At 39.4% G+C, this 64046-nt stretch overlaps 3 protein-coding genes across 4 annotated transcripts; all 3 read left to right on the top strand.

Annotated features, from left to right (window-relative positions):
- Positions 1 to 9634: 9634 nt before the first annotated feature.
- Positions 9635 to 37933, top strand: syt11a (synaptotagmin XIa). Its single transcript, XM_053490055.1, has 4 exons — positions 9635 to 9955; positions 19918 to 20735; positions 31692 to 31812; positions 31913 to 37933. Exons 1-4 carry the CDS (start codon positions 9922 to 9924, stop codon positions 32221 to 32223), a joined length of 1284 nt encoding a protein of 427 aa, XP_053346030.1. The 5' UTR covers positions 9635 to 9921; the 3' UTR covers positions 32224 to 37933.
- Positions 37934 to 42601: 4668 nt separating this feature from the next.
- On the top strand, positions 42602 to 51966 carry rit1 (Ras-like without CAAX 1). 2 transcript variants are annotated; one of them, XM_053489810.1, is made up of 6 exons: positions 42602 to 42736; positions 45379 to 45468; positions 46357 to 46413; positions 47514 to 47587; positions 48123 to 48314; positions 49483 to 51966. In XM_053489810.1, the coding sequence occupies exons 2-6, from the start codon at positions 45387 to 45389 to the stop codon at positions 49711 to 49713; spliced, it is 636 nt and encodes a 211-aa protein (XP_053345785.1). In that variant the 5' UTR covers positions 42602 to 42736; positions 45379 to 45386; the 3' UTR covers positions 49714 to 51966. The 2 variants fall into 2 exon arrangements, with proteins under 2 accessions (XP_053345785.1, XP_053345786.1); XM_053489811.1 differs by lacking the exon at positions 42602 to 42736 and adding an exon at positions 43704 to 44193.
- Positions 51967 to 52848: 882 nt separating this feature from the next.
- Positions 52849 to 57015, top strand: pex11b (peroxisomal biogenesis factor 11 beta). The gene is made up of 4 exons (XM_053489809.1): positions 52849 to 53157; positions 53624 to 53739; positions 54720 to 54921; positions 55002 to 57015. Exons 1-4 carry the CDS (start codon positions 53102 to 53104, stop codon positions 55378 to 55380), a joined length of 753 nt encoding a protein of 250 aa, XP_053345784.1. The 5' UTR covers positions 52849 to 53101; the 3' UTR covers positions 55381 to 57015.
- The last annotated feature ends 7031 nt before the right edge of the window (positions 57016 to 64046 follow it).

The following is a 64046-nucleotide window of genomic DNA, read 5'->3' as shown; positions in this document are numbered from 1 at the left end:
ACGGACCCGATGGATTCGTTTTTTGTTTTTTTTTGAAAAAAAAAAAAAAAAAGCCAAAAATGGGACACTATTTGCAGTCTTCACTTCACCTCATGCAATAGCATTTAATTAAAAGGAAAAACAGGATGATAATACGCCCGGTAACTGACTTCAGGCATTTATTTTGCTTGAAAGCCTGTGAGCCTGCATTGGTTTACAGAAATATCCACTGCAAGAACAATAAGGGGAAAATATTACTTCATGTTACATGATATAAATCACTACCACCAAAAAAAAAAAAAAAAAGTGAAGCCATAATCTGAAAATGTGTATGTTCAAAGATTTTTGCTTATAAAAACAAGTAAAATTAATGTCAAGTAAGCTTCTTATTATTGTTAATAGCAACAGAGCTATTTACGCACTGATCGTTATGCATCATTATGTTAACACATTACGCTATCGCCCAGCTATAATACCGGTAAAGTTTAACAATTAATACTAGAGCTATTTCACAGTATCCTGTAATACCTGTATATTTTCTTTTTTTGCCTAGAATGCCCGGTTACCTTTAGATTAAAGTTTTAGTTTGGATTTTTTCAGGTATCTCTTAAATCAAAATTCTGGTGCATATAAGTAATTTTCCATAGGTCTCAGTCATTATCAAGTTTTCATGCTTTGCACATTGAATGTGAAGTTTGTTGAGTACAATGTAAGTAATGGGGGCCAAAATCTACAACTCTCGTTCCGTGCACAAATGCATTCCAAAGTTCAGCTGAGACTCATATGAAGCTTGCATTGAGATTTACAGTATAGTGTTGGTATCTTTCAAAGTTAACCTGTATTTAGTATAAATTTAACTCCTTTTCCCCCCCTTTGGAACTAGTCATATGGCTAATCGGAGCTACCACATGACCAAGTGGATCTAGCCACACGGGTATTCCCAGGGAAAGAAAAGAGTTAAATGAAATGTTTTTATTTATATTTAAATGACTATTTACATTGTACTTGTGTTCCAGGTGACAAACTTCAAGATCGGTGTGCAGAGCAGGAAAATTTATAACGACTACGATCTACAGTATTGTAATGCACTTATATGCACCTCAATTTTTATTTAAGACAAAAAAAAAAAAACAAGCTATATGATGGCCTCCAGCATCACATACTAAGATTTATCTTTATTTTAATCTGAAAGTTTATCGTACATGATTCATCTAACCGAGATCTCCATCAGCTGGACCATTTGTGTAGGATTTGTGCAGGAAGAGAAACACTACAGATAGAATGTTCATCCTTTTAAATGTAAAAAAAACCCCACACATAGACTATTGTAAATACGTCACAGTGAGTATTATGTAAAACAGTATTGTATGTGCTCACATACACTATATGCATTCATAATAACAGAAGTGTTTCACATTTATGCACTTAAGACATGGATGGGTGAGATGTGATCGCATGTATACACAGGCCACTACTACTATATTTTATTTCCTTTTTTTAAAATTGATATTTATGCCTTTCTTCTTTATGTTAACCACATTTTGGATTTCAGGACTTGTTAGGCATGTGCCGATAATTGCATATTGCACAGTTTATATATTATAATAGTATAAATTATACTGTACTTGACACTATGTCCTTTTCAGAAGGCATTTAAAAGTGCAGTTAAAAGATTTTCAAAAATGGAAAGCTTTTAAGAATATTTAGCAAAGGTCACCTCATATTTCTTTATTAACTTCAATACAATGATCAAATCTTTGGTCTCCATGGAACCCTCAGACTCTGGAAAACCAGTCCAGCAACAATGAATCAATCAGACTTCTTTTCTTTTCCTTTCTTACTTTTAAATGTTTTTTTACATCACTACTACTACTACTACTACAATTACAACTATTGCTTCTAGTACTTCTAGTAGTAATTTTAAAAAAACTATATAGCTTTCGCTGAAAATCACTAAGTGTACCTTTACACCATTTCTGTTTGTAGCTCACCAAAGTTGTTTTCATAATACAGTGGAACCTTTGATTACAAGCATAATTCGTTCCGGAAGCAGGCTCGTATTCCAAAACACTTGTAAACCAAATTTAATTTCCCATTGGAAATAATAGAAACTCAAATTATTCGTTCCACAGCTAAAAAAAAACAAAACATAAAAATAATAAATACAAAATATAAAGTAAAAATAAAACAAATTAACCTGCACTTTAAAAGTAAAAAATAAATCCCGACAGATAAGTTTTTCCGTTTATGTGCGCAGGTGCTGTGTGTGTGTGTTTGTGTAGTGTGTAAAGTTAAAGAGGAGAGTCTTACTTTCAGCCCCTTCCATCTCCCCCTTCTCATCTTACACAGTAAACTTCACACAAATACACACATACACAGACATTAACGGAAAGACTGTTTTGTCGGAAACATTAGCAAGGGACATCGCTAATGACACTTGTGTGAGCGCATACTAATGAAATCATTGCTGTAACATACAACAAACAAATGAACCTGCACTTAACCTTTAAAAAGAATCGCGACAGAGCAGTGTTTCTGCGCAGAGTAGAGTGTCTCACACACACACACACACACACACACACAAAACGCACACACATGACAGGGTGAATCAGGAAGAAAATTGATTTTTAACCTCTCTAATGAGAATTTTACACGTTTACACGCACACGTGTGTTATAAGAAACCGTACATGCGCACGGATGTGCACGGATGTTGATTATACCAGTAAGAGACACGCACTAAGGGGAGACGATTACCCACAATTCCGCAGTGCAAGAGAGAGAAAAAACATTGGCTCAGTTGTGATCACGTGACACTCAGCCTCAAAATAAGAAGCGCATGCGTGATACATGATACTCGGTACTCGTAAACCAAGACTAGCTCGTTTTTCAAGACAAAATTGAATAAAAATCGTTGCTCGTCTTGCAGAACACTCGCAAACCGCGTTACTCATAATCCGAGGTTTCACTGTAGTAATAAACACATGCAACAACAGCTAAACTGGTTAGCTAGTGTTAGCCAGCTAACTTATAAAGCAGCTTTGTAAGCTACTTTATATTCATGTAGATCCAACATTGAAAAGTTTATTTTTATTAGAGGTTAGCAAGAGATTATTGAATATCACTCATAAGGAAGCACTTCTGATGCTTAAATTGCACTATCTAGCTTATAAAATACCCTTTGCTAATTTTAACATTCCAAGCGTAGGTTCAAATATCTTAGCTATTTGTGAAGTAGTTTTGCTAGTTAGGTTGCTCTGCATTAACCTGGTTAATGTTACTTAAAACTAAAATGTTAGTATTTATTAAAGCAAGTAAATTTCTTAGTTAACTTTTAACTTAGGTGTTTTTTTTTTTTTTTTTTTTTTACAGTTGCAAGGTTACCTAGGAAATAAGATACAGTAGGAAAGTGCATCATTTTAAATCACATACAGTAAGAAGAGGTGCTTCTCAGGTATGGTAACAGTTAAAAATACAGTACACTGCCTGAAAAAAAAATCTTTATTTAAGTTATTGGACTTATGGAGCCAAAAAATAAAGTCAGCTGACTACCTGTATGCTGAATGACCAGGTTATCACATCCGTGAGTTTTTCTTCCCTGATGGCATGGACAAAAACCAGGACTCAAATTGTGAAAGAGTGGGTCTGGTCACCACAGATTCCTGACCTTAACTCTTTTGACTTTCTGTGGGATCAAACGGCGAAGACTTTATGGAGCAGCACCCCATATGATTTTGCATAAGTCTAAGACTAACTTATTTTTTGCATGTACATTGAAAAGATTTTTTTCACAAATCCCAGTTGGGTAGCACAGGTTCAGAGCACAGGGTCAACCAGATAGAGTTGAAGGCCTAGCTCAAGGGCTCAGCAGTGGCAGCTTGGTTGTACTGGGGCATAACCCCCAAACTTCTGATTAGTAACCCAGAGCCTTAACAGTTTGAGCCATCGCTGACACAGGTTGTTGTAATGTTGCCATGGCTGTCCAAGAAAATATTGAAAAAAGTTGATTAATATTATAAACCATGATAAAATGTTACAGGGGACATTAATGTCATTTATCAGTCCACGTTATAATTAAATAATATTGGCACATGTCTAACATCAGTTTTTGTTTTAATTCATGTTTTCCGTGGTTGTGTATGCATGTTATTTACATCAACTATGGAACCCTCACTGTGTCTGGAATGTATGTACTTCGCTTCAGGAGTTAGAGAGAGCTTTCAGGTTTTATGATGGATGCAAGAGTACGGGTTGTGTACGATGCAGGCTCAGGTCACACAGAGAACTCCAAGCAAGCCTCTGTGAATTTAAATACAGCTACACTTTTATGTATATTTTGCCTTTTTTTCCAGCATTATTTCATACATGTCTTTAGACAGATGTCTGCTGGTAGGATTCAAACCTGATCTTTACCCTGAATCACAAAGAATTTAGCCACCCCCCCCCTCACCCCGATCCTGGTGCCGCAAGCCCATTCGGCTCTGCTTGAACTTGTACATAACATTAAATACACGAGCTGTTGGTGAATTAACATAGTGATTTTAAGCATCTGTTATGAAATTGAAATAGAGTTTAGTTTTGATGCTGCATAGCTTGCTAATATCTGTAGCGCAGACAAAAAAAAAAATGCTGGGTCCAAACCCGTTAAGCGGCAACCGTTTTAAAACAACATCTTTATTTCGCCTTGGAACAAGGTGAAATGAAGGTCAACGTCTCCTGCAGCTGTCGCCATCATGTGAAAGTAGGTTTATTTATAACACCCTGTGTCACCTCGCCCACTTATCCTATGATATATTTGGTGTTTCTGTTGTAGCTTATCTGAGAATAGGAAGTTTCCTTTAGTCATTGTTCTTCAGGACAAACTAAAAATGCTCTTGTCCCCATTCGCCTCTGATGCTTAATGAAGTTATATAAATACATGATGAAATCATGTGTCAGTAACATGACAATCAGTGAACTGGAAAAATTGAATCGAAAGCATTCCATGTGTTTCTTACGAAGTATTTATCAGTATGTTACCTGGTGTGAAAACTGGACTATTTTATTGATATTGTTATTTCAGTTATTGTTGTAATTAGAATTATTTTGTTGTTGAAGGACGTGCAGCTCCTGTATGTTGACTGTACACCAAAGTTAAGTAAAAAATTCATTTTGATACAGATATGGTGTGAGTGTTGTGTATTACGGGACAATTTCCTTAAAATCTTCCTTAGATACTGAAATTCTAAATAAATTCTACACCAAAGGTTAGAATCAACACCTCAGATGAAAACCTAAACCACAGATTTAAATTAAACCTCTGATTAAAATCTACACATCTGATTATAATCTACACCTGAAATGAAAACCTAAACCACAAGTTAAAATTAAACCTCAGAATATAATTTACACATGAGATAAAAAACTAAACCACAGATTAAAATTAAACCTCAGTATATAATCTACACCTGAGATAAAAACCTAAACCACAGATTAAAATTAAACCTCAGTATATAATCTACATCTGAGATAAAAACCTAAACCACAGATTAAAATTAAACCTTAGTATATAATCTACATCTGAGATAAAAACCTAAACCATAGATTAAAATTAAACCTTAGTATATAATCTACATCTGAGATAAAAACCTAAACCACAGATTAAAATTAAACCTTAGTATATAATCTACATCTGAGATAAAAACCTAAACCACAGATTAAAATTAAACCTTAGTATATAATCTACATCTGAGATAAAAACCTAAACCACAGATTGAAATTAAACCTCAGTATATAATCTGCACCTGAGATAAAAACCTAAACCCCAGATTAAAACTAAATCTCAGAATATAACACCTCTGATTATAATCTACACCTAAGATGAAACCCTAAACTACAGATTAAAATTAAACCTCATAAGTATTATCTATACCTGAATAATAAAAATAACCACAGATTAACCTGAAAAATAAACCACAGATTAACACCTAAACCTCTGTTTAAGATCCAAACTATTTATTAAAATCTACACCTCTAATGATTATTTTTTAACCCCTGTCTATAATCTACAGATGAAAACCTAAATTACGGATTAACACCAAAGCCTTACAGTTAATTCAATTCAATTCAATTTTATTTGTATAGCGCTTTTAACAATTGTCACTGTCACAAAGCAGCTTTACACAATCAAAAGAATTATTTAGGTTTGTATGGAATGTGAATGTATATGAATCAAAATGGTCAGATTGTCCCTGATGAACAGGCCGAGGGTGACAGTGGCAAGGAAAAACTCCCTGAGATGATGAGATGTACATCAACGTAATCTCACATTAAAATCTACACCTTAGTTTAAAAACTAAATCTTGGATTAAAATCTACATCACATATAAAAATCCTTAAAACTTAAATAAAAAAAAAAAACTACACCTCATATAAAGATTTAATCACTAATCTTCACCTTAGATTAAAATTCAAACCACAGATTAAAACCTACCCTCGGGTTAAAACCTTAACCTCAAATTTAAATGTAAATCTCAGAATAAAGTCTAGAGCTCAGATGAAAAAATTGGTTTAATATCTGTTGGGGTGTATTATTATCCTTGTATATGTAATTGTTTGGGTGTTATCGTTGTATATGTGATATACTATAGTAATATGCTACTACATTTTTTTATTGAATTCTAAACATACCAGGGATTCTAATCTTTAATAGATCTCACATGCTCTCTGTTTGTTGATTGAAAGAGTGATTTTATAATAAAATATGAATTTTTATTTCCAACTTAGCCTGAGACACCACAGATATTTAAATTTAGCAATGTTTCTCGAGTCAGACACTGAACGTGTTGATCCAGACTCAGTGTCTAGTCAAGTCTTTTTTGTGTATATGGGACAAAACCAGCATGCGCACCAACAAGATTTTAGGGATTTAAATGCTCTAATCAGTGCAATATAATAAATATTAATTTAAGTTCATTCATGAGAGAAAACTAAACTAAAACCAGTTTTTAAATTACATTTAAATTCAACCATGATTTTTAGTGGAATGACAATTTATTATTATAATTTTAATTATTAATAAATGTAAAAGTTATGTGGATTTTTTTTTTTTTAAACAGTAGCTACATATGACCCTTACAGCACCTTGTCCTTCTCACAGTGGCCGGCAGACGGCGCTAGTAAGCCTTAACATGCCCGTCTGGGCACTGAGCATCACTTCTTAAAGAGATCCTGCTTCCCCGTCTTTACTTCCTGGTGCGCCCCTATTGGCTGAAGAGGAACCGCCTAGCAACCGCATAGCAACCAGACTAGGAGCCTCTGCTAGTATCAAGACATGTGTGGCATTTATTTATTTATTTATTTATTTATTTATGTAAAGCTTCAATAAAATAACCAGGTGTTATTTAAGGCATGAATGAATGAATTAAACTTAGCATTTAAATTTTACTACAATTATAACACTGGATTAAATAAACTAATTGACAATAATATTCATACAAGCCTATTATTTGTTTTACTGATTACAGGTGTTAGCTTCTAGCTAGTCTGTGCTAGCTTTACCACAATAATAGACAAAAATGTATTTTAATAGACCCAACTAAATGAGAAATAATTACATAGACAAATCAAATTTGTCTATAAAAAAGTGAAGTTATTTAGTTTAATCGCTGTTGTGCCTTTTTTTTCTTTTTATATACTGTGAGAGCTAAAGTATGGGTAGAGCTTCTAAAATGTGGAGAACGGTTAATTTCTATCTTCAGTTTTATTTCTACATACCCAATATTCATGAACATTGCCACAAAACAGCTTCACAGAAATCCAAATGTAAGTACGGATTTCGATCTGTCCCTAATCGGAAAGGGAGAAGTGATGATGATGATGATGATGATGATGATGAAAAACTCCCTCAGACAACAAAGATTTAATAAATAGAGACCTTTCTGACAGACTCTGTGTTTCTCCTGGCGTCAGGAAGCTTATCGAAGCACAGTGGATAGACCGAACGACTAATTTATGCAACTACAAAACTTTAAAACTTTACAGGACGTCTGTGTGTTTCCAGCCAGAGCATCCTCCAAACTTCAGGCTGTCCATGCAGGACAAACCCCAGATTCAACGCTTCAGGCAGAAGAACGACAGTTTTGAAGAGCAGGAATCTCATCAGACATCTGCTGTATTTACTGTAACTTGATTTTATTTATTCAGTTACATCAAATGGAACCAATAATGTATGTGATATTGTATAATGTTTTTCCAAAATAAATTAATTAAAATACTAAAAAAATCAACATAAATTTTAAAAATAGTTTTTTTGCTGAAAACATGAATGTTATATAATAAATACTTGTGAAGAATGAATATTTAGATATACCCATAACTCTCAAAGTGGAACTCACTCTCGCTCACTCCTTCTCTATACCAAGATCATTGGGTCGTAGGAGGCCTGAAGCCTATGTCAGGGAACTCGAGGCACAAGGCGGGGTACACCCTGGATCACAGGGCACAAACAGGCACACACTCACACTACAGGCGATTTGGAAAGGGCAACTAACTTAATGTCTTCGGACTGTGGAAGGAAACCCACTTAGCATGGGGACAATGTGGAAACTCCACGCACACAGACCCGAGGCAGAAATCCAACCCTTGTTCCTGCAGGTGCAAAACCACAGTGGGGACCACTATGCCAACATGCTGCATGGAGTCAAGCTCTAATATATATCTGATCCGCACACAACTTGGCACAGGTTTTACATTGGATGCCCTTCCTGATGCAAACCTAGCAACTGATAATAAGTACTCATATTATTGGTGTGTTGCCTGTGGTATCAATAACCTGTGGAAACTCAAGGCCAACTTTGTGTACTTATTTCATAACCTAAACGGCTCACAGTGTAGTCATTTTTAGTGGATGTGTCTCATAACACATAGGTGGGTTTAAAATAATATATATATATTTTTGAAAAAGAGTCTATAAGATGACTAAGAACAAGTGTGCATGCATTCTGGACCAGAAGTCTTCATCGTCTTATCCTCTATACTGCTTTGTCCCATCTACAGGGTTGTGGGGGGTATGGAGTCTATTCCATGAGGCAAAGTAAACAGTGGACATGGTGCCAATCCATCACTGGGCACATACTGTACACGCTCATTCACACACCACAGAAATGCAATTTGGGAACATCAAATAGCCTAACTTGCATGCCTTTCTGGGAAGAAACCAAGAGTACCTGAAGGAAAACCACCAAGCACGCCGAGAGCATGCACACAAATCGAGGCGGGATTTGAACCCAGACTTTGGAGGTGGAAGGCATGTTATACATATCGTCCAGGTTATTTGTAAGGAAACGAGGAAAAACAAAACTGACTATTGCACGTTTAATTTCACATAGGCATAGACAGTATGCTGACTGGTGTTTCCAAACTGACTGTAGTGTGTGTTTGTACCCTGCAATGGGTTGGCATCCCATCCAAGGGGGTGTCTCCCCTCCCCCAGCCCGCAGTGTTTTCTGGGATACACTGTACTGCCCTACCAGGGTGAGAGGTGTGTAAAATTAATGGAATGCATGTTTAGAATTTTTGTTTGACATATTTTCCTATTTTTAAATCGTAGTCATTTTTAGTCAGGCGGTCAGGACAGCTAATCGCGCGCAGGAGGGAGCACGCTGCAGCAGCAGCATCACTGGACCAGATCGGAGACAAGCACAGCGCGTTCCCAATGCGCGTTCCCGTGCGCGTCCTCGAGCAGCGCGCGGCTGAGGAAGACGGAGCGCTCTCGGTGCGGGAGTGCGCTCGGCCAGGCTCATCCGGAGTAGAACATTATAAACACATTTATATTTATGTAGATAGATATATATATATATTACAGCTGTGTATTCATGGAGGTGAACTAGAGAGGGGGATTCGGGTTTTATTTTATTATTTTTTTATTTGTTTGTTTTGGATTTGCTGAACGCAGTCTGCTAAAATGGCTGAGATCGCGAGTCTGAGCCCAACCTACGGTAAGCCCTCTGGAACACCCTTTTAATAATAATAATAACAACAACAACAACAACAACAAAATAATATATTATTATTATTATTATTATTATACGCGAACACCTTTTATTATTATAGTAACAGCGTGAGCAGGTGAGCTTTATAATAATAATATTGATAGATGTATATATTTTATTTCAATAATAATAATAATAATAATAATTATTATTATTATTATTTTATGTAAATATTTTTATTATTATAACAACAGCTAAAGTGTTATAATAATTATTGCTAGATTTATATTTTTATTTTAGTAATTTTTATAATTATAACAACAGCTAAGTTGAGCAGGTAAGCTCCATAATAATAATAATAATTATTAATATTATTATTTTTATTATGTTAATATTTTATAATAATGATAATAATTATTATTATTCTAACAGCTAAGTTGAGCAGGTGAGCATTATAATAATAATTATTATTATTTGTAAATTTTAATTTTAATATCTATTATAATTACAGCTAAAGTGAACAGATGAGCCTACAATTATAAGAATTATTATTATATTTTTATTTTAGTAGTGATTATTATTATAATAACAGCTAAGGCAAGAAGGCTAGCTTTATAATAATTATTATTATTTTCATATTTATATTTTAGTAATAATTATTATACTAACAGCTAAGGTGAGCTTTATTTTTTATTTTACAAATGAAAAAAATACTTTCAGAGTTATGGTGCTTTTTATTTTTAGGCAAGCCTCGCGTAACAATGTACCCTTATACATTGTGCTGTAAAATGTGTGTGTGTAGATGTTCAGACCTATGTGTGTTTTAGCTGTTGTGCCGAATAATGAGAATATATCTGCAGATCTGAGACACTTAGTGCACTAAGAGAGAGAGAGAGAGAGAGAAGGGTGGCATGATGACGTAATGCTGCTCATCATCCAGTCTTCATCATCTTGATTTGTAGAGGAAAGTAGCCAACTTTAATACATTCTGTAATTAGAATTGTAGATAGATAGTTAGGTATGATTCGCTTTATAACTATAACTACAGTTTTAACTTTTACTTGCTTTATATGAAATACGTATATAGCTCCAATGAGAAGAAGAAAAGCACTTTACTTAATACTTTATACAGAATAATCACATGGTCTGATACTGTAAGAGGAAAATCATTTTTATTAAGGAATGAAACTTTTTATTTAATTCATAGTTACATTACATACTGTATAGTTACACCCACAAAAACAACTTATATTTTGTTATCAAACAGGTTGTTAACATAGATATTATGTCTACTATTATGTAAACTACAAATATAATCTGCCCTTCACCAGTCTCACTTTTTAATCTCTAAAATGTAGGTATCTTTACCCTATTACCAGTTTGACATTTAAAAATAAACAACACGTTTTGTAACACTTTATTATCAGGCTTGTACAGTTCTGTAGGTGAGGAGACTGTGGGTGATGTTTTTCCTGACTCATGTGTGTGTATTTTAGGAACTGTGTTTTTGAGCCGCCATAATGTCAGAGTCATCTAGATGAGATGTTGGGTTGAAGATTAATTTTTTTCCTTACTGAACGATGGGGGGGAACACTGGGATAAGTGCATTAAGGGGTTATATAGAGAAATAACTGTGTTCTTTTAGACTGCACAATCAAAAGTCCCGGTTTGATTTGAACACCTACAGTATTTGAACATCCAAGCCCAGAACATAGCACCACATCATGACAAAATTTCGCTAAACAATGTGGATGAGCTGAAGCACTTTTGCAGACAAAGACAGACCTTTACTTTGTCATATGACTTTATGCAGAGTTGCATGGGATTCATTTGTATTGACGTGCTCACAGGAACTATTTGTCTTCGGCTTGTCCCCTGAGTTGGTGCTCATAGTCTGATCGCTGTTTGTCCCGGATTGAACTTAACACTAAAATTGAGATGCTTGAGCTGTGAAATCCAATCCAATCCAACAAAACCATTTCAATATAAATCAAATGACGTGTCTACTCCGATTATATCATATAACGTCGGTATTGATTTAGGAAACTTTGACCTTGCCAGAGAAGCAATCTTCATTAGCAAAACTGGAACAACACACACTTCCTAAACATTCCTCACCTGTGAGTGGACTGAGGAGGAAACTTTGGCTTTTGGACAGATCCTCAACACACATTCCAGCTCTGTACTCAGACTGGATTTTCTTACGCCCTCTACTTCTTTGTTATTCTGGATAAAAGATGAGGTAATGTGATAAATGCCAAACATTTAAAAATGAAGCAATGATAGAAGCACTGACAGCATGTTGGTGGGGGAATAAAAGTGTAAGAAGATGCATAAGAAGAGGAGAGGCGAGGAGGTGAATGCATTTTTGATTGTTGGGTGAATGAATGGATTATAGTTGGATGAATGAATCCAACTATAATCCATGTTCCTCCCACAGTCCAAAGACCTGCAGATTAGGGTAATTGGCGTTCCCAAATTGGCCGTAGCGTGTGAATGAGTGTGTGAGTGTGTGTGTGTGCCCTGTGATGGATTGGCACCCTGTCCAGGGTGTATCCCGCCTCGTGTCTCAAGTCTCCTGGGATAGGCTGCAGGTCCCCGCGACCCTGAATACAGGATAAAATGGTATAGACTATGGGCGAGTGAGTGGGTTAATTAATGGGTGAACTAATGTGTTGGAATATGGGTAGATAATGAAAAGAAATGTGAATGGATATATAACCAAAGGAATATTAGATGTGTAAGTGGATGATGGATGGTTGAATGAATTAATGGGTAAATGAATGAATGGATGGGTGGCTGATAGATGGGCGAAGGGCTGTGGATTGGTAACTAAAAGGATTCATGGATGAATGTGTGGGTTGGTTTAAAAAATGGATAAAAAAAATTGATGGGTGACTGGGTAGAGATAGATTGGCTGTGGGAGGATGTAAGGATGAATGTGGATTGTGGCATGAATTGTGGAAGTATGGATTATATAATGATGGATGAATGGTGAAAAAACTGAGGGAAATATGGATGGATGGATGGATGGAAGGAGGAAGGATAGATGGATGAATGCATGGATGGTGGAAGGATTTAAGAAAACATGGATGGATGGATGGATGAATGGATAGAAAAATGGATGGATTAAGGGAAGATAGAAGGAAGGATGGAAAAATGGATTGATGGGAGGATGATGGCTGAATTGACATTGGAATGATGGAATAATTGCAGAAAGATGGTGTAAGGATGGCTGAATGGATGGCAGGATAAATGGAAAGATGGATAGATGGATGGTTGTATGGAAGGAAGGATGGATAAAAGGGTGGTTGGATGAAAGGAAGGCTGGATGGTGGAAGAATAGTTAGAAGGCTGGATGGATGATTAATGGTGAATGAATTATAAAAAGATAAAAGGATGGATGAATGAATAGCGGATGGATGGAAGGATAGATGGATGGAAAAGTTTATGCATAGAATGGACAAAAAGATGGACAAATTCATGGACAAATGCATGGATAGTTGAATAGGGTTGGAACAGGGAAATCAATGGATGGTAGGATAGAAGGAAGCGACAGACGGATGGCTGGATGGATGGATGCATGTAACATATGTGTAGCAGACGGATGGATGAATAGATGACTGCATATTTTATTGACCATAAAATATTTCCATCTCTGGAAGAATGTCTGAGCTAGAAAGGCCTGCTATTAATCAGGATATATTTATATAGGCTACGATGTAAACATATGCTCTGTGTGTGTGTGTGTGTGTGTGAGAGAGAGAGAGAGAGGGAGAGAGAGAGTGGCACATTGGGAAGGTGCAGTAGGGCAACAACGGGCTGAATTGTAATGTTATGACATGTGGTGTGACGGTGAGAAGCCTCTTTGTGCGTGATCCGAGGCCGAGTGTGTGCCAGCGCAGAGACGTTCGCATTAGCGAGAGAGATGCAGCGTGGCATTGTGGGTAATCACGGTTTATCCAAGATAAGTGTAGAATCAGATAGAATGTTGTGTGTGTGTATTTCTGAGAGAGAGAGAGGACACTGAAGGACATCATGAGTGGGCTGATGCCTCCTCAGTCTCCTCCGCTCTCATCACGTCCTCCCTCACCACTCCTTCTTTCCTGTCTATTTTATATATTCCTGTGATTCACACACTAGTGCCAGTGATGGGCAGATTGACGATGCTTTTTAATCCTCCTCGCATGCTTCGTGCACTCGCACACGCACCATTAGTCTTCATGTCTGATAGTATGAACAGGGTCTTCACTACACACGTCACGGTGTGAGAGCAGGGTGTGGTCCTGATCTTGCCAGCAGGGGACGAGTGAGGTTCAGTTTTACACCTCATCTACACAGATCTCAAACTCGGGGTCACAAAGCTACCTGTTTTTTTTTTTTTTTTTCAGTTGAGTGTTCTGTTTTTGGAAAAATGGTCCACTTCATGGTAGTAACTGAAGTCCACTTCATATCACAATCGTGATCATTTTTATCTTAAAATAAATAAACCAGTTTTCAAGTGGACTGTCTTTATTTAGTAGATTTTGAGTAGAAGTAAAGCTTCGAAAGGCATCCAAGGTGACCTGCACTATTGAGACGCTTCCATGAAAAAACGGTCGGAAGTGTTCGAATCCTGAAGATCCCACAGACGATAAGCACGATAGGACGAGACGACCTTCCGGCGCTTCCTTTTCCTAGTCTATAAGCACTCCGCCTCAAAAAGACATGACTCAGAGGAAGCCTTCATCCTAATAGGATGCAGTACTCTCTGGGAGAAAGTGCTCGGAGAATGACGTGAGGCTTGAAGTGTGTGCGTGTGTGTGAATTAAAATATTCCCACCGGTGCCTCATGTTTCGCCTCCGGGTCTGTTCTGTCCACAGCTCGATGGCGAGAAATAAAGGAAGTGGAAGAGGTTTCGTGAGTTAATCGATATTTGTTCGCGTGAAAACAACGTCATTCACATGCGGGACAGAAAGCAATGAATCGGTGTCAGAGTTCCTCCCCGTCCACACTTAGAGAGCCTAATGGGTCATTTAAAGGCAAAGTGAGTGTGAGACTGCAGAGGACTGATGAAATGGAGAGAAAGAGTAAGGAGTGAAGGAGTAGTTTCGATCCATCTCCCTCTCTCTCCCCCTCCCTAGTGGGGGTCGTATCTAGGCAGCGGGAGCAGCTGGGTTTTTACAACGCTGCCAAAACAGTGACATCATCTGCATCGACGTCTCTCAGGGGGTCGCAGTGAACAAGCGAGGAGGAGAGACAGTCGGTCTTTGTGTGGAGAGAAGTAGGGTGGGGTCAAGTGTCCGTGTGAGTGTGTAAGTGCATGTGTGAGAGTGTGTGATTATCAGTAGTGGTGTAATTGATCAGGTTCGGTTCATGTCAGAAAGAGAAGCATTGTATAATTAATGATGCTCGATTGATCTCATAAAAATCTAAATCGCAATACACACATGTGCAATCGTTTAATGGCGAAAGGCTGCAATTTATTACAGGTAATGTTTGCCTAGTCAGGAATTTATTTAGCATTTGCCAATAATTAAAGTTTACATTTAGTTTCTTTTTAAATACTTTTGATTTGATTTTAATGAGTGGACTGAAGAAGTCTGTTTCAATATAAAATGGACATTTATTAGTTAAATATTGCAGTCGCGATATATCTAAAAATAATCACAATCTGTTTTTTTTATCAAATCATGCAGCCTTTATATATATTATATGTAACAAGGAAAGGGTTTGTATTAAAGGTTCCATATTTCACTATTTCTCGAGTTAACACAGCGCTCAGCGCTTCCCCAAAGTGTGTGTGAAATACCTCTTACCCATTTTTCCAACCTCAAATTCCCTCTGTTTCACTCCTCTTCCAAATATGCCGTTTCAGTGTCCATGTAAATGAGCTACAGCTGAGCCACGCCCCCCAGAGAACTGCAGAGCTGAGCAACAAGTTAGAGGAGGGATCATAACACGGAGCAAATCTAATCAGCTCGTTTAAGTCCCGGCCAATGCAAAAAAAAAAAAAAGGACAAAAACCAAAAAAAAAAAACAAGGATTTTTGCATAATACCTTACCTTTAATATCACTGCACCTGACCCAGATTTTGTGTAAAAACTGTTCAATTATTCTCTGGCAAAAATGTAAATGTAAAATGTCAGTGTTAATCGTATCCAGGTGTAGTCGCTCACTCGTTACCCACTGCAACATCTCCTCTATCAACCACGCCCCTACTGGGACAATACCCAGGACAATGATTCTTAGATACTATAATTAAAATTTTTCTTCAGTTTATATTATGATAAATCATACTTCCTGTGCTGGGATTGGCTAATTCAAGATGTTAAGGCTGAGTTTTAAGCATCTGTGAACATGTATTACCTGAATGGTCGTTGCCTCCTTGATTTACAAGCACAGAAGCCACGCCCATCCTGATTCATTTGTGATTTCCTGGTCAGACCAGAGTCTCACTCTTCTCTTTATGATCTTCCTCCGCTGTATGTTCTCCTTTCCTGGCTTCTTTAAAAATCTACTTGCCGAGGTTTTTTATTTTTTTTACGACACGTCCTGTTCTCATCAGCGCACTGACCCGGAGCCCGGCGCAGAATTTCAATCAGCTCGCCCCACCATGACCGTAATGGCACGACTGTTACCACGGCGACCTGACGAAGGGAAGGACAGGAGGGAGGAAAAGAAGAGTGACAGAGAGATAAAGGAGAGAAAAGGGAGTTGTGACAAGTAAGAAATTAAAGAAAGGAAGGTGATGCAGAAAGACCGACCAAGTGTGGAACCAAAACAGTCTTATCGCGGAGCAGTGCTTTAAAACAAACCAGAAGTGAACAGTAACTACTGTAAATTAGATGGGGACTTTTACAAACACCTGTTGCGTTATTAGACATGTCTCTAAGAAAAGGAAAGTCATGCAGTTAAATGACCGTCATGCAGAAATGTACCGTAGTAGAAGTATGGAGTGAAGTAAAAGTAAAAATTGTCCTCTAATAAAACGATTCAAGTACAGATATATGATGTATGTAATTACTGTAAGTACAGTAACAAAGTAAATGTACTCAGTTATCTCTTGAGAAAAATAAAATGAAATGATGTAAAATGTACTGACAGCTACAAGGCACCAACACTGGAGACTTCTTTTATAAATATTAAATGCCAGTGTGTCAATGGCGCATGCAAATAACTACTGTAGAGCAAGGATGTCTTCTTAGAAGTCTTCACTTTAAAAAAAATATATATAAAAAGCAGTAAACAGTAATGAAACATGGTTGATGATTCGTGTGATAACCCATTGCTTAAAATAGAGTCTAAAGTACAATTTGTTCAGGCTTATAAGAGAATTTGCTGTTTTTAGTGAACATCTTGCAGACCCAGCCACAGTGCTTCTGAGGACGACACCTGCTTCTGTTTCTCATGCAGCAAAACCCAGCAGCTTTTTTTTTTTTTCATCTGAAAAGTGGTCTTTTACATAATATGCAGCTTTTTTCTGGCATACCGATATCTCCTGTATGATTAAAATGATAAAATAAGCATGCATAACAAAATTTCTACAAAAAAACAAAACAAAACAGGGCATCTAAGACTTCTGCAGAGTACTGTATGTTTTTTAATATTTTTTTTATGATGATCCATGAATTATGTAGAATGTTTGCTGTACAACTTGCTACTATAGAAATAATGATGAAATTTAAACATGATTATGAGTCTTTCTATTTTGATTTTACGACCAGAAAATGTGCATTTTTGTATTTTATATGTGCATTTTGTGTACTGCATTGCATTTAGCTTTACATATCTCTGAACACTGTCTTCATGAGAAAATTGAAAAGTTGAACCTAATCTCATACATGCTGGTTTTAATAAGACGGATGGTGCACATTGAGACAGACATTATTGCTGTAACTAACCCATAAATATAAACACATTGCCTAAATTCATCTGCTGGTGTTTTTATGCTAAGTGATTCACAGACAGATCGTTCTTCATCGGGCGTCTGCGATCATAAAGAGAACTGCTGCTCTCAGCATCCGTCCCATTAAACAGCATTACCATACGCCCTAAAAGACAGGAAACAGCTCGGGGTGTTAAGCATGCAGTCTCACCCCCCAGGGCACATAGTGTTTTTCAGCTGTGCTCTGAAGAAAGAAATACAGGAAAAATGTTTTAGTTCGTTACAGTTAAAGGAATTGTGTGGATTAAAAAAAAAAAAAAATCGAGGTAGAGTGTCTGAGGTAAACTACATGTTAAACACATGACACGAGCGAGGATGCTCAAGTATGACGTGCCGTTTTTTGTGATTTTTTATATAAGAGAATGATGAAAATCAACTGAAATGTCACACACTCACAGATGTAGGCGACTGTGTAACCTCTCTGTCGCAACATCTAACTGGGTCAGACTCTTAGAGTCTCATTCTAAGGTCAGATTGTACGAAAACTTTAAGTGGACATTAAAACAGTTAAATATTTGGAGCCTGGAGATTCGTAGGTTAGCTTGAAGTGTGATTTGCTAGCATGGAGTACTGAGGGTTAGCTTGGAGTGTGTTGTATTAGCCTGGAATACTGAGGGTTAGCTTGGAGTGTGTTGTGTTAGCCTAGAATACTGAGGGTTAGCTTGGAGTGTGTTGCGCTAGCCTGGAATATTGAAGGTTAGCTTGGAGTATGTTGTGCTAGCCTGGAATACTGAGGGTTTGCTTGGAGTTTGTTTGCTACCTGGAATACTGAGGGTTAGCTTGGGGTTTGTTGTGTTAGCCTGGAATACCAAAGGTTAGCTTGGAGTGTGTTGTGCTAGCATGGAATACTGGAGGTTAGCTTGGAGTGTGTTGTGCTAGTCTGGAACACTGAGGGTTAGCTTGGAGTGTGTTGTGCTAGTCTGGAACACTGAGGGTTAGCTTGGAGTGTGTTGTGCCAGCCTGGAATAATGACGGCTAGCTTGGAGTGTGTTGTGCCAGCCTGGAATACTAACAGCTAGCTTGGAGTGTGTTGTGCCAGCCTGGAATACTGAAGGTTAGCTTGGAGTGTGTTGTGCTAGCATGGAATACTGAAGGTTAGCTTGGAGTGTGTTGTGCTAGCATGGAATACTGAAGGTTAGCTTGGAGTGTGTTGTGCTAGCCTGGAATACTGAGGGTTAGCTTGAAGTGTGGTGTACTACCTGGAATACTGAAGGCTAGCTTGGAGTGTGTTTTGCTAGCCTGAAATTTTGTGGGGAAGCTGGGATTGTGGTGTATTAGACTAAAGCATTGTGTGTTAGTTTGGAGTGTGGTGTATTAGTTCAGCCTATTGTTAATAGTGAATAAAAGATACAAACACATACATTAATATAAATACAAATACATAAATTAAACATCAGATACACCGACTGACTGCTTGCTGTCCTCCAGAGCAAAATCCCAAGCATATACATTCCAAAAAATACACTTTTGAAATATGGTGTATTTTAACCCAGATGGCACAAGCAAAGAGATACCGACATACATATGTGTGCCGTTTCAGAGGACAGACGCGTCCACATTAGAATCAGATAAAAGTTACTTCTAATTAGAAATGCAACGTGTCATGACATGCAAATTCGATCTGACCAAAAAAATTTGGACAATGTGCTCTGTGATGTGAAAGTAGACTTAGAGTATCCCATTTTAGCAATGCATGTGTTCTCTTAACTTGGAAAGTTGCAGTTATTGTAATGTTTGATTGTTGTAAGCTAGCTTGGTCTGGTGTAGCTGCATTACTACAGTCCTCTAAGCAGTACACCAAGCATTACTAGTGTGTGTGTGCGCGTGTATGTGTATTTATTTTATTTTCGGAAAGCAACATTATTACTTTCTTGCACATGTTGTGTTATGCTGAATAAAATTATGTCTGTGATGATCTGCTTAGTTTCAGCTTGTGACTATGACTAATTCTGAGTTATGAAGTTTATTCCATCCTGATTCCTGCAGTAATATGGTACAATATATATGTTACCTCTAAATTTGTCTCTTTCTCTTATACAGAGGTGTCCCCAGTCCTGGCGGGATTTCTTGGTGCAGGAGTTCTCATTGTCACAGTGACGGTGGCCATTTTTCTGTGGACTTTCTGTCAGCGTCAGTATCGCAGAATGACATTTAAGCTAAACAACGGCCCGTTCGACTCACCTACTGACCCGCCGCTAAAGTTTATTCACATGCTCAAGGGCATCAGCATCTACCCCGAGACCCTCAGCAACGCCAACAAGATCATACGAGCAGGCCGGAGGTCATCATCATGGCAAAGGAGTCAAGATTCTGACATCGAGGGTCATGCACATTTGCAGATGAACCACCTTGTACCCCCGAAGCTGGAGCGAGCACTTCCGATTCGGGCCGATTACTGTTGCTCTGAGAGCAGCAGCTGTGAATCGGCCAGTAAGACCCCGACTCCGTTCAGCCTTGAGTCACCATCATTGGGCACCTTAGATCTTGCCATTGATTACAACTTTCCCAAAAAGGCGCTGGTGGTGACAATTGTGGGTGCACGAGATCTCCCAGCTGTTAATGAGCAGACAGGGAGCTCGGATCCATATGTGAAGATGAGCATTTTGCCCGAGAAGAAGCACCATGTAAAGACCCGAGTGATGAGGAAGACCCTGGAGCCGTCATTTGACGAGACGTTCACCTTCTATGGCCTTTCAATCAGCGACCTGGCTGACCTTACACTGCACTTCCTGGTGCTGAGCTTCGACCGGTTTGCCCGCGATGACGTAATCGGAGAGGCGCTAGTGTCGTTGTCAGGCGTTGAACTTAGCGCGGGCAAGGTGCACATCAGCCAGCAGATCACCAAGAGGAACGTACAGGTGAGGCAGAACATGGAGATAGTCATTAACACTAGTGCAGTTGGTTAGTGTTTTAGGTTCGCCTGGAGTGACACAGTGTGCCTATGAGTCATGTGCAGAAGCAGGGGCAGTGGTGGCTGAGTGAGGGGCAGTGTTGGCTTAATGTTTAAAGGCTCTAAGTTAATAGCAAGAAGCTGGAATATGCAAAGAATAACGGATGTGGGCAGTGGTAGCTCTGAGGGCTAAAGCACTGAGTTACTGATCGGAAGCTCGGTGGTTCGTGCCCCAGCTCCAGTAAAAAGATGCTGTATGTAGTTTGTTTAGGTGCGAGTAAAGTTTGGATACACTGAGATAGTTTTAGTTAAAATCAGTGCTGTTGTAGTTTGACATGCTCTTGTTGTAGTTTATGTTGGAGTAGTGTAGTTTAGTTTGGAATGTGATGGAGCATTGTGGTTATTTTTGAGTGTTGCTTTTTAAAAAGCTTGTTGGTTATATTGTAGTGTTACTGTTTATGTTGTAAAGTTGTATTTAATGTTGAGGTGCTGTAGTATAGCTTTGATAGTTTAACCTAACATTGTTACAGTTTCGCGTACCATTGCTTGTTGAAATTGCAATTTATATTAGAGTGTTAAGTAGAAATGTTATGAATAATTTAGCTAGGAATGTTGTGGTTTACTGTATATTGGAGTTTTATGATTTATATAAAAAATGTTGTAGGGTAATTAGCTATATGTATGTAGTTTGGTTTGTAATTGTTGTTTATATTTAATCAATGACGTTTACTTTAAAAAGTTTATATTAGAGCTTTATAGTCTGGATCAAAACTGCAGTTTCCTGTAGCTGTGGTTTAAATATAAACTATTGTTGTAGTTTATATTTATTTGTTGTGGTTCTGATCGAAATGTTGTAGTTTAGCTGGGTGTTTAACTTCGTTTAGATACTTATGTATACTTTACTTAGAATACTGTGGTTTCCCTGAGGGTGTTGTAGTTAATATTGGGATTCGATTAAGCTTGGGATGTTGAAGCTTAGACGTTAGTTATAATTTACATTGTAGTGATTCCTTATGGCCTGGGGACGTTGTAGTTTAGCTGGGGATGTTGTAGTTTATATTGGCATATTTTGATTTTAATGTATGTTGTAGTTAAAAGGGAGTATTGTAGTTTACATTGGCATGTTTTACCTTGGCTTAGAATGCTGTAATTTAGTAGAGGGTGTAACATTTTGATGTGGCTTTGAATGTTTCAGTTGAGCTGGTGATGTTGTAGTTCATATTGTGGTGTTTTGATTTGGCTTGGATGGTTGTAGTTTAGCTGGGGGGTTTATAAAGTTTATATTGGCACATTTTGATCTATATTTTGTTGTCATTTATCTGGGTGTGTTGTAGTTTGTATTATAGTGTTTAGATTTTTGTTTATCTTGGAATGTTGTAGTTTAGCTAGGGTCTTGTAGTTTATATTGATTTGGTTTTGAATGTTAAACTGGGGGTGTAGTAGTTAATATTGGCCAGCTTCAATGTAAATTAGAATGCTATAGTTTAGTTGGGTGCTGTAGTTTACTGTATATTGACATGTTTGGATTTCGCTTAAAATGTTATTCAGTAGTTTAGGAGTAGTTCTGATCAGTAGTCATTGGTTTTGATTTAGCTTGGAATGTTAAAATGGAGGTGCTGTAGTTTATATTGTGGTGTTTTAATTTGACGTAGAGTGTTGTAGTTTCGCTGGGAATGTTGTAGTTCCTACTGTATCTGGGTTATTTGATTGCCTTGTAATGTCGTAGTTTACCTGGGGCTGTAGTGGGTGATATTGGCATGCTTTGATTTAGCTTAGAATGTTCAAGGTAAGCTCTGTGTTGTTTGATTTGGCTTGGAGCGTTGTAGTTGAGCCAGGTATGTTGTACTTAATATTGTCATGTTTTGGTTTTGCTCAGGTTTATTTATGAGGAGCCTAATGTTCGAGCCAAAGCTTTGCTATATATTATTGAAGTGTGAATCACTGTAGGTTAATTAAAAAATATGTATTTTATTTTGCAGTGTTGTAATTTGGTCTGGTTGGGTGTTATTTTTCGGAGTATTGTCACCTAAAAAAAATCACATTGTATCTTGCTTAGAGTGTAGATTAGTTTGGACTAAATGGGATTTTATTTTGGACTTGTGATTGTGGTAGTTTAGCTGTAACGCTGCACATTTGACACATTATTAGCACTAGCAGTTCATGTTGTCCTGCGTACTGTACGTGATTGTCATAAGTATGGGTGGATGTGAACAAGATGATGACCCGAGAGAGTCAGACAGGCGGATGACAATGCAGAGAATGAGCTAATGGAGGAAAGACGTCTCTGTAGAGGAACGTTTTTTAAAATAGCGCCTGATGGACGCTGAGGGAAGGACACCGGCGTAGGACTGAGAGAGAGGTTGTTATTATTGATTTTGCAAAGCTGTTAGTGCCGCATTAAAAACCGGTATAATAAATGCTCACGTAATTAAATATGCATGAAGAGACTTTATCCATTATGTTTACAGCCTTTCAGTAGAGTTTAATTACGCCATATTATTATGATAAATCGTGCTATAAAAGATGTTTATGTAAACTCTTGCCATATATTGTATCAAAAATCACACGCAGTGGAGCGAATGCTCTCCAAATCAGTCATGCACTCTTACTGGTATCTGCTCACACACACAAGAGCCAGTGCTGCCTAACTGATGCCAGTGTGTGTATTGATCGAGGTTCATTTAAGCAATATTCCTGTAAGGAGAGGGAGTGTGTGTCCATGAAGATGTGTATTATCTCTGGATTCGGAGGACATCTGAGCCTCCATTCGGAAGGCAGTACTTAAATCAGTAGACATTACTTCTCCACACACACACACACACACACACACACACACACACACACACACACACATACAGACACGCTTCTACCATCGCTGTCAGAGAAAATAACGTATCGACTGCCAGATATTTGTTGCGTCCTGTGGCCTGATCGCTCTTACGTAACAAGCAATCAGTGCCAGAGGTTTTAACTGTCACCCAAGAGCATCATGGGAGATTAGCTGTCATCTTCAGATCTTCATCTGGCACTGTGGGTTTTTAGGACCTGGCTCTTATTTGCAGGCATATAAGGTCTCGACTCAGCTGTACAAACACTCAGAATGAGATTCAAACATGGGTTTCAGCAAAAGCTTTACATCATGCTATGTAAATAAAATGTATACGAGATCAAATTAAATCGCTTAAATCGCTCTTCTTTGTCCCATAATGATCAGTTTTAGTTCACTGAGAAGTGTTAACGAACAAACCTTTTATAAGATTTAAAGCCTGGCGTATTCTTCTTCTTCTTCTTCTTCTTTGTCTTTCGGCTAATCCCTGTCAGGGGTCGCTACAGCGAATTGTCTGCCCCCATCTAACCCTATCCTATCTAACCCTATCTAACCCTAACTTGCATCCTCTTCTCTCACACCAACTAACTTCATGTCCTCTTGCATTGCATCCATAAATCTCCTCTTTGGTCTTTCTTTAGACCTCCTGCCTGGCAGTTCCAACCTCAGCATCCTTCTACCGATATATTCACCATCTCTCCCCTGAACATGTCCAAACCATCTTAATCGCGCCTCTCTGACAACATCATTTATCTCCAAAACATCTAACATGGGTTGTCCCTCTGATGAACTCATTCTCGATCGTATCCATCCTTGTCACTCCCAAAGAGAACCTCAACCTCTCCAGCTCTGCTACCTCCAACTCTGCCTGTCTTTTCTTCAGTGCCATGCTATAGAACAAAAATAAATTAATAAATTAATAAATAAATAAATCACGACTTTCGAAAGGTTTTCTGTGATACACACTGTATACGGACGCAATCTGTTTTCCGATATAGAAACAGCAAAATCCCCAGCGTCGCCTTGACACCCAGAGTGTTGCGTCAACACCATACAGTGTTTATATAAGGGCCAGTTGGACACAAACGAGCTCGAAAAAGTGTTAAATCAACACTCTGGGTGTTTATGTAACACTGGGGCTTTTACAGTGTAGGTTTGTTCATAAACTGCCAGCTATACTATAAAGGTTTTTTTTTTTGTTTGTTTTTTTTTTTTTAAACTGTTTGATGATTTAATTTTTTTAAATAAATATCTTATTATTTTAAATAACATCTCCATGTTAATTATTTTAGTACTGACTGTGCAGCTTGCAGTTAGTAAAAAAATAATTAAAAAGTTATAAGTAAAGTTATCATTATTACAGTACATGATATTTCAGAAAAGCATATTATGACAAAATGTAATACATAATATATTGTCATATTGTGCACCAATATATAAAGGTTCTGTTTTGTGTCATGTTTTATGACTATACGCTGTTTACTTTTTGTTTTTTAATTAGTCGATTGATTAATATTTTTTCAGATTCTGTATCACGATTTTCAAATTCAATATAAATTTTATTTTCCGATTTTGTCTCGATTTTAAGACCTTGATCTTTACAATAATAATAAGAACTTGAAAATGAATTAAACATAATTAAAATAATTAAATGTAGCCCCTTCCTTACAACATCCTTAAGTTATCCCTTTTTAAAAACTAATGAAGCATTTAAACAATACAAACTAACTTCACATACACGAGTTTAACATTTAACTTTAAATTAAGTTAAACAAAAAGCTACATTTTTATTAATCAGAATGTACCACATCATTCACCATAATTATTAAGTATTTCTTCTTTTTTTTTTTTATTAAATTTTTCAACAAAACAACAACAGTGGTACAGGTATCTCGACAACAGGGAAAATTTCGTAGAAAGTTTAGAAAGGCAAAGTCAATGAGGACCTTCAAGAAAGTTCCAGAGAGAGGACCAAATTCGCCAGAACACCTCAGATTTTTTACGCAAGTCATAAGTTAATTTTTCCAGTGGTAAAAGTGTGGTCACCTGACTCAACCACATATTGACGGAAGGTATCTGAGCAGTTGACCATAGTAATAATATACATTTTTGGGCCAAATATATACAGAAATTCAATCCACATTCTCTATCACAGTCAAGACACAGTTCCACTGTACAGTTCAAGAGATATAGTTTTGGGGACAAAGCAAATGTCTTTCCAATTATTTTTTGAACAATTTTGTGAATCTCTTTCCAGTACGTTTGGATTTTGTCACAATCCCAAAACCCATGCATCACCGTGCCAATCTCCATGTTACATTTAAAGCATAGCTGAGAACAATTGGGAAATATTCTATGGAGGTGAACTGGGGTTAAATAAGTTCTATAAATACATTTAAAGTTTTGTTCATGAACTGAAATTGAAGCACTTTTGGGAAAGATATTTGAGCAAACAGATAGCCACTCCTCATCACTGAAAATAGACCCGAAGACCTACATCTGTAAGCATATGCACTAATGTGTGTTTCATAATTTATTAGAGCTCATGTTGTTTTGAGCCTGTGTATATAATTATATTAAGTGTATATAATGAGTGGGTTGGGACTGATTCACTTTAAGAGTTTTGATACGCTTCTATCTTGATGGGCGTGGTCACTTCCGTGATGACTCAGCACCATCTATAAGACACTGAACAGTTTGATGAGATAGAAAATGATGCAAATTATATACTTTAAACTTTTCACATGCTTAATTTTCGAGATCCCTATGTTGCCGTCATCGGTGAGGGGATATTTTTTGGGAAGAGCGGCGTTCATTATCGCTCCAGTACAATTTTAACAACTTGTAGAATTAGAATAGATGTTAAAGCTGTTCCTAGTTTGAAACGAATGTATGGTGCAGTATTAATCTGGCTTCTTCCACTGTAATCTGGATAGGAGAAAATAAAATCTTATCTTTAGATGAAAAAGAGAGCAGGGGGAGCAGAAACTGAAGACAGATGGAGCGGAGACGCTGACGTGATTCTGAACAGAAAGGCGGGACTGCAGCATTCTGCGAAGCTTCACATTAATCTCAGGGAAGGATTTCTGTGAAAGAAAGCGGCTGAGACTTGCCTTTTTAAATCACAGAAGCGAGTTGTTACGCTACACTGAATCGAGATGAACAATAAGAACGCTATTACTTTGGTGCATAAATTTTATCCCGCACAGCACCAATGGATTCTCGACTTTTCTGTTTAGATCAATTTCTATATGGTTTATATTAATGCACACATGTAGTAGTATTGACTTTTTCACAGGGACTTTCTCTGGCAAGGCTTATATCGTCTAAAAGTGTGTATATTTAAGAAAGAAAAAAGTGTAAGCATTGATGCAACCCCATCGATCCAACTGAATATTAGGCCACGCCCACGGTGATGTCATCATGAAGTCTAGGCAGGTTTTCTCTAAACTGTTGATCTGTGTCAAGGAAAAAAAACACATTACAGGAACATACATTACTGTGCAAAAGTCTTAGGCACCATATTACATTCTGTTCCAATTTTGTTATATATGTTTATCATGTCTGCATAATTATGTACAAAATCAATCAGTATTTTTGTTTCCATATATACCTTAAAAATTTATTAATTGTCATGATTCCTTAGTCGGCGTGAGTGTTTTGGTGGCATAACTGCAGAGGTGAGCTGGCGGTTCAATGAAGGCTTTTATTCAACTTAAACACAAGCACAAAAGTATAGCTCTTCCTTAAGAGCTCGTATGAAGCTTTTAATATAACAGCTTAACGAAAACACAACCGACATAAACTATAATAATAAGAACAAAAGCTAGACGCCTGACTGATGTTCAGTCAGGCTATTTATAATTAACGTAATTACTTTCCTCGGTTCAGGTGAATGCCTACGTCACCTGACCGAGGTGTAACCTGGAAACTGAACAAACTACAAAACATCAATCAACAAAAAACAGTCTTTGGGCGCTTTGGCGCCCTCTAGGGGTTTACCCTTACATTAATATCTAATTAATATATAACTTATTAATTAATAACTTAAAACCTGGGATTTGCATAAAAATATAAAGTAACGAGTGTGACAAAGTTACCAGAAGAACTCATATTCTCCAGCAAGCTCAGTAAAACCTACTCTTTATTGCCCCTTTTGGAAGTTTCTATTATGCAGAAATGTTTGCAAAAGCATCTTTTGCTTATGCCATATTTTTGTATGTGCCCAAGACTTTTACACAGTACTATAAGTAAAACAGCTGTTAGGTTTTACTGAGCTTGCTGGAGAATATGAGTTCTTCTGGTAACTTTGTCACACTCGCTCCTTTTTATATTGCTGCAAATCCCAGGAGCGTACTTTAGGTTTTTTGTTTCCATCTGAAATCGTGTACTATATATTTTCTTTCGTTACAGCCATGCATATATTCTCCTAGAATGTATTTATTTATCAATTTTTAAGTTGTATATGGAAATACTGAATGATTTTGTACATAATTATGTAGACGTGATAAACATATATAACAAAATTGGTACAGCATATAATATGGGGCCTAACATTTTACAAGTATTTTGTTATTTACATAAACATTTATGAGGAAAAACAAATAACAGGATATAAACCTACTGTATACCAAGAACATTCAAATCGATTACTCTTCAAACACAAAGAAATATGATCTTTTAAATATAACACTCATATAGACTTTCCTAATATACAATACTGTACAAAGGTCTTTTCCCCATTATTTCCTCATATTAAATGAAATGTAGATTTAATGCAAGAAATGGAAACAACTGTTTTACTGTGACAGACTGCAGTGCCCAAACGTATAGAACATTTAAAAATTTTTTCTTTTTTTATGTCTCAACCTCAGCAGTGACCTCATTTCCCCTCTCGTCTGTTCCAACCAATCAGAATTATTCAGCATCACCGGTACACTAATCACTGGTGTGTCATCATCTACACTGTTTCTCACTGGTTTATGTCTTAAGTTTTTTTTTAATGCTCGAATGATTCATAGGTCACTAAAAGTGGCTTAACAAACCAAACCAAAAAAAAAAAAAAAAAAAAAAATTCCTCTGAGACTCCTCAGCTACAGGAACTGGACTGAAAAATATACGAGAGACAAAAATAGTCCTTCAGGACGCCCGGAGAACTATTCCTCAAGAGTGCATTGAACATACAGGAATGTCTGGACCTTTGGATTCCAAACGTGAAGAAATAATAAGGGGGGGAAAGGGGTGTCAAGACTTTTGCACAGTACAGTATATTATATTGTATATCATATTCCATGGATATTGTCCAGTTGAGACAAACAACACTTAAAATGTGGCTATTAAACCCTTACTTAATTATTGTTTTTTTATGCTGTCATCATTAGTAATATTATGGATATTGCAAAATCTTTTCCAAGGATTTATTCATTGTTCATTGTAAATATTCAATTTTTGATGATAATCTTGTTTAACCTACAGCGTTATCATTCGTACAGTATCGAAATATTCCTTAATAATTCTGCACCCACACCAGACCCTGACCTCAACCTCAACAACCAAACTCTGTTAAATAAAAAATGTGCATTTTCTAGAAAAAGAAAGAATATATGAAAAGCTTCTCCACAGGGACACCAGCCAGATCCTCTGACAAGGTTTAAATTCCTCTCGCTTAACCAGTGCCATGAGGACGTTTAGTTCCCATGTAAAGATCAAAAGAGAAAGTCTGCGTCTGAAAGTTCAAGACCGGCTCCAGGCTGCCTCCCACGGTCCGTCGCCATGGTGATAACCAGAAGTAGCACTGGAGTCCTCGATGTGAGAGGAGCGGTAAAGGGAGAGAGATAAACAGAACGGAATGAACACAGACAGAGGGGAAAAAGAGAGCATGATCAAGAGGTGGAAGAGAGGGAGAGAAAGAGAGAGAGAGGATGAGCGAGAGAAGCAGGGAAAGGAGATGAAAATAGAGAAAGAAAAAACAGAAATGATGAAGAGGGTTGGATTAATAAGGAAAGGAGGTGGAAAAGAAAGAGAGAGACAGACTAGAGGAATAAAGATGGCGAGAAGATGAGGTGAGAGAAGGACGAGGAGCGATAAAGATGGAGAGTGAACAGACTAAACAAAATGAACAGGCATAAGCAGAGACGAAAAATCAAAAAGGAAAAGGATAGGAATGAGGAAAAGGGTAGAGGGTGATGAAGGGGGTGTTAATAAGGAAACGAGGTAGAAAAGAGAGAAAGAGAGAGAGAGAGGACGGAATGAAAACAGACAGAGGGAAGGATAAAAGTGAGAAAAAAGATTAGGATCAAGAAGGTCAAACATAAAAGGAAAGGAAGTGGAAGAGAGTGAGAGAGAGAGAAAGGAGGAATTAAGATAGAGAAAAGATGAGCGAGAGAAGGAGCGATAAAGATGGAGAGTGATAATGAGAACAGACATAAGGAGAGATGAAAAATCAAGATGGAAAAGTATAAGAATGATGAATTTCTATTTCTATTTCAATTCTATATCAATTTGCACACCAGTTTTCAAATTTTCCATATTTGTAAAGCCATATTGTCTATATATTTTTTTTAAAAGATTTTTGTTATATTTTATATTTTGTTCTTCTATTTTTTTTTTTACAGCTGGGTTTTTCTTTATTTTATTCCTATTCTATTCCATAATTTATTTCTTGATTTTTAAGTTCCCGAGCGGTCGTATAAGCATTTCACTGCATATCGCACTGTGAATGACCGTGTATGTGACAAATAAAAATTGATTATCAAGGAAAGGAGGTGAAAGAGAGAGAGTGAGTAGAAAAGAAGGGAGCGATAAAAGGAGGAAGGGAGATAAAGATTACAGACTGAACACACAGAGGGAAAGATAAAAGTGGAAAAAAGAGAGCATGGTCAAATATATACGGAAAAGAGAGGGAGAGAGGGAGAGAATAGAGGAATTAAGATAGAGAGAAGACAAGTGAAAGAAGGAGGGAAAGAAGCGATAAAGATGGGGAGCGATAAAGGGAACGGACATAAGGAGAGATGAAAAATTGAGAAAGAAAAAGATAGGAATGATGAGGAGGGTAGGATTAATTAGAAAAGGAGGTGGAAGAGAGAGAGAGAGAGAGACGGTTAGACAATGGAGGAGTAAAGGTAGAGAGAAGACCAGGATTGACTACATAAAAGGAGAAAAGATGAACAGAAGATAAAGAGGATGGACTGGACACAGACAGATGGAGTGATGAGAATTGAGAAAGAAAAGAGAGAGGATGATGAACAGGTTGAGTAAACGAGGTAATGAGATGGAAGAGAGAGTAAAATAAATGGAGAGAAGGTGATAGATGGTGTAAAGGACAGAGGGAAGAGGAATAAAGAGTAAGCAAAGAAGCGATTCAGACTCCGTCCACACTACGCCGGTGCGTTCCCTATCCGATCATTTTTTTTGCGTGAACACGGCGTCGTCTCAAGAAATACCTGCGTACACACGAAACCACTGAAAACGGTGCAGTATATATGCCAGACCAGTATGGGGCGCTATAATTCTGCCATAGAGATACACCATACACAGAGAAGAAGACTTTGAGCATGCGCATAACCTTCGCGCTGAATACGAACCAAGATGGTGTTGTCCATTATCGCTTGTTGCTCATAACACTTGCATAGAAGCAATAGATTTTGCTGTAATAAGGCTAGTAGGCTTTGTAGCAACACGAACACAATCATGTAGTCCGCCATTATTGTTGTTGCTGTTACGTGTGACGCAGCCGACACGTGATGTGATGACATCATCGTTTCACAAAATATACGGATTGGCTGTACACACGAAACCGCAAGGGTGTCGTTTACAGATTTATCCACTTTGGGACCCGGTTTCAAAAAATAGCGGTTTCAGTCTCCTAAAACGCCGGATCCGTGTGGACGGAACGCCAATATGATAAAAAATGTATACGTATACAGCAAAACGCGTCTCCGTGTGGACAGGCCCTAAGTGTGTGTGTGTGTGAGCAAAACTTTTCACTGCATCTTTTAAGAATGTGAACTACATGACGGTTGTCAAGCTTTCACATTCTAGAACAAAATAGGCACAATATGGTGCGTGACCCCTGACCTCTGACCTCTGTTTCTGCAGTGCGGGAGACGTGGTGAGCTGCTGGTGTCTCTGTCCTACCATCCTGCCACACACAGACTCAACGTGGTGGTGCTCAAAGCCAAACACCTTCCCACCATGGACATCACCAGCCTGCCAGGCAGTGAGTACACACACACACACACACACACACACACACACACACACACACACACACAGAATGACCTTACATAGTCTGACCGTTCTTCCCCTCCTTCTTGCAGATCCGTACGTGAAGGTAAACGTGTTCTACGGGCGCAGACGCATCGCTAAGAAGAAGACACACGTGAAGAAGTGCACCCTGGAGCCGGTCTTCAACGAGTCGTTTGTGTACGACGTTCCCGCCGAGCTCATGGCCGACATCTCCGTCGAGTTCCTTCTCATCGACTTCGACCGCACCGCCAAGAACGCCGTGGTGGGACGCCTGGTGCTCGGAGGTCAGAGCCCGACGCCGTCGGGCGTCACACACTGGAGGGAGGTGTGCGACAACCCGCGGCGGCAGATCGCCAAGTGGCACGACCTGTCCGAGTTCTAACAGTCCGCACCGCCCGGTCCCGCCACGATAAAGATAGCAACCCGTCTGTTACCCTTTTTCTCATGTAGGTGTATCCTAGCCTGAATATATTCGCGTGTGTGAGACAGTGTGTGTGTGTGTGTGTGTGTGTGTGTGTGTGTGTGTGTGAGTGTATGGCTGTCAGGAAGCGCCCTAAAGACCATTACACAAGGCACGACTTTACTTGAACAGCTCCTGCGTTTCTTCGGAAGGATCCTGCCTACGTACTGTAGACTCCATCGTCCTGCAGTGTTTGTAAGATAAGACTCGAGGACTCGAGGTCAACCAAGGTCCTTTATCTGGACAATTAAAGACTAATCCGGTCTGTCTCTCTGATATAATATCATTATCGCTTGATGACCCTGTGAGAAACCCTAAGGCAGTTATTATTATTATTATTATTATTAACGATTACAGTTTAACGTTAGCACACGCATTTCTACTTTGGCGAAGAAGATCCCGAAGACGTCAAAGCGTTCACAATGAAATATTCCTTGGGTCGGAAGCCAATGAAGAAGAAGCGACACCTTCCAGGAGCACGAAGGGACACGAAGGCATAATGTCTTCTGAACGACCGTTATTCTAATGAACGAATCCGAACGCGTTATTATCAGCTCATGAGTCGCTTAGCTTTTGTATGGATGTACAGTCCGCTAATCGCCACAGAGAGTTCGCTTCATTCACATTCAGTAAAAAGCCCTTCTTCTGATTACCTAGCGCTAACGCTATTGCTAACGAGGAACGCTTAACCTTTAAATCTTTAAGTTGACAGCGTTTACGATTATAGTTATTTATTTCTGATTTGTCTGCATTGAATCCTGAAAGGATTTTTTTTTTTTTTGATAATTTCAGTGTCACGACAAACTTTAGTGTTTTCCTAGTGATAAATAAACCACAGAGGCTGACTGAGATCTGTAAGAACCGGTCCTGATCCTGGACGTGTTCTGGGATATTTACTCGTAAATTATCCCACACACAGCAGGAAACGGTTTACTAATACGCGTGCTGTTTGTTCTTGATAGTTACACAGATCTCCGAGAGACTTTTCAGAAGACAGGTTGGACATCAGCATGATATTAGAGCAAAGTAAAAGAGTGACACATATTTATGATGTATGCCTCCGTTTTAATGCTCTTAAAACAAAAACAGGAACGAATGTGCTCTGAAAACGACAGTCATAGTTTTCGGAAAGGTTGGGATCGTTTAGAGATAGCGATCTTTGGGGGAAAAAGGGATCATAAATTTTATCTTAAAACAGACAGAATGTGCTCAGAATTCAATTTTTCGATAAACCCTTCCAGGTATCATCATCATCATCCCATGCAGTGATCTCCAGGTTTATTCAATTAAAGGTGCTAACTTCTGCATTGACTGCATTGACTCCTCCATGTCCAAGTCAAACCAGGACTTTTACAGAATAACAGAACACAGTTATGAGAGTTAAAACCCCCTCTTTATTTCTCTATATAATCCGCCCTGCTACACTAATGCACTTATTCCAGTATTTCACTAGAGCTTGGACACCATTAAGGTAGAAAATAGAGAAAAAACAGAGCCATGATACGACTGCGTCTGAAACTCTGGCCTCCCAAGAACTCGTCTTGGTGCGTCTCAAGTTACCCGTTGATTTTCAAGGATCAGGGCTCTGAGTCATTTCAGAGCAAGAAGTCTCATCACCGTACCATAATTTAATAATAATTAATAAAATCACGAGTCCTGGATTGATTTGAACGGCCTTCGTATATACTGAACATTTTTCAACAGAAATGCTTCAAACTGCATATTCATCAAGGCAAACGTGTAAGATGTGTTACTAGCTTTACTAATTTACCTTGGCTAGCTATTTAAGAGATACCAGGAGGACGTGGGAGTGTTTTTAATTGGCATGCCCATGAAAATTTCCAACTCCTGGCATTTTCAAGTGACAGTAAAGGTGTCGTTTTAGTGGAACCCTGGGCATTTATGGAGCTGCACAGCTTTTCATACATTGAATCTGAATAAAAAGGAAAGCTATTAAAGATTTGGATTTTCTAAACAGTCGTACAGATGCTCTGAAACTAGATCCGGCTAATTTGTGCTTCATTATTTATTAAAATTAAAAAGGAGTCAAAATCCAGAGAATCTAGGGCGCGTTCTTTCCGGGTTACGGACAGCCGTGTTGTACATAGCGGGGTTTCCCCTCAAACCTTTCCGAAATGTTGCTGTTAATTATGAACACGTGTGTATTTTCACCGAACTCTTAAACCTCTTTGCCTGCTTTTCCTATTATTGCAAAAAAAAAAAAAAAACTGTACAAAGTGTATCATAAGAGGCTCACGATTATCTTTGTTTTTTGCTCAAAAACTCTACATATCTCTAGGGACTTCCCTCTTTTAAACCCGAACAACGAATTTTTAACACACAAAACCCTTCCCAGATAAAAACATAAATAACGAGTGAGGAATACGCAGATACTCGCACTTTATGATTTTGTTTCATAATTGTAGAAAAGAAAAAAAATCTATCTATCTATCTATCTATCTATCTATCTATCTATCTATCTATCTATCTATCTATCTATCTATCTATTTTTCTTTCTTTCTTTCTATATGAAAAGAACCAAATAGCTGTGATGTCATTTTCGTCCCATGTCAAAGAATCAGACGGAATCTAATGTCCGTATAATCTTCACGTCCCTCATCCAGGGCTCTGATTGGCAGAAAAAACAATTCCTCCCAGGATTTCTAGCAGTGTGTGTGATCAATGCACGAGCATTGACGTGCGAAAAGGTCTAAATTGATACGGTGTGACTTTGGGACAGTGTAGATGAGAGGTGCTGCTCTTTCGCAGAACGGCACGAGACGATCTGATGCGCTAGAGTACGCGGCGCTGTTCTGAGCGCCGACTTTAAATGCCTCTGAGTAAGCATCGCCAGGGCTGATTTATATTTTATCATTTAAAGAAATACAGTGTATGAGTGTCGAGACTCAAATAATCAGTAATGAGTTGGTGCTGGTGGTGTGAATCTCCGTGCAGCTCCTGCAACGAATATGCCGACACTAACGATTTAAAATCTATTGAAGAAAATCGGTTTATTTGTAACTTTAAACAAGAACTAATATAGTTGCGAGCAACAATGAGCGGGCCCAAGCATCCTGAATTTTGTGGGAGGACCCGACCCGTACACAATGATGTAATATTTTTTATTTTTGTGCTGATGTCATAGTGCTCGGGCTCTTAAAATGCATTTCGCGATGTTATGGAGACACCACCAAGCGTAAAACTTTCCTGTTGAAGGAAAACAAAACGGTTAAAAATGTTACAAAATGTTAAACAGACATCATGTTTGATCGTATCGACGACCATTCGGATTATTATAAACTAGATAAAACGGTCGAACTCCTCTTTATACATCTGTTTAAACTTCCTCCGTATTTCTCTGTTCTGTAGTAAGGTGTTTTCCTTTTTTCTTCCTTCCTTCTTCTTTCCAAAGAAATACAAATCAGCCCTTTCAAGGTCTTGTGACAGGGGAACCCCAGCTTGCACAATTACATAAGCGGGTAAAGAAAGAAATATAAAAAAATATTCTAATTATAATCTGATTATATTATTTCCATGTCACACACACTCTTATCCGGATGACTGAAACCCTTTACAGATACGACTGACCGTCCCATTTTACACACACATTAGTTTTTCAAATAACCTTTTCTAAATCTGTCCATTGGCGTATTTGTTCTTTTTGTCCTGTTCCCTTAGGATTGTCTCAGACACGCTGAGTTTAACAGTGATGATGGTGATGAAACACACCGTCTCCCACACAGAGACTCAAACAGATGGGCTCAGTGATAGTCAGATCTATGTGTGTGTGTGTGTGCGTGTGTGTGTGTGTGTTGGCAGGGAGGACAGGCAAAGTAGACGAGCAGGAGGCAGCTCATATCTGCAGTCTTAATTAATGAGATGCGTGTTCATGTTAATCAAATCGCTAACAGTCGGCTCGCTCGTACCTCTACGGCCGCGGTTTCATTTCCCGCTCTGTTACTCCTCCATCCGCGCGCACAGCCGGAATTCAAACCGGGGGTTGACAGCTGACCTTTCGCAGAGAGACCATGACTAGCCGGAACAGCTCATGAGTAAAATCATCGAGTGTCTTAATCCAAAGATGGCTCCAGAAGTATTGGCACCCTTTTACAGAAGGGAAGGAGCAGAAATAAATGTAAAAACTACGAACATTTTTGTGGCTTACACAAAATGTAAAAATTATCAGCAACAATTTAATAGCGTATTGTTCGAACTAGCTATCGATATACAGTATTCTTACTTTATATCACGATTGACCGTTCAGTCAGTTTGTTCAATGCATCAAATGTGACATTTTTAATAGTAACTTTAGGCAGTGTAGATTTTATTCATGATATTATACAGTCCTACACATAACTAAGGCTACATTGACATTAAAGCTACATTGTTTGTTTTGGTCAGATCGGATTTGCATGTCATGACGGTTCACGGTTCATGATCACAAGTGACTTTGAATCTGGTTCTAATGTGGATGTGCATACTCACATCGATGTGTCACCAGGGTTACAACACCGACTCCCTTATTTCAAACAATGGATGTGACTATAGCAACAAATACGCTCGGGGTTTTCCTCTGTAGGACGGCAAGCAGTTAGTCGGCTGAGATGCAGAAGAAGGAAAAAAGCCGGCAGTCTCGTTTTAGCTGTTTTAGAAACTTTTGCTAGCGCTGCTCTGAAATTCCCGTCCTGTCGGTGCTGACTGATGACCTCAGAGAACGCCATACGCATGAGCAGAGAATAACAAGTTGCATGGATCCCGTGCTCATTCAAGTCATATGACCACATATTGGATATACATATATATCCAGTCTAGGAACAGAACACAATCTTGATTTGAGTCATTTCATGCTGGTAATGTGAACGTAGTCCAAAAAAACCCCCAAAGTGATACCATGTCATGATGATTTGAAGCAAGGAAATACAAGTAGGCAAAAAATTTAAGAAATAAAAATCTAACTGTGTAAAGAAGTACAAAAAGACTAGAGAAGCAAATACTAACTGAAAGCGTAAACCATAGTGCGTAGACCTTAAAAGCAGGAGGAAGTAGATGTTGGACTGCAGATGGTAACGTTTAAACCCCAGCACCACCAGGTTGCCACTGTTGGGCCCCTGAGCGAGGCCCTTAACCCTCAACTGCTCACATGTATAATGAGATAAAAATGTAAGTCACTCTGGATCAGGGTGTCTGCCAAATGCTGTAAATGTAAATGAAAGCGGTTCTGTGTGACGCATGTACTGTAAGCTTTATATGAGCAGTATAATTCATGATGTGGTTTATTTTAGCCAATAAAAACAGTATCTATGATGCTAATGGGGAGCAGCACAAAGAAACCAGTACTGTCTGAACGCTCAGAATTAGAAATGGATGCAGAATGAGTTCCAGTTAGTGAGTGGAGTTTATTTCAGGGCTGTAAAATGTAAAAGAAGAATCAAATAATTATCCCTCTCTGTAAAGGCTGTAAAGGGTTTCGGTCATCCGCTTCATTTTAAACGCCTCGTCATGATGAATCCGGGCAACCTGAGTTGCCTCAAGAGCTTCCAATACACCAGAAATTAAAACTTTTTTAAAATGAGATGACATACAGGATGCACTGCTGCAACATTTCTCTAAAAAAAAAAAAAAAAAAACTCTATACGATGTACTTTATTTTGTGCCGTGCATGCAGGAGAGAAACAACAGGGAAAGTAAAAATCTTCAACATCGTAAATAGTGCTATAGTATATTCTGTAATATTACTTGCTCCTCTATCACATTCCTGCTTTAGTGTAGGTTGGTGTACAGTAGCCTAAATTATATCGAGGTTTCAATAGAAAATTAAACACTGCTTTACTTTTCTCTTTTCCATTTAATGCACAAAGCAACCGGACGGCAAAGAAAATAACTCGAATTACGGTAAATGTTATACGATTATATATTTTTGACTTGTGCATTCTTGATTCTTTGGCATACAAAGCTTGTTTATACTGTATGTGCATAAATAAATATGAGCAGTTGTAAAGTATTGTTTGTCTTAATGCACTATCTGGCAGTAGCACTTTCTGCCTTTATTTATTATTAATATTATTATTATTATTATTATTATTATCATTATTTTTGTTATTCTATAATTGAGAAAGAGCCCCAAACACCAACCACGCAGGTCTTTGCTGTCGTGTGTCGCGATAAATTAAGACGCAAAGCGAAATTTTCATCCTGATTCAAAGAGTTTTACGTGGAGATAAAAATAAATGCTTCTGATGACACCTGATGTGCATAACGCTGTAATAAATCTATGCTAAACCTGTTACACTAATGCTGATGTGTACTGTATGGTGAACTGGTTAACAAAATGAACATGCAAATAAAATCGAAACTGATCCACTAAACCTGAGCTTTTTTTCCCCCATTCTGCAAGTCAGACAGATTTATTTAACATCTGCTCTCAATGAACATGATTCATTTATTCACAGACACCACATTTTAACCAGTATGTCTGTTGATAGTTTGATTTTATGTTACTGAATTTCCCAAAGATAAGTTAATGCTTGTTCTCCTGTGAAAACACATTTTTACAACCGTGGTAGGACCTCTGGTCAACATTCAAACATTAATTCACACATCCATTTAGACTTAGACTAAGTACCTCCTGCGCCGTTTGGCACATTGGGTGGCGAGGTTTCGCCAGCGTGATTGGTTTGCCAACAATCTTCGGCCAACAATACCAAGTGCACAGAGATGAAGGACCATGAAGGTCTGGCGCCATGTTGCGTGTGGTCACCCTTGTTTACTTCTTCCCTTTTGGGGCGTCCATAGAATTGCTGATTGTGTTTAGGGGTTGACATGTATATGGGCTACAAATTGCATATGTCGCTCAGTCATAATGCCATTTAGGGGGCGGGACACAGTTTGGCGCCAGATTTTTTTTCGTTGGTGATGTAGTCCCGGTATGAGACTGGGCGACATTAAGTCTTTATGTTATTCTGGCAGGCGTCTTCCATGTTTCACAGGCGTAGATTGCAGTTGGGATGACAATGTTACTGAGCAGACTTACAGAGCACACTATAGGCAATTTGGGAACGCCATTTAACCTAATCTGCATGTCTTTGGACTGTTGGAGGAAACCGGAGTATATAGAGGAAACCCACCAAGCACAGGGGGAAAATACACACCTTATGCACATAGACCTTGAGTTGGGAATCGAATCTAGACCCTGGAGGTGCGAGGCAACAGTGCTAACCACTACACCTTCATGCCACCACTATTTTAATAGTCAGTAAATAAACACATAAGCCATGAAGGCATAAAGTCAGCGGCCTTGACTATTTTTTATTAACACATCCTAAGAAAAAAAAAAATCCAAGAGCATTCAAATGAAAAAATAAAAAGACATAAAAAGCCTTTATTATCAAGGCTAAATCATTAAAAAGCCAAGCGCCTCCGCATTTCACAGTGAATGGCTAAAACACATGCAGTACCAGTTAAAAGTTTGGACACAAACTTTTGGATTTATTTTCTATTTAAATTTTTTTCTCTGAAAACACCATGATTAAACTGGCTCTCATGAAGACCATCCCAGGAAAGCAAGGACAAAACATACCTCAGAAATGACTAGTTAACAAACTGCACCTCAGGTTATGCTGGTCTTCCATCAGTTATGCTGGTTCACCAGCTGAACCAGCATCAGACCAGCACTAACCAGTATTAACCAGCATAGACCAGCATATAAATCATGCTGGTCTACGCTGGATTTTTCAGCAGGGTAGAGCCAGTATAAAGGCTTTACAAAGCATAAATAGCAGATACAGCTTTCAATGTCAACTCTTCATGGGACATTTTTGCATATTTTGGACGCCTTCAGCAGTGCAGGAAAAAAAAAACCCATGGACTTAGAAGCTGTGTCCAAGCCGTTGACTGATTGTGTTTAGTGGGTAGGTATTAAGACAACATATGCCATGTGATATAGCTCTCTCTGTGCAACAGCTGAAGCCAGTAATTAGTTCAGGCTGAAGAGTTGTGCTAATGAACTGAAAAACTAGTGAAAAACTGGCTATGTGACAATAGTGACAATAGTGTTCAGCTTCTGAAGCCATGGCCTGGGTCACCTCCGGACCGAACCCCAGTAGGAAACTGTTGGACGACGGGGAATAAAGCAGTAGCGGTAAGAAACCATTTTCTGTTCACGATCTACAGTATCTTTCATCAGGCATGAATTGAACAAGTGACCCTAGAGTACTAAAGACGTCTTTTTAACACTACGTTCCAGTCGGATTCAGCAGGTTTTGAAGAATATAGCACTTCATACTGAATATTAATTGTTGCATAGAAATGTCATTGCAAAAAATAACAAATTATTCTTAATAAAACATTGATTTTCTCATTCTCTGTCTCTCTCTATCTTCATTATACCTGTTTTTTCTTCACCAGTGTATTTATCTTTCATTGTGTTAAGACTAGTTTATCGCGTTAAACGCACAATTTAACACCCCAGATAATTAACACCCTGGCAGCAGCTTTTTGTTACGTTTTACAAGTGTGTTTATTATTAGTTTTAGATTATGTAGAGATTCTGCCCTACATAAAGCCCCTGTGTATAAGCAGGTTTCTATAGAAACAATAACATATTAGCGTCTAAAGCCGTTTTCAGATTGAACCATATTCATTTGTACCATGTTCACATTGCTCTTTAGACTCCGTTCTCAGATACGCTTAGGTATTTACACCCTCCGATACAGCAGATGGCAGGATGTACCTACTGCATCCTAAGAGCAGACGTTAAAAACACAAGAACGAGGAAGTTGACTTTTGCATGATGTCTGTTATTATTAAAAAAATTTAAAAGTGACACTCGTAAAGCATAGGTCAAAGTATGAGGACTGCACGTGTTATGTGTCTTTTTGACACTACGGATATTACGGAGGAGACCAACAGCAATGGTGACGACGTGTTGGTGATGTCTACTTCCGTTCTTAGGTACTCGATTGCCTCCAAATTAAATTCGATTCCCTCGAGTATACTGTATCATTCCCGAGAACACCTTTTCAAGTGGAATCGGCATAGTTCCCAAGTGCGGAACGATTGTGTTCTCACTAATGAAAAAAAATTAACCACCTTTTGGGTCAAGTGTTCTAGGAAATGCTCCCTAATCTGAAAGCGCCCTAAAAGGTTATGAACATGTTAATGCTGAGTTATTAATTATGTTACAACTAGAATTACTTTCCCAGTTGTACTGTTATACAGAAATTATGCACTTTTCGGGGTTGAGGTATGAAATGTCTTTTTACAAAAAAAGTTATCATATTTTTGTTATCAGATTATGGCTTAGGGGCTGGCACTGTCGCCTTTCATCTCCATGGTCCGGGTTCTATTCCAGTCGCAGGTCTGTGTGCATGGAGTTTGCATGTTTTCGCTGTGCTTGGTGGGTTTCCTCTGGGTACTCTGGTTTTCTTCCACAGTCCAAAGACATGCAGATTAGTCTGGGAATAAATACAACGGTAAACACCATTGGCCTCCACGGTCCCGATGGATGAATGGATGTTATCAGATTACTCGTATGCATGTAAACACATTGATTGAACTAGGAGGCGGTATGAAAAGGTTTTGTAACACGCCAACAGATGGCAGCACAAGCCTGCACGCACAGTCACGGGGGGCAACAAAAGATGGCAAAAAACATCTTCCTGTGTACATCGGGGGCTGTGCAACTGGTGCTATTCTGACCACAGACATTACTGTGTCTGCTATTTCATCATGGACAGCAGGTTAGAACAAAGAGCGAACCTTAAATTCTATGGGAAATTGGGAAAATCTGCCGCAGAGACGTTTAACGCGATTCGGCAGGTTTACGGTGATGCTGCAACAAGTCATTTGAGGTGTTTTGAGTGGCACGCGCACTTCAAGAACCTGAAGAACATCTTTGGAAGATAACGAGAGATCAGGAAGACTCTGATGAGAACATTGCGCAAGTCCGTCCCCAGGCTGTTGACCCAGGAGCAGGAGGAACAGTGCATCGAAGTCGGTGCCAAGAACACCATCAGGATCCGTGGATGACCCATCCTTCATCTCAAGGGTGAGAACCTTGGGTGTATGGGTACGACCCTGAGACAGAGCGACAGTCCTCACAGTGAAAGAGCCCGTCATCTCCGCGGCCGAAAGGGTCATACTACAGTGAAAAAAACAGAGCTTTGAACTAGAGCTGATCTCAAAACTTTTTGATAGCAACTCATCATACTTAAAGTATAACCCAGGACAAAACTCTTCGGGCTTTAGGACCCAGCGGTGGAGCTGCCCGCGTCAATGGTTCCTATGTATGTGTGTACAGTATATATGAAAGTGTATGAGTGTGTGTTTGTGTGTGTTTACACTTGGGCAGCATTTTGCCACTTATCAACTCTGATCAAAAATGATCACAAGCTTTGATATTACATTAACAATGACGTCAGAGATACTGTGACAAAAGGTGAGAGATTGGTTTATTATTATTATTATTATTATTATTTTTAAATATTAATACTCATGAAACTCAGTCGCTAATGAATGTAAAGAAGTTTTTTTTGTAGGTTTGTTCTTGTTGTTAAAGTTGTTTTAGTGTTAAAAACAGACGAGTTTATTAGTTTTGAGTCTGAAAGTGAAGCAGTTGGTTAAAAGTTGCTAAAAGTTTCTTCTGAAGTCAGACAACTTACTCAGTTTGTAAACAATTCATTTATTAAAAAAAAAAAAAAAAAGCCAAATCTGCCTTTTAATTTGTAGTTAAAGCGTGCAGTTAAATTGATAAGATTATCATCTCTTTGGTCGCCTCTTTGTTTATTAATACATTCATACACAAAGACATTAAAAGTCATAATCGACGAATATATATATTTAAAATGATTAAAAATCATAAAAATATATCTATGCGCCGGGATACACACGGCTAAGCGAATCATGTAATAAGTAAACAAAGGGATACTAATGTAATGACCGCGGCCTATGATGCATCTCGGATCCCCGAGCTTTCCTGCCGCCTCACACCGAACACGGAAGCGTTCCGTCGGCGTGCGAGTGAACGAGCTCTCGGCGCATTTCCGTCCCCAGCTTCTCCAGTACTTAAAGGGATTCTTCCTTTCTTTGTTTTCCCCCTCCCCTTTAAGAACATGCTGTTGTTAATAAATGTAGGAGGTGAAAAGTATTTCAGAAAAGAAGTTTATTATGGTATAATTGTTGTAAAAGTGATAATTGTACTTAAAATATTGGAAAAAAATGTTATGCAATTTTAAACACACACACACACACACACACAGACAAAACATCACTATTCAGTCTAATGTTCAATCTTGTGTAATGTTCAACAGTTAACACATAGGTTACCCATGTTGTAATGTATGCATTATTATTTATTTGTATTCATTTATTTGTTTGTTTATTTATTTATTTATTTTGAATCCGTCCTTACAGCAGAAAGTAACGTTAGCAATATCAGGATCTGTTCAAGCTTTAGCGGTCAGAGAGGTTAATGTTGTGTGCATCACATTGTCACATGAATAGTTTAACCAAATGACTCACTTCCTCTTTTGTGCCAGATTTGGTCTCTGGGGTCGAGACATACACACACAAACACACACACACTATACAAGGACATATATTGTCAACTCACATGTTGACACACTTCTCCGATTGCGACGCAGCTTCTTTTCTTCGTTCCGTGTTTTGCATTCACACAGAGAGTAAACAGACACACACACAGAGTATACACACTCGTGAGTGTGTGCACACCTGAGCATGAGAGCCTTGTGTACTTGTTGATCGGGCTCCACTCTACTGGGAAGGCTTTCCTCTAGGTGTTGGAGCGTGGATGTGTAGGACACTCCACACACTCTTAACACACCATGTCTTCATAGAGCTCGCTTTGTGCGCAGGCGTATCGTCATGTTGGAACAGGTTTGTGTTTCTTAGTTCCTTAAGCTTAAGGGGAAATTGTAGCGCTACAGCTTGCAAGGCGTTTAATATAGCCAGTTGTTATTTTCAGACACGAAGGTCAGCTGCTCAGAACAGTATTGTGTCAAGTGTATCTGCGGATCCCGTCGTGATGAAACCGGCTCTCGTAAAGACCTTCCCGAGCCTTTGCTGAAAAGAAGTTAATCTAGAGTCACCAGCCTCAGAAACCTCAGATTAGAGTTGTTATGAAGGCTTTACAGAGCATAAGTGGCAGACACGTCTTAATATCAACCGTTTAAAGGAGATTATTGTGTAATTTTGATGCCTTCAATATTGTTTTATAATGTAGAAAGAAATAAGAATCAGGAAAGACCATGGACCCCTTATAGAAGGGTTTTTTAACTTTTGGATAAGGTTTTCAGGTGTCCTCAAATTATAATTTTTTTCAGTCTTTGAGATGAGATTCGTCTTAGAAAGGGGGACACAATTTGGTTGGTTATCGGGATCCTTCTGTGTGGCGATTCATTTGTGATTGTGTGACTTAGAAATCTTTAAAAAAAATCTATTTGTGTTTACATTTGAGGTTGTGAAATGTTCTAGTTCCTTTATAATTCTGCAGAAGGTGCGCTGAAAACTATTCACACGCATGTCTGTGTAACCACGTTGAAACCTGGCTGAAATCACTTCAGGGCGTTTATTACATCAGGACCCCGGGATCGTTTCCGAGAACACTTCACCCCAAAGTCTGGGTTATTTTTGGTCAGTGAGAATACAAAGGCTTGAAGAGGTGGTCTTGGGTCCAGTACATTGTGACTAGTGTGAAACGCCCTTAAGCTCTATGCACTACACCACACTGCACTACAACACACTTTCTCTATGAAGGACCGTCTGTCAGCGAGTATCAACGTTATCTGTTTAAAATTTCTCTAGTTTATTTTCAGCTAACAGAAAAAAACAATACACCAGACATAATGCAATCAGCTTTGCAGCTGTTATATTTGTGTCGTGGTTTTATTCCTGATTTTGTCAGATTATTCCTTAGGAGAAAAAAAACAACCCAAAATAACGCTAGTCTAGTTTGTTAGCATTAGCAATGACCGGTTAAATAATGCAAAGCATTTTGACAAACATGTAATGTGAGCTTAATATGTCTGCGTGTGTGTGTGTGTGTGTGTGTGTGTGTGGCAGCTGTGTTGATGGAGTCTTCGCGGGGGGTTGGCGGTCTTTCCCGCGAGTACAAGCTGGTAATGCTGGGCGAGGGAGGAGTGGGTAAAAGTGGTGAGTAAATACTGACTCTCTCTCTCTCTCTCTCTTTTCTCTCGCTCTCTCTGTCTGTCTTTATATGTAACTATCTCTCTCTGTTTGTGTCTTTCACTCCGTTTCCCTCTCTCTACACTTTTTTTCTTCTAACATTGTTTGCTGATTAAGTGAATAAGTTGCGCTCTCGCGCTCTCTCTCTCACACACACACACACACACACACATACACAGACACACACACGGACACGGACACACAGGGCGGTGGCTCCCTTGACTTTAGACAATGTTTAGAGTGAGAGGTGTCCATGAGATTGAGTTTATACACACTGTCGTTCTCTTCTTGTCTGTCTTGTCCTCTCTCCTAACACACATCTCTTTCTTTTTTCTGTTTGATCACCTCAATTTTTTTCTCCTTATCTCGTTCTGTCTCTCTCGTTGCTGTGGTTACTTTAATGCATTTCAGTATGAAGTGTCCCATACACACACACACACACATACATCTATATTTATATATATACATACACACACACTCTGGGCGGTGGCTTAGAGGCTCTTCAGCTCCGTCTGGTCGTCAGGGAGGTGCCTGACAACCACCCCCCAACTCAGGCATTCTGTCACCATGGCGATGAACTTAATGTCACCTGGTGAAAGGTGTGAATGTTGTTTATTAGATAAAGATATAATTTCACTGTGTTTTACTTTATTCAGACTGTCTCCATGGGAACAGGACAAAGGGTGCGAATGGCGCAGATCTGTGCTGTGTGTGTGTGTGAGAGAGAGAGAGATGAGTCAAAATAGTGGATTAAGGGAATGAGGAGTGTGCACTCACACAGCTCGAGTGTCTTAATCACATTATGTAACCATTCTCTCCCTCTCTCTTTCTTTCTTTCTTTCTCTCTCTTTACAGCAATCATCATGCAGTTTATCAGTCACCGCTTCCCTGAGGATCACGACCCTACTATAGGTGGGAGAGTAAACCACGAGAACAAACAGAAGGACAGAAGTCCTCATCAATAATTCATTGTCATTATTATTATATCTGTATTACCGCATCACACACAGGCTTAAACTTAACTCATGTTCCTCAGAGTTTCTCCCAGTCTGGATTTTTGCATTAAGGCCTTCGGAGCGTTTTAGAAAACACTTGACCCCCAAAGTCTAGTTCACCTTGAGTACACAATTGTTTCCCAGCCGGGAACCGTTTCCCAGTCTGATTTTAAAAGGTGCTCTTGGGAACGATACAGGGCGATCCTGGACGCAAATCGAATCGGATATGGAAGCCAGTCGTACCCGAGGACGGGATTAGATCGCTGCTCAGACGCGACGTCATCAGTGCCGTCTGTCTTCTCTAAAATCTCCATGTGTGCGTAGCATGTGGCAATCTCATCTGCTGACATACACAGCCAGAGCTGATACAGAAGGAAGACGCAACATTTCTCCCCGAAATATCGATAATATGAGGCGTACCGCGAAGGTTAACTTCCTCGTTCTTTTCTTCGATTGTGTTTAATGGCGGCTCACAAACCCAGGAGGTGCTGCTGTATCGGAGAGTGAAGGTACGTAAGCGTACCCGAGAGCGGAGCGCAAAAACAATGTGAACGCTGGCCAGTTGGGTGAGTGGAGAGGGGGAGAAAAAGTTCCTGGGCACAGTAACAAATCAATCATGTCAGAAATGCCGGAACGATTGTGTTCACATTTATCAACATGAACCAGACTTTGGGGAAGAGTGTTTTTGGGAAATGATCCTGCGGCCCTAAAGTGAAACGCACCTTAAAGTGTTTGATGAGTCTAAACTAATCTTATGGAAGTCTGTGCTTTATTACGGTTAAATACATAGTTGTTTACACACCTAAAAAAATACAATACAATAGCAAGAGAAGAGGCATCCAAATACTTATGACTATATATAATGTGTTACAGTAAGTCAGTACATTACTAAAAGACACTAGCTATTGGAAAATTAGTATTAGACCTTGTTTTGAACATCCTGCCTGATGTGATTTTGTGTGTATATATATGTGTGTGTGTATGTGTGTGTCCTCATGGTGCCGTTGTGTCTCTCAGAGGACGCCTATAAGACGCAGATCCGCATCGACGACGAGCCAGCAAACCTGGACATCTTGGACACAGCGGGACAGGTAGGCGACACGGCCGGCTCGGTGTCCTCGGTTTTACCGTAGACCTGAAACCCCTTGAGACTTTCTCATACACACTCCTCTCATAATCAGAAGGCTCGGTTGTAATGTGTAGCTCAGCAGGCTCTGAGTGACCTGTCTGATCCTCACAGCTGTGTCTTACGGCTGATGGGCTGAAACGGTCCTGATGAGGGCCGTCTACATGCAGCGATGTCCGATTAGCTTCACTAATGCCGTTTTCTAAAGGAATTTGCTACGATTATTATTATATTCTTTATGTTGACAGTATGGTTTCAGCCTAAAATTTTAAAAACCAAACACACGGTTAAAGTGTTTAATAAAGCTGTAAAGCTTATTTTTATATTCCAGGTTTATGAGTGATGATCAATTTTAGTGCAGCTGAAAATCACAGCTTTATATTAATGCACTTGTTTTCTAATACTTTATTGTTTCTATAGTAACAGTGTACACAGACCTGCCACATAATCCATGGCTAATAGTTAACAGTAAGTGTGTGTGTGTGTGTGCGTGTGTGCAGGCTGAATTTACAGCCATGCGTGATCAGTACATGCGCGCTGGCGAAGGCTTCATCATTTCGTACTCCATAACGGACCGGCGCAGCTTCCAGGAGGCTCGGCACTTCAAACAGCTGATCTGTCGCGTGCGGCGCACCATGGACACGCCGGTGGTGCTCGTGGGAAACAAATCCGACCTCACACACCTGCGACAGGTGACACACATTTACTCACTCTCTCTCGCTCGCTCACACACACACACAAGCAGGAGAAGTGACACACTCTTTGATTAAAAAAGAAAAAACGAGTACTTCTTTGCTTTAACTACAAATATATGAAGTTAACATATTAATCGATGTGCGGTCTTGGTGACTGTCAATCATGGTGAAGGGGTGTGGCTTAAGGGGCTGACAATCACATTAAAGTTGGCTGTGAAGATTTTGTTCACAGTGAAGGAGGCGTGTCCTCTCTGCTGTCGATCATAGTGAAGGTGATGTGGCCTAAGTGGCTGTCTAATCACATTGTGAAGAAGGCGCTGCCTAAGTGAGTGAGTGACCTCCACAGAGGTCACGCCCTGTGGAGGTAACTCACAGTGAAGAAGGCGTGATGTAAGGGTTTGTCAATCACAGTGAAAAACTTGTGGCCTCTGTGGCTGTCAATCACGGTGAAATAGGTGTGGCCTCTGTGGCTGTCCAATCATATTGTGAAGGAGGCATGGAGGTCTATAGAGGTCACGCACAGTGACGACCACCTAAGCCACGCCTTCTTTAGTCACAGAGGCCACACCCGCTTCATTGTGATCATCAGTTACTGTAAATGAGACGTGGGCTAAGTGGGTCTGTGAGTAACAGTGAAGTAGGTGTGGTCTCTGTGCCTCTCGATGCTGGTTCTACTTCATGGATTGGGGAAAAAAAATTAAATTTTAGTGCCTAAGTGGATTTTATAGGATATATCAATATATAAATAAATTTTTTATTTAATAACATGCTTTATTCGGTCATTATTTTTTTTTTCCCTCGGATAGATAAAAACTATTTCCAAATAATAAAAAAAATTGTCTGCATTATGAATACTGAGCTGGGTTTATACAAGAGGTTTTACTGAGTGTAGTTTTTGAAAAGTTTCCCAACTCTGGAATGCACTGATAACCCTGAACTATAAAAGTGTTGGAACATTTACGAGTGTGGAAGAAAATTCCAGTGAAGTGGGCACGGCTCTGCTCCCTGCCCGGCTGACTGAAGCAGAAGAGTGATATTGAAATGTGTTTGTACAGATGAAAGCATTGATCATGCCTCACATTCAGGAGTTATAAGATCATGCTCTTATATTATGCTCTATAACTTCCTTGTTATATGTTTTTTTTTTTGTTGTTTTTTTCACCAGGTGTCAGTTGAGGAGGGCAAGGAGCTGGCGAGGGAGTTCCAGTGTCCGTTTTTCGAGACGTCCGCGGCATTCCGTTACTACATCGACGAGGTTTTCGCCGCCCTGGTGCGACAGATCCGTCAGCGCGAGGCCGAGGTGGTGCGCAGCGGTGAAAGAAAGACGAGACGCAGCCGCTCACTCTGGAGCCGCCTTAAAGCACCTTTCCGCAAGAAACAGCACTCCGAGCACTGAGTGGCTGATGGGATACCGGCGCCCTTCACGAAGAAGGAGGAGAAGGAGGAGGCGGTGTCTGTAAACCTGTTACCTCCGCCTTCTCCAGACGTGTCCGGTCAACTGTTAACCTAGATAGTTTATTATCTGATTTATTTCGATTAAGCACTCCGAACCGTTTGGTTATTTTTTATCAGATGCCGGAACCCTACGTGCAGGACACACTTACAGCCACGGTATATCGGCTACTTACTGTTATCTTTTTTATGTGAGGACTATAGGAGGATCCTTCACAATACTGTATTTAGTGAAGCGTATTAAACTTGACATTAGTTACAGGGAGCGTAGCTTTCGATGCTGACTTTTCAGGAGAACTCTAGTACCTCCGATTCTTAACCAGCAGCATGACGTAAGAAGGTAGCGGAGAGGAGGGTGAAGGGTAGGGAGATGAGGTTGAGGATTGAGATGAAGGAATGAGGGTCTGAAATTGCATTATGTTTTTTTTTTCTCCACCAGACACTGTGGCAGGAAACGAGAACAATTTAAACTCTACTCGCCCTTAATTTTTCGCCTCTGTCGTAATAAGACACTCAATCATCACACTGCTCACGGATGTTCAAAAGGGTAAATTGAGGAGATCGGGTTAAGACGCACTGGATTTTGCTTGCTGTTTCTATTTATTGTTAATTCTATGGTGCATGTTGTCTGAAGTGTTTGTTTTTTTCAGTTTCCGCTCACAAGTTCACTTTCTATGCTTTTAATTTGATATGATTTAAAATCTCACTGATGTCATTTAGAAAGTCTTATTAAATTTACGGTGAGGGTGTGTAGCTATGTACTTGACAGCTAGCTTGCTTTGCTAATCGACTTGGAGAAGCCTAACATATAAGACAGCTAATTCAACAACAGTATTAATCGATAAACACCCTAAAAAGAGACACTAGAAAGTACATGTTAGTTTTGTCACACTATTGCACAAATTCTTTCTTTGCATATTCCAGCGTAACTGGGGTCAGCAGAGGGTCAGCCATAAAAGTGCCCCTGAAGCGGATAGGGTTAGGGGACTTGCTGAAGGTGGTGAGGTTTGAACCTGGGATCCTCTGATTAGCACTCCAATGCCTTTACCGCTGACTACCCCTGACTAAAGTATCAGTAGAAGTAGCAACAGCCCTTTCTGGAAAAGATGATTGTTATATTTTAGGGGACTTACGTTTTGTTGCACTTCCTTTTTTTAAAAAAATAGAAAAAAAAATTTGCACCGAAGTCAAAAAGAAAATGTGTGGGGAAAATGAAAGTTTCAGACCCTGACAATATAGCTCAGAGTAAGCTTCAGGCTTTACATTTGCTTGGTTAGAAGTTTTAGGGCGTTTATAGCATGTGATGGGGAAAAGAAAGGGGTGGAGGGAGAGAGGGAGAGAGAGAAAGAGGTTTAGTTTACAGGTTGTGTCAAATACGTGGAAGGTTGATACAGTGCAGTAGATTAAAGGAGTATGTAATGTTTTCTTTCATGCTGGTTCTAGTTTTTCTAGTCTTTATTCGCTTTGCTGAGTTTCGCAGGACACATTAAAACGGCTGGAGGTAATACATGGTTAATATGTCGCACCGCTCTCTACAGGGTATGGTGTACAGTAGAAGGAACAATATCACACACTGTGCGCTTAAATAGGAAGTAGGGAGTCATTCGGCCCGAGGCTCACTTGCAAAGTAGTGTTATTTTTGGCGTAGAGCAGCAACACACACACAGCGCAGGAGCGAACATTACAAGCTCTAAGATCACGCTATTATTCGGGTTGGCTCTTACCGTTCAGAGTTTTAACAAAATGAAACCAGAACGATCAGCGTTCGTTGAAAAGACAATGATAATGATTTACACTGGAACTCGTCTCAGACGTCTCAGAGTCATGATGAGAGCAGTCGCAGCACGCAATAAGACATTTAGGGATTAGTAAATCTACTCGATCTGCGCGGCTCTACCAGGGTCTTTATGTTCACACGCAGCAGCTGTTCCTGGTGTAGTGTTATTCTAAATGGCGTACAAATGTGACTCCTTTATAGTTTTTTTTTTTTTTTTGGTTGTTGTTTTTATCAATGTTGTGCAATTACTACACGTAAAATTTAAATGGTTTGACATTTATTGTTAGAGGGGTTTTTTATGTTTGTGAGATTTTTTTTTCTTTTCAATTGTGTGATCATGAATACTATATATTTTTTTTCTTAATTTATTTTCATCAGAGATTCTTGAATAAAATGGACATAGCTGAGTTTTCCCAAGTATTCCAAGTGTCAGCTTGTTGTTTTCTTTTGCGATCAAAAGAAAAAAAAGTGGAAAAAGCTGTATAATAAATTGATTAGACATTGATAATTATTTAAAACAAGCAAACAACTTCTATCACAGATAGACATTTAAGTTTTTTGGATTAAAATTCTGTGGCCTGCATTTTTTTTGTTTTGTTTTGTTTTGTTTTTATGGAGATGTGGGTCATGGTTCATTTGCCATCACGCTGTAATGTGGTGGTGGTATTGTGATGGTGTGGGGATGCACTGCTGTCTCAGGGCTTCTCATAACCATGAGTTCAGCTCTTTACCAGAAATGTGCTTAGTCAAGGGGAATGCTTAGTCATCAGTCTGTACTCAGTTTGGTGTTGCAGCTGGACAGCGATCCAAAGCACAACTTGGAACAAATGACTTAAATATTTAAAAGTAAAAATGATAAATGAACGTTTTGGAGTGGTCAAGTCAAAATCCTGCAACCTTGTAACCTAAATTTACCCTGAATGTCCAGTTCGTTCTCAAAAGCCTTTCAGCGTATCTGAATTTAGGTACTGGTGCAAAGAAGAGTTTACTAAAGTTTATCCGGAGTGACGTAAAAGACTCATAGGTCTTGCATAACCCTCTTGTTTTTGCTTCAATAAATGAAATCATTTACAAACTGAGTTTTCTGTCAGACTTTACGACTATATAATAAGCAGTAGAGGGTGCCAATACATTCCACCACTTCAGTTATTCTTCCTTTTTCTGTTTGATATCTTTATTGTTTCAAGATGGATAATGATAAAGTTCAATGTTATGTTTGTAAACCACTTTTACATAAAATACAACTCCACCTCTGTGTAGCAATTAGTTAAAAAAAAATAAAACGTTAGGACGTTTACGTTTGAAAAATTAAGGCGCGACACGAGTTTGTCCTTCCGCGGTAGCCATAACCCGGAAGTTAGTGCTCATGCGCAACTGAACAGTTTGTTTACAGGCGAAAAGTACGAAATATTATCTGAATTGGCAGATGAAGTAAGATTTTTAGAGGTTTTGTTACGATTCCAACGTTTATTAGTCGAGTGTGTGGGTGTAAAGTTGGTGCACGCGGGCGCAGTGTGTAAAGGGTTCAGCTGAGGTGAAAGGCAGAGTTGTGTCCATGGAGACGTGGGTGAGATTCAGCGCGCAGAGTCAAGCTAAAGAGCGCGTGTTCAGGTGAGAATCCGCGCGGTGTCTAACGAACATCATTCCGTGTAGAACGAGGTTTAAACACATCGCGCGCTGTACTAGAACAGTGCACGTGCAGCACGAACGTGACCAGGACTAGGGTACAATACAACACCCCTGGGTCTGAAGGGTTCCCTACTCCCTATTCCCTACTCCCTATTCTATACTCCCTAATCCTGATTCACTAATCCCTATTCCTTAATCCTTACTCCATGTACTATACTCCCTATTCACTCTCCCTAATCCCTACTCCCTGTTCCCTAATCCCTAGTCACTGCTGTAGTTTGATCCACCAGGACACATTTCTTCAGACAATAAGTTTAACAAAACATGGTTACTAGATCAGAGTCCTGTACAGCTGTAACATTACTCTCAGCTAACACTGACAAGGCGACTGAGTAACATTTACTTCCTCATCAGTTACCTGTGTGTGTGTGTGTGTGTGTGTGTACAGGGCTGCACAGTATGCCTGCACTCTGCTCGGATACACACTGCAGAAAGGAGGAGCCGCGGCTCAGCTTTTAACAACCATCAAGCAGCTGGAAGCTCATCTGAGTCTCAGCAGAAAACGTATGTCGTCACGTCACCTATCTTTACATACTCGCATGCTCATGTCCTCGTGTCTCCCATCATCACGTCCTCACATCTCCTATATTCACATACTCATGTCCTTACGTCCCCCATGTTCACATACTCATGTCCTTAAGTCCCCCATGCTCACATACTCATGTCCTTACGTCTCCCATGCTCACACATTCATGTCCTTGCGCCCTCGGCTTCAGATACTCATGTCCTTGCATCCACTGTCTTTAGATACTCATGTCCTCACATGCCCCATCCTCACATACTCATGTCCTTACATGTCCCATCCTCACATACTCATGTCCTCACGTCTCCCATGCTCACATACTCATGTCCCTCATGCTTACATACTTATGTCCTCGCGTCTCCCATCCTCACATACTCATGTCCTCGCGTCCCCTGTCTTCAGATACTCATGTCCTCATATGTCCCATCCTCACATACTCATGTCCTCACATGTCCCATCCTCACATACTCATGTCCTCACATGTCCCATCCTCACATACTCATGTCCTCGCATCCCCCGTCCTCAGATACTCATGTCCTCATAACCTTAGAGCTCCTATCCTCTCATACTGGCTTTGACATACTCATGTCCTCCTGGCTCTCATCATTATTTCCAGTAACACTTTACATCTATAGAAGTACAGACACAGTCACACTGTACAGCTGCTTTAGTTAAACACATCAATAACTAGTGAATTTACTCAATTAACATTCAAATCTGATTGGATTCTGTACTTCCTGGTGAACATACATACTTTTCTTCCTTACTTGTAAATGAACTTTTTTACTTTCTTAATAATTTTTTTGTGGACTCAATTTTATCCTACATCCACCTGAACTTCTTTCCTTCCAAACATCCTCCTTTAGTGCCAAACACACCTCCTTTCTGTCAAACCCCCTATTCCTTTCGAATCCTCTTTCTTTCCAGTGTTTTAAACATTTGTGTGTTGCCGTGTGTTCAGTGATGCGGTTAGGGAACTCAGCCGAGTCTTTGGAGGCAGCGAAGCGTGCGGTTCACCTCTCGGACTGCGTGCTGCGTCTCTGCATCACCGTCTCACACCTAAACAGAGCCATGTATTTCGCCTGCGATAACCTGCTGTGGGCCGGAAAGACGGGGCTGCTGCCTCGCCTCGACCAGAACAAGTGGAGCCAGCGTTCGTTCAGGTCGGATCACTTTATTTCTCTTCTCTTGCCGCCTTTTTTCTTTTCCTCTATTCACTCACTCGTTCTGTGTTTCTTTGTAGGTATTACCTGTTCGCGCTGATCTTGAACCTGACCCGCGACCTTTATGAGATCTACGGTTTGATGGAGCGTGAGCGCCGCAACAAATCCTACCTTTCGGGCGCAGTAGAGAACGGCGAGCTACCCCCCTCCGCTGCATCCTCCTGCGCGTCCGTCGTTACGGCCAGGCTCCAGCAGCAGCTGCGTTTGCTCGCTGCCGTCCTCCGCAGCAACCCCCCGCTCTTGCTGGACACGCTCAAGAACCTGTGTGACCTCTTCATCCCACTGGACAAGCTGGAGCTCTATTCCACCGGGCCGGGATTCGTGGGGGCGTGCGGCCTCACCTCGTCCGTCCTGTCCATCCTCACCGTGCTGTACCCCTGGCTCAAACTCAAGCCCTAACCTGGCGTCGGGTCTGGACTGGCGCAAAATCCCAGACTGGCCAATCAGAGCAGAGTGTGCTGATGGTGTCACACCCCCCAGAGGAAACGAAACTTATAGGAAGGCCGTGTTTGCCTGTGTGTTTGTGTGTGTGTGTTAAAATATGAATAAGACATGTGCTGGTAATCATAGCACGTTCCAGAATGACATAATAATAAATAATAATAAGGCTTATAAAAAACATCCAAGTTTTTAAACGTCACATAATTACTAATAACGATGTGTGAAAAGTCACTATATACTGTACGTGCAGCCCGTATTATTATATACTGTCCCACAGTGCTGATGAATTCTTGATTCTAATTGGTCAGAAGGTGTCGATTTACTTTCTGTAACAGCAGCTAGTTCTAATACGTTATCGTTTCCATAGCAACAGTGCAATTAAATAGGAAAAAAAAAGAAGAAATTTATTGAGTATTTTTGTACATCCTAAAGGTCTAAAGACGTATCTTTTCCACGATGAGAAATGTTTAGGCGATGGTGATATTTGCTAAAGTGCTATAAGTGGGCGTAACCCTCAAGAGGCGGGGGTTCTAGTCTCGCCTAGGGTCTGTGTGCATGGAGTTTGCATGTTCTCCCCGTCCTTGGTGGGGTTCCTCCAACATGCATCGTAGACTAATCAGCGTTCCGAATTGCCCGTAGTGTCCAGGTGTCCCCCGTCTCCTGCCCCGAGTCCTCTGGGATAGGATAAGCGGTGTAGTGGGTGAGTGAGTGTATTAAACCCCTGCAGAGGCTTTGGGAAAATAATCAGCTTGACGATGGTAAAAGGAATTCTTCTCTTTTTCGTTCTAAGTCAACCTTGATCAGTTTTATTCATCTCTCCTTACTGAGCGTTTCAACATTTTCGGTTCTCTCTCTGTGTGTATAAACATTCATCTATCTGAAAAGCTAACAGCTCACACACGTGCTCAGTTCTTGTTCAGTGCATGACGGTTAGTGTGAGAGTTAAACAGACTCGGCCGTGTTGTAATGATTAGCACATGCCTGTTATGTGTCATTTGTTTCTGTGTGTGTGTGTGTGTGTTGTTTTTGTCTTGCCTTTCTTGCCTGAGGTTACTGCTCCCCAGCTGACATCTTCCCGAGTGAAAGTCTTAATTCCTCATTAACCCCCTAACAGTTCTGTACTGAATGCACTTCAATTTCTGCATTTCACGTGTCAGGGAGACCTGAATTAATCTTCATTATGGTTAAATAACTGTATTTGAACGTGAACAACCCGTTTAACTGTGAGCGGTTACTCTGAAACAGATGACGAGGCGCACTGAACGTGTACTTGAGCCCTGTTTACTGAATCATTCACCTGGAGATTATTAATCTGAACTTTTGAATCTTTTCCCACGCAGCTCGAGAGAGCACGGCATTCGGACTTATAAATGCTCTGAATAAAACTTGTACACAGCTACATATTAATGCATCTAATTTAACCCACAATCCATTGTATTTTTGTTCTTTCTCCAGTAAAATTGTTTACTGATACGTCATCGACTGCTGATGGAATTTTAATTTCTTCATTTTATGTTCTTTTTAAAAAAATGTTTTGGTTTATGTTAAATAGTTAAATCCAGAGTGAAAAACTAAATAAAACACATCTAGTTAAAGTTAGCTGGGAGTGTTTTTTGTCCCATGCACTGTTACACTGTCATATCTCCTCCTTTCCCTGTTTAAAATATACAGGTCATCCCCGACATACGAACATTCAAGTTACGAATTTCCACAGATACGAACGGATTGAAGTTTTATGAAAATTCGTAGATGCGAACAAATCACGGAAGTACCTCATAAAAATCAGTGCACCAGATACCAATATTTACAATCATATATGATATTTTCGGTGTGCAAGTAAATGTATAAAATGTTTAAAGTCCGGCATATTGTATGCATGTATGTGTGTGTGTGTGTGTGTGTGTGTGTGTGTGCGTATGCGGGAGAAATGAGTCAGCCTTACCGGTTTCAATGAATCAGTCCAGGAGCACGATGATAGAAAATGTCTGTCCTGTAAAGCTGTCCTGATGGTGAATAATCTATGATTTACTCAACAACATCCTAAAATCCTCAACAAAACAGAGTTCACAGTCCAATACAGTGGAAAACAGATCTGAGCGAAAATGATGTCTGGGATTCCCCTCTCGATTTAAAGGAGCAAAGACACCACTGACATTAAGTACTCCTTAGAGGCAGTTTTTTGGCCACATGATGGCAGTGTGGGGAAAGAGGACAGAGATTAAGTCAAGTGCATTGGTATGCTTTTTTTAATATATATTTTTTTGGTATGCTATTTTATATTCGTGTCAAAGGCATATTAGACTCACTCTGTCAGACTTAAGAACAAATTCGACTTATAGACGTTCTCTCGGAATAGAACTCGTTCGTAACATTTCAGCTGAAATGTACTCAAACTCACTTTATTTCGCTCCTCCTCCCAAAGCGCCATTTTAGTGTTTATGTGAATGAGATTCTCCTGAGCCACGCCCCTCCAGAGAACAGCAGAGCTGAGTATAAAGCTGAGGGAGGGGCTCTTCTTTTACTGTATGAGGTCACATTAGGGGGAAATCTAATAAGTCTAAAAGACAAATGTTGTTTGTGTGTACACGAACACTCGAAAAACCTTCTGAATGACTCAAAGTGACTCAAAGGCGATTTTTCCATATTAGGCACCCGTTAAAGAAAAAGGGGTGGAGCTGAGCAACTTTTTTTTCTGGCAGACAAACAAACCTGACAAGCAGACCTTTAATTTTTGTTAAACTTGATAAAACTTTTTTTTTCTTGTTCAAGGTGTGATCTAAACTAGATTAGAATTGATGTACGCCTTGACCTTAAGCACGACAAAGTGCTCTTTTAAAAATAAACAGCAGTTTAATTCCACCAAGAAATAACACCAATTTGGTTTTTAAGAAAATAAATGATTGATTGATTTAATGAGATAATAAACGTCTTGATGAACATGAGATCTTTGATGCAGGACCAGATTTTTACTTTTATTTATTATTATTTTTTTTATGAAATTGCCTTTGTTGTTTAGTCTTCTTTATCAGCCTGACTCTTCGGTTAATGGTGTTTCTTATTACCCACAATGCCATGCATCTCCTTGCACATGGGATTTGAGTCCTTTCTTCATTTTAACCCTAAATTAGGTGTTCCAGCGGTGCTTTGGTGTTCTAGTCTTGTTAGATCAGCTTTCAAAGCTTTAACCTTCATCAGAATCATCTCTCATGTGATGTCACAAATCATTACCTAGCTGAACCGTGTCTCACTTAACCTAGTACAGCCTAAACGACCTGCAGAATTTCATTCTGGGACTTTGGGTCCGATGTATGCACTAATGTCTGTACTACTTCTGTGTTAGATTTCTCATTGAGTTTAAGTTGCAAAAAAAGTGAGTGAGTGATGAAGCTTTCACAAATACATCACTAATGACATCACTAATATTTCAATATAAATATATATAATTAACTTCAGAGTGAAGCTTTGTTTTGAAGGTAAAATCACTGAGAAGGACATAGTAAAGTGTGTTACAGTTAGCAGAAACTTCAGAGTCTTTTAGTTACAGTAAAGTTTAACATGCGAGGAAAAGCTTGTAATGAATCATGTGTCCACTAGAGGGCACACAAACACATTTATTCGAACAGTGTCTGAAACTGCAGGTTTAGAACACTAGGAGAAATCTTTGTAATGAATCATTTGTCCACTAGAGGGCAGACAAACACATTTATTCGGACAATGTCTGAAACTGCTGGTTTAGAACACTGGGAGAAATCCTTGTAATTAATTATGTGTCCACTAGAGGGCACACAAACACATTTATTCGGACAGTGTCTGAAACTGCAGGTTTAGAACACTGGAAGAAATCCTTGTAATTAATTATGTGTCCACTAGAGGGCACACAAACACATTTATTCGGACAGTGTCTGAAACTGCAGGTTTAGAACACTGGAAGAAATCCTTGTAATGAATTATGTGTCCACTAGAGGGCACACAAACACATTTCCCCCCCCCTTTTGGACCGTGTCTGAAACTGCAAGTTTATCAGGGCCAGCTACGCCATTTTGCGCATGCGCGTTTTGCTTTTGGAGCTTTTCTGATCCATGCACAAAGTATTGGCACCCTGTCCACATCATCCGGACTCTACACATGCTCATGTTTCTTCATACGTGTGTATGTGTGTGTGTGTTAGTTAAGAACACAATTTGTAGATAACTGTCCATCAATAAACGTCCATCCTAAAATTTGACACTGAGATGATTTAAAGACCTGATACACTCGTATACACAACTTACACACACACACACACACACACACACACACTTTCTTTATACTATACTCTCGGTGTATATTCCAACAGTCACTAGTGATCTTGGGGTTAAATATATCCTAACACGGCTCCGTCTCAAAACTCCAATAACAAACATCACATCACATTATCACTACTCTTACAGTTTTATGTAAACAAGTATTTCGTGTGGAAGTGGGCAGATTTGGCAGCATGTTGTGGTAGTGGGCAGCACGTTGTCGCCTCACGCCTCCAGGGCCGGGGGTTCGAATCTCGTCTCCAATCCGTGTGCATGGAGTTTGTGTGTTCTCCCCACGCTTAGTGGGTTTCCTGGTGTGAAATCATGTGATCAGTTTAACAACAACAGTTTAAGATAGATAGATAGATAGACAGACTGAGACACAGCCTGTGTGTAGGCACACGCTAAGGTCTGATATCATTAACATTAATAGTAAGTGACTCTGTTGTGTTACAGTGGCAGCATCGCAGCCACACAACGAATAAACAATAGTGTGTGATTCCTTGTCTCACAAAATGACACAACACATCGTGGGTCAGAGATGTAGACGCTTTAAGGACAACTCCACGCTGAAGCACTGGACAAGCGTTTATATCAGAGTAGTAGAAATCTGTTTAAATCTATGATTTTCCTGGTTGCCCAGGCGTAGAGGAGACGCTGGAGTGCGAATGCTGGACTCAAAGTCCCAGGATGCAATGCGGCTGTAGTATTCGAGTTGCTTCTCATTTTAAGTTATCTGATGTAATTTGTCCGATCTCTCTCTCTTTCCCAGGTCTCTTTCTGACTCCGTCTCTGTCTCTCCTCTCTTTGACCACATGTGTACAGTATTGCTAAAGCATTGCATAAGAGCAGAACTGTTATTAAATATAGAACACTTAGCTTACAATACAAACATTTACAGATTGGCATCCTTAATAATAATCAAAACAGACCAAAAATACAATGAAATAAGTCAGAACGGTGAGCATTGTAACCTCGTGCATCCAGGGTCGAAGGTTCGATTCCCTCCTCGTGCGTTGGTGTTTTCTCTGAGTACTCCAGTTTCCTCCCACAGTCCAAAGACATGCAGATTAGGTTAATTGACATTCCCAAATTGCCTGTAGTGTAAGTGTGTGTGTGTGTGTGTGTGCATTTGGATTGGCACATGTCTTATGCCCTAAGCCCCAAGGGACTGGCTCCAGGACCCCGTGACCCTGTACACAGGATAAGTGGTATAGAAGATGAATGTGTGAGTCATTCAGAGATGTGTGTGTTTTCGTCTGTTACTCACAGTCTCTCAGGTTGTAACAGGCAGATACGTACTGTCCTGCTAGAACATAGCTCTCGTTCCTTTTCCCCTAACAAGAGGAGCAGTTTGTCAGAGTGGGGCAGGAGGGAGAACTGGGAGAGATCGTGTATACGTGATGCTGCTGCACCGTATGCTGACACTCTCCGTCTCTCTCCCACTGAATCTATCTGCCTAGTTTCCTCTTTCTCTCCCTCTCCCTCTGTATTTGTCTGATTCTCTTCCTCCTCTATCTATCGATATCTATCTCCCTCTTTATCTCTCTGCCTCTCTTTCTCGTCTGTGATGCGAGCTTCCTCCTTTAACGAATATTTGCGATGTTCGTTTCCGAGAAATGAGACACACACACACACACACACACACACACACACACACACAAAGGAGACATAATTATAGTTGACACTGGGCTTTATTAGCTTTATTCACCACTTGAAGCAGCACCAAATGTCACTGAATCCTCATCCGCAGTAATTGATGGTGTGAGCGTCTGTGATCTGAGCTACAGAAGAGCATCCATTCCATTATCATTATTATTGAGGAGAACGCCGTCAGGTTTGTTTCCTGTAAACAGAAGGTTATGGATACAAACCCCCTGAGCAAGACCTTTAATCCTTAACTGCTCGGGTGTGCACATTGGATCTGTAAGCAACTTCAGATAAAAGCATGTAGGTCGAGGGTTTGAGTCTCGCCCTGGGTCTGTGTGCATGGAGTTTTCATGTTCTCCCATTCTTCATTGGTTACTTTCCTCAGGGGTTTCTTCCTACAGTCCAAAAACATGCAGATTAGGTAGGTTAGCATTCCCAAATTGCATTGAAGTGTGTGTGTGTGTGTGTTTGTAATGCATTGGCACCCCATCCAGGGTGTACCCTGCCTCCCCTGTGACCCTGTACAGGATAAGCAGTGTAGCTGTTTTGTGCCTCTAGTGGTAGATATCAGTATTGCAAGTCTTTTGAGAAGTTAACTTTTTTCTTGTTAAGTACAAAATGATGCTATGAGCAACAGCTGCATGTTGTGCTTTAAAGTAGTACATTTTCTATGTGAGCTTTCTACAGCTGAAATGATTCTGATTAGAGATTCTAACTTAACGGGTTTATATAGAGACTAACACACAACAAAGAAGAACAGAAAAATTATTTTATTTATTTATTTTTTTAGAAAATTTGCTTAATTCAAAATGACCTCAATGGTCCCACATGGTGTCATTCGTATGATATTTGCATTTCTGCTGTCCTTCCTAATTAAGCAGCCATGTCTAAGCGAGCTTTCCAATTAAGCACACGTCACTGCTGCAGACGGAGAGTGCAGGAGGACATCAGCAGCTCATCAAGAACATTAAAGTTGCCCCCCCTGGAAACTCATCACGCCACCTAATTCTCCCCTCACGTGGTTCTCAGAAACGACACATTTATTTATTCCAACAAGAGAGACACAAGTGTTTAAACAGATGAGCAAAGGTTTACACAGCCCTCCTCCTCCTGATCAGACTGTCGGAGATCATTAGTGTTCATGTAAAACGCAGCTTCTGTCTCTCTCTGCTGTAAGCGTCGCCATGAGACTTATTTTTACCTGCTGATGTCAGATGGCTGTTAAAAAGAATTTGGGAAAACACTAACTTTGAATCATCCGAAAAAATTGTGATGAAACAAGACAAACAAGAAAAACAACGTTTTTATCTTGGTTTATTGGGTAAAATTAATTGTTAAGTAATAGTGATGTTTCTGGTTTCTGGTATCCGTTACCACAGTGGATGGTGTGCCAACCCATCCTGGGGAGGAAATCAGAGTACCCATAGGAAACCCAGCCAACACTGGGAGAACACACAAACTCCAGACCTACAGAGTGATGGTGAGATTCGAACCATCAACCCTGCAAGTGTGACGCAACCGTGCTAACCAGGAAATTTACTTACTTGCTTTTAACTATGCCCATGTGTTCATTTAGTGGATAGCTTGTGCACGTCCTCAGAATTTACAGTATGCATTTAAACAGTAGGGGGATTGCAGTCAGCCGACACGTCAAAAATGGCGCTACGTTTTGAGAAGTAGTTGCGACCTGGTGTACAAATATCCCCACTGGTATGATGTGTCTTTCCTGATGCACAGTCATAAAAAGGCATACAAAGCATTCTTTGGCATACTAAGCTAAATAGAACGCTGGCTAAGTTGCGCGAGCCGATCAAAACATTTTTTTTTTGCATTTTTGTTCAAAATTAAGTGAGCACCATAGGTCCTAAGAACGTTATCGAGGATGAAAGCAAGAAGAAAAAGTAGACAGTTTAGTTTTTAAAGCAGCCGATGCCTTTAGAAATTATAAATTAAGTTTAAGTGAGGTTTAATGTCTATTTATTTCATATTTTACTTCATTTACATGTCTTTTCTAAATGTTTTTAGTATTTTAAATGCAAAAATATAATTATAGTTATGGAAATTGGTCATATTGATAATATTTGTGGGTGGCTGAAACGGATTATCTGTATTTACATTATGTTTAATTGGAAAATGTGTTTTGCAATACGAAATGCCGCCTTAAGACTTCCCCTCTGAAACGGATTAGATGTGTATGCTGGGGTACCGCTTTACTATGCAAACACATGGTTTAACAGCAAGTCTATCTCAGGCTTTAGGTTTTATAGTGGAGAGACACACTACTATCACCTGCTGCACTACACACACCATCCGATCAAGCATCCTGTTTGTGTGTAGGAATTATTTTTATTAATAGACCTAAATTAAAAGTTTTTTTTTTTTTTTAACAAACACGCAGAACAGTGCAAATCTCTTAAAAGCAGGTGATCAAGAGAGGACAAGGAGACTTGTAATGTGCATTTATGATAACTGTCTCATTATACAGCAGATTAAGGTTCATTTATGGTAAGATAAGCTGCTACGCTTGAGCAGCACACTAAAGCTCTCACCTGCCAGATGGGCCAGTTATACTATATTTCTATTTACTCTTTCATCAGATCTGAAAATAATCCAATTACAAGCCAGAGCTGAGATTTTGTTTTTCTGAAGAAGACAGATTGTGGCTCTCTGGCACTCTTCTAATCACTAACA

Source organism: Clarias gariepinus, chromosome 28 (genome assembly GCF_024256425.1).
Source record: "Clarias gariepinus isolate MV-2021 ecotype Netherlands chromosome 28, CGAR_prim_01v2, whole genome shotgun sequence".
NCBI lineage: Eukaryota > Metazoa > Chordata > Actinopteri > Siluriformes > Clariidae > Clarias > Clarias gariepinus.
Note: the sequence above shows the minus strand (reverse complement) of the source record. Positions and strands in the feature narration are given on the sequence as shown.

Excerpts from the sequence above, each read along its gene's own strand:
- syt11a (XM_053490055.1), top strand. The coding sequence starts at position 9,922 with ATGGCTGAGATCGCGAGTCTGAGCCCAACCTACG. Across the intron at positions 9,956-19,917 it reads GAGTCTGAGCCCAACCTACG|AGGTGTCCCCAGTCCTGGCG; the intron begins GTAAGCCCTCTG and ends TCTCTTATACAG. Across the intron at positions 31,813-31,912 it reads CATCACCAGCCTGCCAGGCA|ATCCGTACGTGAAGGTAAAC; the intron begins GTGAGTACACAC and ends TCCTTCTTGCAG.
- rit1 (XM_053489810.1), top strand. The coding sequence starts at position 45,387 with ATGGAGTCTTCGCGGGGGGTTGGCGGTCTTTCCCGCGAGTACAAGCTG. Across the intron at positions 45,469-46,356 it reads GGGAGGAGTGGGTAAAAGTG|CAATCATCATGCAGTTTATC; the intron begins GTGAGTAAATAC and ends CTCTCTTTACAG. Across the intron at positions 48,315-49,482 it reads ACCTCACACACCTGCGACAG|GTGTCAGTTGAGGAGGGCAA; the intron begins GTGACACACATT and ends TTTTTTCACCAG.
- pex11b (XM_053489809.1), top strand. The coding sequence starts at position 53,102 with ATGGAGACGTGGGTGAGATTCAGCGCGCAGAGTCAAGCTAAAGAGCGC. Across the intron at positions 53,158-53,623 it reads GCTAAAGAGCGCGTGTTCAG|GGCTGCACAGTATGCCTGCA; the intron begins GTGAGAATCCGC and ends GTGTGTGTACAG. Across the intron at positions 53,740-54,719 it reads TCTGAGTCTCAGCAGAAAAC|TGATGCGGTTAGGGAACTCA; the intron begins GTATGTCGTCAC and ends CCGTGTGTTCAG.